Source organism: Chionomys nivalis, chromosome 4, assembly GCF_950005125.1.
Source record: "Chionomys nivalis chromosome 4, mChiNiv1.1, whole genome shotgun sequence".
Taxonomy (NCBI): Eukaryota; Metazoa; Chordata; class Mammalia; order Rodentia; family Cricetidae; genus Chionomys; species Chionomys nivalis.
In genome coordinates this window covers 26,436,653-26,497,600 of record NC_080089.1, presented here as the reverse complement: position 1 = coordinate 26,497,600, position 60,948 = coordinate 26,436,653, and the positions used below count along the sequence as shown (strand labels likewise).

General features: G+C 41.8%; 1 protein-coding gene across 1 annotated transcript; it reads left to right on the top strand.

The window, feature by feature from the left end:
* Positions 1 to 817: 817 nt before the first annotated feature.
* LOC130872700 (beta-galactosidase-1-like protein 2) lies at positions 818 to 36,617 on the top strand. The gene is made up of 19 exons (XM_057766876.1): positions 818 to 909; positions 1,443 to 1,640; positions 8,887 to 8,955; positions 10,051 to 10,146; positions 10,975 to 11,083; positions 14,654 to 14,746; positions 21,731 to 21,812; positions 22,811 to 22,875; positions 23,564 to 23,648; positions 24,446 to 24,583; positions 25,225 to 25,305; positions 25,926 to 26,032; positions 29,183 to 29,329; positions 33,620 to 33,688; positions 34,131 to 34,218; positions 34,960 to 35,047; positions 35,486 to 35,606; positions 36,287 to 36,403; positions 36,513 to 36,617. The coding sequence occupies exons 1-19, from the start codon at positions 818 to 820 to the stop codon at positions 36,615 to 36,617; spliced, it is 1,950 nt and encodes a 649-aa protein (XP_057622859.1).
* The last annotated feature ends 24,331 nt before the right edge of the window (positions 36,618 to 60,948 follow it).

Genomic DNA, 60,948 nt, shown 5'->3' with positions numbered 1-60,948 from the left:
GTGTATGTGTGTGTGTGTGTGTGTGAGAGAGAGAGAGAGAGAGAGAAAGGAGGTTGCATTTGAAATATCATTTTTCATCGATTCAACAAAAAATATATAAGTTTATGTTAATTAAACTATGTTTAAAGTATAAAACAAAGTGAAACATCAATCATTTTAATTAGAAAAGTTTGTAGAGCCAGGCACCACTGTGGGCTCAGATGTCACCCACACCCTGGAAACAGCGGCATGCAGACTCTGCTGAGTGAGTTCTGTTCAGCCTGAACTCATGAGGTTTTGATGCATTTGCCCAGAATGAGCACCATTAAGACATCAGCAGGCCCTAAAAACAATAAGATTTGTATTCTGGAAACCCAACAGTTCTGACAGTCTGGGTTGATCTCCAACAGTAACAAACAAATGAAAGGTGAAGTTGGAGACAAAGAATTGATCTGCCCTGTGAAGAAATTCCTCCTCTGCTATGCGGAACAGCACTGGGGTCAATTTCTCAGCAGCTGGGCTGTTGTGGAAGGTCTCGGGGTTATGCTCCATTGTAGTAAAAACAGTACTTGACTGGACCTTAACCAGCATCAAATGTTTATGGTGCCTGAGAACCCAGCTACGTAGCCAGTTATTCTTCTTTTGAGTTCTTCTTCTTCCAGCCAGCAGCCTTGGCTTGAAGACGCTGTCCAGATTCCAGCTGATGCAAAAGCCCAGGAACAAATTTTGCCTTTGCATTAGACCACCCTCTCCCTTCTTCAAGGAAGGCCTCTTTCAGCCCCTAGCTGCTTCTCTCCTCCACCCCCATTTCTCACCTCCCTATTCTGTCCTATTTAGCATGCGGACCTTCCTGAGGAGACCTGAGTGTATTCTGTGTCTGTTTTCTGCCTTATCCATGATGGCTCCGTCCAACCTTAGCCAGTTACCCAGGTATGTATATTCAAAACAATGACGAGGTCCCATGTAAGGTATACCTAGAGTCCCTAAGGGAAAAGCTTTTAAAAACTCTGTGTGTGTGGATGTGCACACAAGCATATGATGGATATGTGCATGTTTGTGTGCATGTGACATGGTGCATGTGTGGAGATCAGAGGACATCTTCAGATGTCAGTCTTTGATTTCCACCTCGTTTGAGACAGGGGCTCCCTTGTTCTCTACTGCTTCCATGGATTCTCCTCTCTCTGCCTCCCATTCCCATATAAGGGTGCTGGGATTACATACATGCACTATTACGTTTGACATGCATGGCCTTTACCTGGATGCTGGGAATCTGTAAGCACTTTCCACATTGAGTCACATCCGTAGCTCCTTTCTCTTCCTTTTCCTCCCTCCCTCTCCTCTCTACTCTTTCTTTGGAAACAGAGTGAGCTTTATATCCCAGACTGACTTTGAACTCCAGCTTTCCTGGGCCTTTTGGCTCAGCAACCTGTGCTCTAGATTTGAACACCTTCTTGTCCTTGCAGGCTTAATCAAACTCACCTGACCCCCTTGTTGCTGCGGATTCGAAAGGTAGGTCTGAAAGTTGAGGGATCACAATTCACACTGGAAGGTTCCCCATTCCGGATCCTATCTGGCACTATGGACTACTTCCGGATACCGAGGCAGAACTGGAGACTCAGCTTGAGGAAGATGAAAGTTGGTGGCTTCAACACCCTTACCACGTGAGTTGCTGCTTCTGTTTCTTTTTTATATTTATTTTTTAATTAATTTTACATTCCAACTAAAGTTCTCCCTCACATCCCTCTTCCTGCCCCCCCCATCTCCTCTACGTAGCCCACTCCCTATCCACTCCTCTCATAGGTAAAGGCCCCCATGGTGAACTGACACAGTTTGCCACATTTAGTTGGGGTAGGACCAATCCTCTTCCCTCTGTATTAAGTCTGAGCATGGCATCCCACCACAGGTAATGGGTTCTCACAAGCTAGCTCATGCACCAGGGATAGATCCTGTCCCTACTGCCAGGGGCCCCTTAGATAGCCCAAGCTTCACAACTGACTCCTGCCTATGGAGGTCCTATTGCAGTCCCATGGAGGCTCCACAGCTGTCTGGTCAGAGTTCATGAATTTCAACAAGCTTGGTTCAGCTGTCTCTGTAGGTTTCTCCATCATGATCTTGATGTCCCTTGTGCATGTATTCCCTCTTCTCTCTTTGACTGGGTTCCCAGAGTTCGTCCTGATGCTTCGTTGTGGATCTCTGCATCTGGTTCCATCAGTTACTGGCAGAAGGCTCTCGCTTCTCTGGGGCTGTGGTTTATAGTCTGTTTATCCTCTGGTTTGCTTAATATCTAATACCCACTTATGAATGAGTACATACTGGGTTACTTCACTCAGGATGGCTTTTTCTAGTTCTGTCTATCGATTTGCCTGCAAATTTCATGATGCCATTGTTTTTCACAGCTGTGTAATACTGTGTAAATGTATCACATTTTCTTTAACCATTCTTCAGTTGAGGGGCATCTAGGTTGTTTCCAGATTCTGACTATTATGAATAATGCTGCAATGAATATTGTTGAGCAAGTATCCTTGTGATATCATTGAATATCCTTTGGGTATATGCTCAAAAGGCGAAGACCTTTTCCCATTTTGTAGGCTGTTACTTTGTCTTGTTTACCATGTCCTTTGCCTTACAGAAGTTTTTCAATTTCAGGAGGTCCCATTTGTTGATTGTTGCTCTCAGTGTCTGTGCTACTGGTGTTGTATTTAGGAAGTGGTTACCTGTGCCAATGCATTCAAGTGTGCTTCCTACTGTCTCTTCTATCATGTTCAATGTAACTGGTTTTATACTGAGGTCCTTGATCAACTTGTATTTCAGTTTTATGGAAGGCAATAGATATGGATCTATTTGCATTCTTCTACAGGTTGACATCCAGCACCATTTGTGTGTGTGTGTGTGTGTGTCTGTGTTTTTCCGAGACAAGGTTTCTTTGTAGCTTTGGAGTCTGCCCTGACTAGCTCCTGTAGACCAGGCTGGCCTCAAACTCACAGAGATCTGCCTGCCTCTGCCTCCTGAGTGCTGGGATTAAAGGCGTGTGCCACCACCGCCTGGTGCCAGCACCATTTCTTAAAGATATTTTCCTTTTTTCATTGTACCTTTTTGGCTTCTTGATCAAAAATCAGGTGGTCATATTTGCATGGATGTCAGGGTCTTCAATTCACTTCCGTTGACCCACATGTCTGTTTTTATGTCAAAACCAAGCTGTTTTTTTCTTGATATAGCTCTTTAGTAGAGCTTGAGGTCAGGGATGATGTTACCTCCAGAAGTTCCTTTATTGTACAAGACTGTTTTAGCTGTTCTGGTTTTTCTGTTTTCTCATATGAAGTTGAGTAATGTTCTTTCAAGGTCTGTGAAGAATTGTGTTGGGATTTTGATGGGGATTGCATTGAATCTGTAGATTGCTTTTGGCAAGATTGCCATTTTTTATTATGTTCATCCTACCTATTCAAGAGCATGGGAGGTCTATCCATTTTTTGGTGTCTTCTTTAATTTCTTTCTTCAGAGATTTAAAGTTCTTGTTATATAGATCTTCCACTTGTTTGGTTGTAGTTACTTCAAGATATTTTATACTATTTGTGGCTAATGTGAAGAATGATATTTCTCTGATTTCTTTCTCAGCCCATTTTTTCATCTGTGTAAAGGAGGGCTACTGATTTTTTTGAGTTAATCTTGTATCCTGCTGCTTTACTGAATGTGTTTATGAAATGTAGAAGTTCCTTGGTAGAATTTTTGGGGTTGCTTATGTAAAATATCATATCATCAGCAAATAGTGAAAGTTTGACTTCTTTTTCGATTTGTGTCCCCTTGATCTCCTTTTGTTGTCTTATTGCTCCAGACATGTGAATAGGAGGGATACTGATTTTGTTTTGTTGTTGTTGTTTTTTTTTTTTGAGTTAATCTTTTGTCCTGCCACATTACTGAAGGTGTTTATCAGTTGTAGGAGTTCTCGGGTATAGTTTTTGGGGTCATTTATGTATATTATCACATCATCTGTGAGAAGGGGTAGTTTGACTTCCCTTCTGATTTGTATCCCCTTGATCTCCTTTTGTTACTGTTTTAGCTAGAACTTTGAATACAATATTGCATAGATATGGAGAGAATGGACAACCTTTTCTTCCTGATTTTAGTGGGATTACTTTGAGTTTCTCTTCATTTATTTTGATGTTGTCTGTCAGCTTGCTGTAAATTGCTTTATTATACTTAGGTATGTTCCTTCTATCTTTGATCTCTCCAAAACCTTTATCATAAAAAAGTGTGGGATTTTGTCAAAGGGCTTTCCAGCATCTAATGAGATGATCATGTGGGTTTTTTTTCTTTCAATTTGTTTATATGGTGGATTACATTGACAGATTTCCGCATGTTTAACCAATCTTGCATCTCTGGGATGAAGCCTATTTGGTCTTTGAGTGTGTGTGTGTTCTTGGATTCAGCTTGCCGGTATTCTAGCATCAGTGTTCACGAGGGAGATTGGTGTGTAGTTTTCTACCTCTGTTGCATCTTTGTGAGGTTTAGGTATCAGAGTAATTGTAACCTGGTAGAAGGAGTTTGTCAATGTCCCTATTGTGTGAAAATTTGAAGAGTATTGATATTAGCTCTTCTTGCTTCTGGTTCTTATTTAATTTTTTCAACTGAATCCTAGCTGAAACTCAACAGTCATTTTAAAATTATTATTAAGAAGGATATTTGTTAGCCAAGTTATTAGTCAGGGTTTTCTAAAGGGATATATATATATAGATAGATATATTCATACATATATATATATATGTATGAAAGGCCAAGGATCTGATAATTGCTCAGTCCATGAAACTGGGTGCCTTAGCAGCCCCAATCTGGTGCTCAAGTCCCACAGAAGTTCTCAAGAGTTGCTGCTCTTCAGTCTGCATTGGAATCCCATAGAAGCTGGTTCTAATACCAGCAAAGATAAACTTGCCAGTGATAGGGCAAGAAGGCAAAAATCAAAAGCTTCCTTCTTCCATGTCATCTTTTGTGGGCTGTCCTGATTTTAGGGTGGGTCTTTTGTCCTTAGATGACCTACATTTGAGGCGTCTCATCCCGCCTCAAATGATCCAATTAAGAGAATCCCTCACAAGCATGCCCAGTTGCTTGAGTTTGAGTTTTGGTTAATTTCAGATTTAAACAACTTCAGTGGTTAAAAAAAAAAAAAAAACAACAACAACAACAACAACAAAAAAACCCTTATAGGGAGTGGCACTATTAGGAGGTGCAGTCTTATTGGAGGAAGTGTGTCACTGTGGAGGCTGGCTTTGAGGTCTCCTATATGCTCAAGCCACACCCAGTGTCTAAGACCACTTCCTATTGCCTATCCAAGATATATAACTCTCAGCTACCTGTATAGTACCATCTGCCTGCATGCTTCCCACCATGATGATAATGGACTAAATCTCTAAACTGTAAGCCAGTCCCAATTAAATGTTTTCCTTTATAAGAGTTGTTGTGGTCATGGTATCTCTTCACAACAATAGAAACCATAAAGGAGATAACAACCAAAATTAGTCATCATATCAAGCTTTTGGAATAGGCCTAGAATCTCAATTTTTAGGAGATAGAGGCAAAGGATTATATAAGGCCAGCCCCAGATACATAGAAAATTGAAGCTAGCCTAGGTTACATAAGATTTGTCAACAAAACAAAACAAAGCAATATAAACAAAAATAGTCAACTGACCAACCATCACCCCCCAAACCACCACTAAAATAACAACTAACCAGAAGGGTGTGTAGTATTTTTGGAAATCTTGAGTACCTATTTGCTACCATGACACAGAATTGAATGATTTTTGACTCCATGTCAAGTAGAGAGCATGCTGGAGGTGGATTTCTTTCACACTGGCTAAGATTCAGGGAAATGGTCTCCTTGGAGCTTTATTGAGAACAGAGTCCCCTGCGTGCCTGTCAAATGGTCACTGTCTGCCTCCCCAGAAGGAGCAGAAGGGAACATTCCTCACCTCTCTACAGTGAGAATTTATGCTCCAGGAGGTAAACATCATGAAAATGTGGGAACCACACCCCACAAACCTTTCTCTATTGCAGCGTTTTTAAACCACCAAGATTATCTGCATTGAATCTCAGTTAGTGAGGTGAACTTTGAGTTTTCTTAAGCAATGTGGGCTCCAGCAAAGGCTTCTCTTTGTGAGGACCAGCTCCTGGTAGGCTGTGGTTCTCAGAATCCTCTGTGGTAGTCAAGTTTCTCCTGGGAAGCACAATCAGCAGGTGTCTTAGGTTTCTATTGCTGTGATGAAACACAATGACCAAAAAGCAAGTTGGGGACGAAAGGGTTTATTAGGCTGACACTTCAGCATTGCTGTTCATCACTCGAGGAAGTCAGGATAGGAAGTCAAAGAGGGCAGGGCTCTGGAAGCAAGAGCTGATGCAGAGGCCATGGAGGGGAGCTGCTTACTGGCTTGTTACTGTTTGAGAGATTCAGTCCATTAACACCATGTCAGGGAGCATGGCGGTGTGCAGGCTGACATGGTGCTCGAGCTGAGAGTGCTACAGCTTGCAGGCAGCAGGAAGTCAGCTGACTGTCACACTGAGGGAAGCCTGAGAAAAAGACCTCACAGCCCACCCCCACAGCGACAAACTTCCTCCAACAAGGCCACACCTTCCAATAGTGATATTCTCTTTGGGGACAATATTCTTTCAAACCACCACAGCAGGTAAAGGGTGATTATAAGGAATTGCTCACACAGTTGTGGGGGATGGGAACTCTTCATGGCTGCAGTTAGGAGGATGGAAATTCTGGACATTAGAGAGTGAACTTGCTTTGGGGTCTTGAGGCTTAAGAGCAAAATGTTTGATGGTGAAAGTTCCAGTTCAAAAGCAGGCAGAGGAGGCAGAGGCAGGTGGATCTCTGTGAGTTCGAGACCAGCCTGGTCTACAAGAGCTAGTTCCAGGACAGGCTCCAAAACCACAGAGAAACCCTGTCTCGAAAAACCAAACCAAACAAACAAACAACAACAACAACAAAAAAAACAAAAGCAGGCAGAGTCTAAACGAAAAACAAGGGGTGAGAGCAGCAATACACACCTGTGAGCCTAACACGTAGGAGGTCGATCAGGAGGATCACAAGCATGAGGTCAGTCTGGGATACATAATGAGATCCTGCCACAGAACAAAACTCAAGAACAAAACTGAAAGATTGGAGACTCACACACATGACTACATATACTGCTTTTGTTCATTGACAAAACTAAATGGAATTCCAAGAATAAACACACTACAATGTTTTTTATCATATATACATATTTATATGACATAATGTACAAAAATATAATCTTGTGTATATATCTTTTATATATTTATTATATTGTGTATTTATCTTGTGTGTATGTATACATATATAAAATATACATTCAGGATATTATTGCATATTTATTTATATGAAATGCATACATATATATATGAAATATTGTAGATAAAAAGAAATAGAACGCATATGACAAAAAGATGTTAAAGTAATCCACAGAACAGCATGAAAAGTTGTCTACCAGAACTGGGATCTGCAGTACACACACCTGCAGAGGTCGGAAGAGGACTCCAGGAACTGAGGTTGGATGGTTGAGGATACTGGGAGTCAAACCTGGGTCCTCTGCAAGAGCAACAAGTACTTAACTGCTTAGCCATCTCTCAAGCTCCTGATTTAGACAATTGGGGTAGATTCTATACATAGCTTTTTCTTAAAAAAAAAAAAATCAAACTTGGAAATTTTTTGACTGTTTTTTTCAACTATTTTTTGCTCCTCCCCATGCTACAGAGCTCCAAAAACCTATGTATTAGATTTCTTGACTAAATCTCACATTCCATTAATTCAGTCTTCCTTTTTATTCTATTATTGTTGTTTTTGATGGTTTCTTTTATTATATCTTCTTCTTGTTGTTCTTGTCGTTTTTGTTCTTGGTGTTCTTGTTCTTGTTTTTCTTCTCCTTTTCTTCCTCCTCTTCCCCTTCTTTTTGTTTTTTTGAGACAGGATTTCCCTGTATAGCCCTGGCTGTCCTGGAGCTTGCTCTGAGGACCAGTCTAACCTTGATCTCAGAGATCAGCCTCTTCTGCCTTACAAGTACTAGGATTAAAGGCATGAGCCATCATGCCTGGCTCTTTCATTAGATTTTAAAAACCCCTGACATTTTATTCTAGGTGTCTATTCCTCTGTTTGTTTCAGCTTGGATATTTCATTTCTTTGTCTTTATTGTACTCAGAACATCTTCCATTTCTCCTCTCTCTCTCTCTCTCTCTCTCTCTCTCTCTCTCTCTCTCTCTCTCTCTCTCTCTCTCTCACACACACACACACACACACACACACACACAGTCCACTGAACTAGGTGCACAGCCCTTTTTACTTTTTATTTTGAGACAGGGTCTTGCTAAATTGCTGAAGCTACCCTTGAACTCTCTACCAGAATTAGTCATTGAATTTTGCATCCCTGTGCTTCATCACCCATTAACTGGAAGTAAGGACATGACATGTGTCACCAGATCTGGTATTTTTCTTTTTTTTTTTTGACAGATTCTCACTATGTAGCCTCAAACTTGTGAGTCTCCCCTTTTAGCGCCCAAAGTGATGGTATTACAGGCATGTACCACCACACCCAACAGTTTTTGTTTGTTTTTAAGATTGTTTTTCAACACAGGACTTGCTATATAGGCAACTGGCCTTTCACTTGTGATCCTCCTGCTTCTGGATCCTCAGTGCTTGGAATGCAGGTGCCACACTGGAGGCTTCAGTGTGGAAACATTCAGCTTTCTTTAAGTGAAAGACGCTTGCTTCTAGGTTAAAACTGAAGCAGTCAGTATTGAAGAAGCACATGATAGGGGAGCTTCTTATGTTTCTCATTTTCCACATGACAGACATGTATGATGGGGGAGCTTCTTATGTTTCTCTTTTTCCACATGACAGGCATGTTCCTTGGAACCTCCACGAGCCAACAGTGGGCCAATTTCAGTTCACTGAAAACTTGGACCTCATGTATGTGTTCATACTTTAATTACTTGATTCTGAGATTCAGACAGGGATGCGCCTGGGGAACTGGGTGAAGGAATGGATTATAGCTCTGCTTTTGGGTGGCTGTTGTGTTGTTGTTTTGAGGCAGGGTCTCACCATATAACTCCAGCTGGCCTGGAATTCTCTATGTAGCCCCCCAGGCTGATCGCACATCCACAGAACACTGCTTGCTAGAATTAAAAGTGTGTGTCATTAAACCTTGGCCTATAATTCTGTTTTAAATATAATTTCTGTTTTAAGATCTATTAACTTTTTACCTGGTTTGAAGCCTGCTTCAGCCATTGGTCTATGGCTTACCTAGGCCATAGCATGTTGTTATAGTATGGTCTGGACCTTGTTGTAGCCAGCATTTTACAAACTGTATCATGAAGAACCTGTTCTCTTAGTTATAATGGCAGATTTCTGACCTGATAGAAGTAGAATAATTTTTTTAATTAAAAAATTACTGACTTCTGGAGTATTATTTTGGGGAAGCTCTAGAGAGGAAGGCAACAACATATTGAGACTGTTACAGGCCCGGCTAAGGTCAAGTCAGGAAAGACAGTGGTGATGACAAAGTTGAGTCAAGTTTAGAAGTTGCTCAGAAGTAAATGGGAAGGGACTGTGTGCAGCAGAGGCAAAGTCATAGGCGTGAAAAAGCAGTGCATGTCACTCAAGGTGATGTCAGATGCAGTAACATGTAAGCCTCACGTCCCTGTAAAAGTAAAAGTCTGTTTTTATTTAAATGGGATCTTCCTTAATGGCATATATTTCTCTTCTAATAAATAATAATGGGAGGAATTCAGGGTATTTTTGTCTTAAATCTTCAAAACTTTTGTCTAAGTCACAGTCCCTTTGAGTACAAAGCCCACAAGAGGAAGAAAAAAAGGAGGGAAGGAAGGAGGGAAAGGAGGAAGGAAGGGAGGAAGGAAGGAAGGAAGGAAGGAAGAAAGGAAAGAAGGAAGGGAGAAAGGAAGAAAGGAAGGAAGGAAGGGAGGAAAGAGGAGGAAGGAAGGAAGAGAGTTGCTGTGTAAAGCTATTACTTTGAGAGAAATGTCACTGTGACTGCTTTCTTCCCAGAGCTTTTGTCACCATGGCTTCAGACGAGGGGCTCTGGGTCATTCTGTGTCCAGGTCCTTACATTGGCAGTGACCTGGACCTTGGAGGCTTACCCAGGTGAGTTGTGGTCTGAAGTTCCCTGGGTGGGAAGCACATTCACAGGGCTTTATTTCTGGATGTATTTAGAAAACTTATACCATTTTGTTTCCTGATGTCAGGTACTTATAGGTACCGTTTTGAATCTGGCTGTTTTCTCTTAGTTAACACTTTCAAAGTTTATGTATGTGGTAGCAGGACCATTTATCTGTGCTGTTTTTCTTTTTCTAGCTGAGTATTTTCCGAGAAGGTCAGGTTCTCCTTCCCTCATACACACAAATCAAGAACTTCCAAACAGTATCATTCTAGAATACAGGCTGATAATTTTTTCCTGAAAAAGGCTAGATAGCAAACCCAGTTGAGATGCAAGGATTGTCACAAATTTGGGGCAATGCTGGGCTGCATAATGATGTAGTGTACTAAGACAGTCAGTGCTACATAGTACGATTGTGATACAAAGTACTAATAGCAAATATTTTAAGTTTTCCAAGCCACATGCAGTCTCTGTAATTAGCCTGAAAACTCAAGGAATATATGTGAACAACTGGGTACAATTGTGTTGACAAAACTATTTAATAAACAGAGAGCAGGTCAGACTTGACTTTTAGGCTATACTTTAGTGAACTCTGTCTTGAATCACAGTTACACATTCCCCTACCCCCTACATCTTTGGGGCTTGGGGATGTTTCTCACAGGCAGAGACTGCTCTTTCTTGGAGCTGGACCACATCCCCACATCTCACCGTCTCTATGGCCTTGCAATAGGGGCCCTGTGTTAGATCTCCTTTGCTGTAGCCTTTCCTGTCACCGGTTCCCATCCTGAGTCTGAATCTCACCATTTCAATCATAGCTGGTTACTCAAGGATCCCAGAATGAAGCTGCGGACAACTTACAAAGGATTCACCAGAGCGATGAATGAGTATTTCGATCATCTGGTTCCCAAGATATCAATGTTCCAGGTAAAATCCAGTCCTCATCTCTGCCGGTAACGGAAGTGATTGCCAGCTTGATTTCCTGGCTAGTTGCTGCTTGCTGCTTGCTGCTTTCTGTGCTGTGAGAAGCAGGGAGCATATGCTGGTTACTGTGTGTGTTTGCAGCCAGGATTTCCAGGTTCTATCTAAGGAAGCTTCTGCCATTAGACTCTAATTGGACATGAAGGCACATGCTGTAATCCCTGCCTTTGACAGTTGAAGTGACAGGATCTGGCCTGAGCTACCTATTGAGACCCTGTCTCGAAGCAGAAACAGGATTTGGATTTAATTACTCTCCTTTGGCCTTCCCACACCAGCTGTTCAACTCTGATCTATCTATCTCTCTATCTCTTTATCTATCTATCTATCTATCTATCTATCTATCTATCTATCTATCTATCTATCTATCTATCGATTGATCTACTGTGTGAGATGGAACTCAGGTCATCAGGTTTTGTGGTAAGTTCTTTTGCTTTAAGAGGCATCTTGCCTTCCCAGTTTGACTTTTTTAATATTTACTTTTACCTTATCTATAATCATACACACACACATACACACACATATACACATACACACATATATAAATGTACCATGTCATGCTTGGTGCATAAGGAAACAGAAAAGAGTGTTGGATCCCTAGAACTGTAATTACAAAGAGTCGTGAGCTACCATGGGTTTCTGGGAATTGAACCCCAGTCCTCCTGAAGAGCATCAGGTGTTCTTAGTTATTGAGACATCTCTCCTGCCTCTCTTTGCCACACGGAGTTTGACTTTGAATTTGAGTCTTAGATCTTTTCCTGATCTAACAATTAGTGTTGTAATGTTTTCTTGCATTATTAGGCAGTGGTAATGGGTTCACAGATCCTGGTCAGCCATGCTCTCCCAAGGAAAATAATGCGTCCTCCTGTGATTTGTGGTTTTCAGCGGTGGTCCTCAGTGTTTAGTGCCTTTTTACCAAACAATATTTTCTTATCTTTTTTTTTTTTTACAAAAGGTTTTATTTATTTTCACATGTCTGAGCCTGGATGAATGTCTGTGCACCACACGTGTGCATTGCCCAAGGAGGCCCCCGGGACTGAGTTGAAGAGAGTTGTTAGCCACAGGGTAGGTGTTGGGAGTTGAACCCAGGTCCCCATGAACAGTAGCCAGTACTCAACCTCTGGTCCATCTCTCCAGCCCCAAAACAATATTTTCAATTTAGGTTGGCTTTAGCTGAGACAGAACTGCACATTAGGCTGAAGAATGTCTATTCCATGTAGAAAATGAGTAGAGAGTGATAAATTTTAATTACTTTGGTCTTAGGATTTCTGTGGCTGTGAAGAGATAACATGAGCACAGCAACTCTTAGAAAGGAAAGTTTAATCAGGGCTGGCTTACAGTTGAGAGGTCTAGCTCATTATCATCATGGCAGGAAGCCTGGCCGCATGAAGGCAGTTGTGGTACTGGAGAGGTAGCTGAGGGCTCTGCATCTTGATCTGCAGGCATCAGGAAGTGACAGTGACACACTGGCCAGGCTTGAGCTTCTGAGACCTCAATGCCCACTCTCCTAGTGACACACCTCTTGCAAAAAGGCCACACCTACTCCATCAAGGCCATACCACCTATTAGTGCCACTCCCTAAGGACCTATGGGGGGCATTTTTATTCAAACCACCACATATCTATTAGATATTAGTTTTTCACTAGGAAATTAGTACTTACTGAAGTTATTTTATCCTCACAGTAATTATTTTAGATTAGTATATATTAAATGGAGGCAATGCCAAAACATGTATTTGTCTAGATGAATGCTTCACATGGTTGAACTTTTGGGAATAGACTATCATTGCTCCAGAAAGATTGTAAAACTCATAAGTGACCAACTACACAAGCCAGTGCACATTTGAGAGATATGCAAGAAGGCTTTTTTCAGAGACATGGTGTCCATAGGCACATGTAGCTACTTAAATTAATGTAAACAAAGTACAATTAGACTTAAGTTTCCAGGGCACACACTTCTCCTTCACTGTACCAATATCTACAAGCAGCTGGTTGCTATTATATGGACAGTATACAAACAGATCCTCGGGATAGGGTAGTAACTCAGTTGGCAGAGTGCCTGCCTCCCACAAAAGCTCTGAGTTCAATCCTCAGCTTCTCATAAACCAGTGTGGTTTTCCAAGTTTGCAGTCCCAGAAGTTAGGGGGTAGAGGAAATAGGGCCAGAAGATTGTCTTCCTGGTCATAAGGAGTTTCAGACCAGTTTTTGGTGCAAGAGACCCTGCCTCAAAAATTAAAACACAAGCTGGGTATGGTGGTGTACATGTTTAATCTCAACACTTAGGGGATAGAGTCAGGCAGATCTCTGTGAGCTTAAGGACAAACCATCTACACAGGGAATTCCAGGCCAGTCAGTGCTCCATCGTGAGAACCTGTTTCCAGAACAGAACTGAACAGAGGACATTTTCATCCCTGCAGCCGTTTGTGCTCAGCCTTCCTATTTTAGGATACTGCAGCCTTGAAACTTCAACCTGGAATCCCTAAGTGAGTTCTACCTCATCCAGGGATGAGTTTTATCCAGGTGATGTTGGGAGGTCTTGGAACAGCCCCTGTAGCCTCATGGGTCAGCACTCCCATACTACTGAGCAATCCTCTCTAGAATGTTTCCATCAAATTTATCACATTCCGGCTCTTCTGCCTCAGGTCATTCTGGGTCCTGACAGCTTCTGGATCTTTCTTCTTTTCTACTCTATTCTTCATCAGAGAGATAAAGAGCCTAAGACGAAAAAGAAGAAGTTGCTTTTGAAAGTCTTTCCATGTTTGTCAGCTAAGAGTATGCACTTTAGAAAATTAAAGAACACTGTTAGTTTTGGTGTCCTTTTTACTTCCCTCCCAAATAACTTAGGGATGAAGTGTTTTCTGCTTGCTCACTATCTTCCTGTTTCAACTCTGGCTGTCTAAAGTATCTCCTCAGTCATTGTGGTCAGGTTTGGGTGTGCAAACACTTCAGTCAAAGAAGTACAGAATCCTGGATGCTCCCACGTCACTAACATTGTCATGGAGTTCAATTCCTTAGAGTGTTTTTCTCCCCCATGTGAGACACCTTCTGGTTAGTTTACATGTTCCTGAAGGAAGTTGGAGGACATATTTTCTAAGTTTGGCTACGAAAGTGAAAAGAACAAGATGGAGTCACTAGAGGGGCTGGTGGTCCATGCAAGTTAATCTTCACGTAGGACCTTAAAGCATCTTAAATGAAGATGATGGTGCCAAAGGCAGTGCCCCCTAAATATGTAGCTCTTGGGTGATGGGGAGGGTGACTCTGGAAGTTTGAGCCCTCACAGTGAACACATTAAAGTATGGGAAATGGTAGTTATTCAGGGGATACTTTTAAAGGAACTATTTTGGAAGCATTGGACTTCTCACATAGAGGCACTGATGGTGAGTGACAGAAATGACCAACACAGAGGTCAGTCTGGAGTTGGGTGTGCTGTTATTACATGTGTGCCTAGGATTCAGAAATTCCAGTCTTATTTAATCCCATCAATATCTCACTCTTCTATTCTTCCCTCCTTGACCCTCAGTATACAAAAGGAGGCCCTATCATTGCTGTGCAAATTGAGAATGAATATGGCTCCTACAATATGGATAAGAAGTATATGGCATATGTCAAAACGGTAAGTGCTCTGCTTCTGTGGTTTGTTATATTGTGGCGCAAACACATCCCGGATGCATGTAGCCTGCCTGGAACTGTGAACTGTGCGGATGGATAGGGTCCAGTTTTATGTTTGATCTTTGGTTATATTCTAGTCACTGGCCTGGCAATAACACGGATGGCTCTGACAGAAGCCAGAGACTCACACTAGGCAGCTTTACCTGCTAGGACTCTCCGCTTCCTTCTGAGTGACGTTTAACATGTGCTTTCCATTCTTTCACTTTCAGATGTAACCATTTCTTAGGATACTAATAAACAGTACATAATATACACAGCCAGATTTGTTGTTGCGCTGGCAGTGGTGAAGGTCAGAGGGTCGGCAGTTCAAGATCACCCTCAGCTACATAATAAGATGGAGGTCAGCCTGTGTGACATGAGACCCTGTCTCAAAACACCACTGTCTGACTTTCCTTTTCTGTGGCTGTGGTAAAATATTCTGACAAAAGCCACTTCCAGGAGAATGAACTTATTTGAACTCAAGGTTCAAGGGCCAGTCCATTCAGTTGGGGAAGTGAAAGCAGCTGGACCCCAAAACTATTATGCCTGTGTTTTGCAACCCCAAATAAATTCGTGAAGCCAGTGTCCAATCTAAATACAAATGAACCTTATTTAGGAAGCTTAAATGTGGACCAAAAACCTCCAGCACAATGATGCTTCAGTGGGTGAGGAGTGAGTGAGGCCTCGAGTCTGGGGAAGTAGAGCTTTTAAAGGGGAAACGCTACAATTAGGGTACATACATGTTTTAGGGTCTTGGGATTGGTTGGAGGTTACAGAGTAAAGTGATTTTTGAGACCATTGGTCTGTGTTTGGGCACGACTGTGAAGGTATCTGCGAGGACAGGATGTCTTCAGAGACATTTGATCTTCGTTAAATGTCTATGGCTTTGCCCCTTAGCTCCTTAATTGGCTATTTTTAGGGTATCCATTTAAATTCTGCTATTGCAGCATATTCCTGGAGCTGAGGTCAGCTCCCCGTCACTATATGGCTTAAGGCGATGAAGCCTCTTCTTTAAAAAGAGTCTGCAAGATCAGATCCTCACCTCCCCCTTTGACTGGTTCCTGAGAATTTCAGTCATGGAACTCTATAGTTTTTCTGGTCTCTTGGAGGAAGGACTGATATTGGGTCCATATTACCATCAGTTGGATGGCCCCAATCTTTCTTTTATAAACTATACCAATTTGTTTAAAATACAAGGCCCAAAAGTGAGTAGCATCACTAGAATAAGGCCAGGACTTCTCTAACTTTGGCCATGGATCCTTTGATTATCCCTGAATGGTCAACATAGAAGCAACATTCTTTACCTAGTGCTGCATATAGTCTCCCTATGTAAGAGAGTTTTCCTTTGACTTAGTTTCTCAACCAGGGATCACAGGATAATATATTCTTTTACTGTAACTGCTTCTGGCTGATTTTGGGAAGTTGTTGTCAGGGGCTAAGAAGGCAAAGAGGGAATTCAGGCAATGGGGTTTATCGGAAGCATCTGGTCCACAGACTGTGTTGAAAATACAGTGAGCATTCACATTGGCTGCACTGGTCCACATCAGTTTTCTGCAAGTCCGGGGCTCACAAGTCATTCAGAACAGGTTGTAGTTAGCAACTGATGCTTGGATGTTTCTGCCAGCCAAGTGGAAACCTGTTGAGACAAGTTCAAACTAGGAACGTAAGTTAAAATTTATGTATTTAAAGGAAAACAATACATTTGAAACTTTCAGGTCCCTATCATATAAAAAGCAGATAAAAGGTATTTGTAAAACAGCAGGAGTAGACTTGTTCCTTTGTGTCCTAGCAAAAACTTCAGATTTGGGTTATAAACATGTACGTTTCCCTTCTGTCCAAAGAGCCAGGTATGGATTAGAAAGTGATGTCTTGGGCCTGATGAAAAACATCTTTAAGTTTATATTTATATGGCAGCCAGATAAATCTAAAATCTTGAGCTTGTGACCCAAACAGTAAGTAGTTGTTGCTCTACCAGCTTATCAGAACTATACCATAGAAGGAGAAAGAAATCTGAAATATTTTTCATATCTTAATCATCTATGCATACTGCTGTAACCTGTATTTATATCTTAAATCATGATGACCTTTTATATCCTCAGACTCTCTATATAAAATGAGATAACATGTTGGGTATAACCTTGTGGAAGGATCTGGTTGTCTGATGCCGCCGAGCTGACAGAGTTATAGTTAGCTTAGCCATCAATACTATCAGAGCTCCCAGGAGGATTAAACAATTATACCCGAGAACAGACCAAGCAGCTTTAGAATCTATTAAAATTTGCAGGAACCAGTCTATATACAGCCATACCCAAGTCTCCATAGCATTGGAGGCGGAAGTACCAGAACAGCAGTTTTCACCAGACCCATAAGGTGAGAGGTTCCCGTGGAAGAGGGACATGGAAAAGACTGGTGCAATCAATTCTCCAGTGTCCTGCTGTTTGCCCACAGTCTGGTCTGGGTTCTGGCAGCAGGTGGTGCATTGAAGCATCCTGTCTAGTGGTCAGCATCATCATAATCCAGATCGAAACATCATAATGTGCCATAATCTTCTCTGGAGACTATTGGTCACTGCCAGGATCTAGGAGTCTCTGTTTGATATAATAAACTTTTTAATTATCATTTTAAATGCCATATTCCTTAGATCTCTGAGGGCTGCCTAGGTTTGTCTGATTAGACAAACTTTGTTTCTAGTTACTTGTTTTAAGCTTGACTTTGAAATCATATACAAGGAACTAAATAGGGCTTATCCCTGTAATTAATTATTTCAGTGCTTTGAGGATGACTGATTATTAACTTGTATTCCCTAACAGTCTACAGTAATTTAGGAGCTTTCTTAAGACTAGGGTTTTACATTATATTCCTGTCAGGTTTCGCTTTTAAATTAATGGTTTTGAATGGAAACTAATAAAAAAAACTAAATTAGCTATTCCAAGGGTAAAAAGAGAACAAGTTTGTATCCAGCTGTTAATGCTGTCACCTGGGAAGGCACGAAAGGTAACAAGGAAAAGGTCTCATGGCAAAATGGAAACAGGAAGGACCCTAGGGGCTAGCATTGCCCTTGACAAATTCTAAGGCACCGTAGTCATATATTAATGGCAGGGTCATCAGTTCCGCTTAGTATATATGACTCAGTTTATCTAAATAGCTTAAGCTTAACAACAAAGTTAGCAAAGACAAGGAGGCTAGACATACATTTTTAAGCCTGATTTGACCTTAAGTAAGGAGAGAGACATTTTCTAAGTCATTGGTTTTTAACTTTTTTTTTTTTTCTTTTTGATGCTTTAACCTTTTAATATAGTTTCCCATGTTGTGGTCACCCCCATTACAAATTTTTTTTCTCATTATTATTTTCAAACATCTGAACTTCAGGTGGTCCTAGGCTACCCTTGTATAACCCCCAAAAGATTGAGACCCATGGACTTAGAAGCTGCTCCAAGCTCTCTGTCAGACAACTTAGATCATTGTCTTGCTGCATCACAAGAAATTAATATCCCAGTTTCTGGTTAATATTTGCTGCTTATGGCTCTGACCCTAATTTTAGCTTTTTATTGTAAGTCCAAATCCCAGCTCCCGTGGTGTAATGGTTAATGCTCTGGACTCTGAATCCAGCGATTGGAGTTCGTACCTCGGCAGGACCTGTTCCTTGAGGAAGAGACTTGGGTCAGTCATCCTCATCAACTCAGACCATGAAACCCAATATAAACAGGCCGCCCACACGTGCTTCAGCATTGCCGGGGGGGGGGGCATGTTTTACTTCACTTTAAGTTCATACATTAATAATATAAAATATTTTATAAGCACAAATGTTCCAGAATCTGCTCCATTTCATTGTATAGTGCTTCTGATGACTATCACCGGGAACTGGCATTTCTAAAACTATTAAGTTTTATCCTTGCAACTGGGCTTTCCTTGGGCCTCTAGCCTTGCCATACATTTGCAAACTTCGGCTGCTCGCTATGATCTGTTCCTCTCTTTCACCTGGGTGTCTCTTAAATTACAAAATTACCTGGCAGAACAAGGTACATTCTTGTGTATAAAAACATTGAGGTGTAACTTTAACATTTAAAATTTTATATATATATATATATATACACACACACACACACACACACACACACACACACACACAAACAACACCTTGTTTTCAGGAAAGGAAATTATCCTATAATATATATATATATATATGGAAATATATATATATATGTATATATATCTTAAATAAATACCCATTGTTGTCTCCTAGGTAGGCCCTCTCCATGTGGTCACCTTAATCAAGATGGTGGAGAAATCATATAACATCTATCTTTCTTAATTTTAGCAAAATGGCAATGAGTCATGTGGTTGACTAAAAATGATGGTAATCCAAAATCCAAAACGAAATCCTGCCTTATGGTTTCTTTAAAATTACCCACACATAGATTACAATTTACCAATTTCCAATGTTACTAGTTAATTTTTTAAACTAGTTTCATTTTAATTTTAACAGATTTTTAACTATATTTAACAAAACAAACCCATAAATTTCAAAGCAGTTGAATGTTTATGTAAACCAAGTCCAAATTTTGGCTGTTCTGCTTGGTTTTCTTCTCCTTGTCACAGTGTCAGACTGACAGAGTGGCACAGAGGAAACTTTTAACTAAGTATGCCTGGGTCTAGTGAAGGAAGACCACAATCCAGCTCTAGAGCCAGCTTTTAAAAAAAGAACAGCATTAAACAGTTTCAACATTACCTTTATCAAAAAAAAAAAATCTGAATTCTTACTAATCCAAATCCAGTGTCGAGAGCTCAGAGATAAGTTCTGGGTCATGCCTATAAATTTGGCCACAGCAGTGTTGACTGGCTGCTGTTGGTACAAAGACAGCAAAATATCCCAACCATTCCTGTCTCTGTGCCATGCTTGCAAAAAAACTTACAAGTACATCAGAAACATAATCAAAACAAGCATCAAGAAATGAGACAATGGGGTTGTTCTATCAGGAACTCACCAAGGCCAGCTGGCCTGGGACTGAAAAAGCATGGGATAAAACCGGACTTGCTGAACATAATGGACAATGAGGACTACTGAGAACTCAAGAACAATGGCACTGGGTTTTGATCCTACTGCACGTACTGGCTTTGTGGGAGCCTAGGCAGTTTGGATGCTCACCTTACTAGACCTGGATGGAGGTGGGTGGTCCTTGGACTTCCCACAGGGCAGGGAACCCGGATTACTCTTAGAGATGATGAGGGAGGGGAACTTGTTGGGGGAGGGGGAAGGAAATGGGAGGTGGTGGCAGGGAGAAGGCAGAAATCTTTAATAAATAAATAAAAAAAGTGATAAAAAAATAAAATGTCAAAAAAAAAAAGAAATAGATATAACCTATTAACAAGAAAACCAGAATATTTTTTAAGCATCATTAACTTAATATGGTCAAAATTTTAGTTTATTTTGTTTTCTTTTTAAATTTAGTATTTGCAGGTGTGAGATACCATAGCAAGCATAGTTTATATCCTCTGGACTTTTACAACTCCCTACATGCCCTTAGTCCATTGCTCCAACCTCTCAAACATCTCCACACTAGACAAACTTCTCTTTCCCTTTCCCTCTTCTCATCACTTCAGTTTCTTGCCTTCTCTCCTGCCCCTCAGTCAACGTAAAAACCTCCATCAGAAGATTTCCTGTGGTTTCCCTCAGTAGCTTAGCACCCAGGGGTGGTAACTCTCTGCTGTCAATCACAGAGAGCAGCAGCTCCATCCGTCCTTCAAATGCAGGACTCTCAGCTGCTCAGTTCTTGCCCCAAGTGTCCCCCATGGCCATGGCTCCTCTTGTACTGATCTTGCACACTGAATATTACCACCATTCCGTTTTCTGTTTTCTCGGATCAGCAGCTGACTCTTCCTTACTGGGACCTCAGGTCCTTACATTTTATCTCTGTCTAGGTTCTCCAACTAAATCTATAGGAAACACTTTGTCCAACTGTGTAGATGTGATTAAAAAAAAAAAAACGGTCAATGGGAATAAATGCAGCCCATTTTCTACAGAAGAAGAATCCGTTTCTGTCTGTGTGACAAGCCTACTGTGTTTGTCGATATGGTCACCCACCAACAAGCCACATTATTCACTGGAGTGGGCTGAAACAATGAAACTTCAACAGACCTATGGGAATCAGAGTACAGTGTCATAGGGTGACAAGTGATGCCCTGGTTCCTCTCACTTGAGTGACTTTTCTGCCTTTTTTAGTTTTTGAAATTGCCTTATAGAAACCAACCATTTTCTGATACCTACAAAAGACTCAGGGGTGAATTCTATTAATTCTTTGGCTTTCAAGATATCGTACTCCAAAAGACCCAAAAGGGCACACATTTGACTTGTCCTAGAACCTGCAGCCACCACCTCAGTATTTTGTCCCTCCATTACATAAGTCCCTTCATCTCTTCTCTGTCTTGATTGAGAATATCCCTGAAGTGTTTGTAGTCAAACTAGGAATATTTAAGGTTCACGCAGGTGAAAGGGCCACCATGGGTTGAGTAATCACAATTTATGTGCTCTTACCACTGACTGAAGAAACTACTGATGGAAGTGTATCCTGTGGATTTGGCTCATGACGTATGGTGATTTGGTGACAGCATGGACAGAAGCATTCAGTCTCTGCTCTGTGGCTTGGAGCAACCCCTGGAGGTCCTTTGGGGAAAGCACTGCATTGGGTAATACAACTGCTCCTCTGCCTCTTCTGTGAGGTTTGGAATTTGACTCCTGTTGAGGAGTGTGACAGAGGCAGGACTCACATTTTTGTTTTACCTTTTTAACATAAAAGTGGTTGCATGGGGAATGAAGCCTTCCTCTCCATGTCTCAACTGAACAGTGGTATTTCCATGACCATAGTTCTTTCGTTTTTTTCCACCCCTAGGAAGAAGAAAATTCATGGGCCCAGGGCAACCCATTTATTTCTCTTACTGACTTTCTCCCCAGGCTTTGGTGTCAAGAGGGATCAGTGAGCTGCTCATGACTGCAGACGATGGCCTGAATCTGAGAAAGGGCCACTTGAAAAACGGTATGGTATTGGTTGCACTTATTTCTACACTGGCCAAGTTGAAAAAGCACAGGTCTTTCTATGGTTCATCCTCCTTCCATTTCCTGGTGGTAAGAACTTGTGGTCAAAACTGAGTTAGGACGTAGGGCCCAACCTTGGTGCACAGCAGCTGCTGGGATCAGAGCGTTACTCCTCCCTTTCAAATGTTGAGTGGCCTAGCACAGGGAACAGCTGAGGCACAAGTAAGTTGTCTCCAGCTCTGACAAGTGTCCCTGAGTGAACCACACAGAATGGAGGGGTTTCAGAGCAGTGGTACTGCCATGGCCATTCTCAGAACAAAGGAGTCCAGAGAATAAAAGCAGGGTTGGGAGTCGGGTGGGAGGGAGTTATTGTCAGGGTAGAGCACTTGCTTAGCATGTGTACGTGGGATCAACATGCAAAGAGGAAAGAATGGATGCATAGGGACCAAGACTATGAAAAGCAATAAAGCAATTCTTGAATTCTTCTCTCTAAGTGATTTTTGTCAACTCCATCCTCTTCTAATGCTCTCAACTCTAGTCTTTTTGTTGTTGTTGTTGCTTTTGTTTTGTTTTGTTTTGTGGCCTTTTCTGTTGTACTTCAAAGGTTAGAATGGTGCTCTGATCTAGAAGTCAAGCATGACGGAGATCCTGGATTAGATTCCCACAACCAAAAACGTCAAATTTTAGAGTCTCAATTGCTTCATTTGCTTTTCATGTATTAATTTGTGTCATGTGGCATATTTTAACCACTTTTTAACATTCAAGACCATCACTATAATTTCTAAGCGAAGGGCATTGTTTAAATCCATTCATTTGTGATTCTGTGGCTATAAGTGTGACATCTTATCTTTATTACTAGCTCTGGATACAGCGGTATTGAAGTGGGAATTTGAGAGGCAGATGTCCAAGAAATGTGGTCCGGATTCTGCAGCGTGGTTCTGGGAGAGTCTGCACTGTGTGGTCACGGCAGGATCTCACGTGTGTTCTTTCCACCCACAGTGCTGGCCACTGTCCACATGAAGAATATAAAGAAAGAAACATATGAAGAACTCCAATCCATTCAAGTAAAGGCCTTTCAGACATGACAGCCACTTTGCTTCTTGCCCTACCCAGGACTTCTTGGATCACTTATTGAGAGAAACCTTAGTATTAACTAGTTTAGTTAAAAATCTAAGTCCACGGTGTCCTTAACTATCTATTTCAAGTGGTTTTAGGTTCAAATTGTATACATCCAGAACACTTGGTCCACAGGCCAGTGTCTGAGTGCTGTATTTGTTCACTCTGGTTTTGAGGACATTGCTTTCTGCCATAGTTGAAAACCCAGTACTTGTCATGATCCCTTCACGGATGCAGCCCCCTGTAATTGAACATTGAGAGCCTTCCTCTGTGTCTGCTGTCTCTTACCAGACCTCTACTAGGGTCACCCAGGAGAATAAAAAGATTCTATTTTTAGAAATTTCTGAATTCTAGTTTTAGGATGTCTTGAAAGCATAATATTAAAATAGCAGTTGATACCCTTCCCATCCCCAAAGCATGGAAAAAATGAAGTCAGTGAAGTCATACGAAGAGACGATGTGGCTGTGAAGATCACGTGGGAATGGGAGAGTAGGACTCTGCGCTCCTGGGGGCGGCAGGCTGCTTTCAGTTAAAGTGCTGAAGCCCTGGGCGTCACAGCTCCTTTGCAGGTTGTTCGGTGCTGCAGAATTGGGGAAGAGCTTCCTAAATGGATGTGGTTTTTTTTTTATCCTTCAGGGCAGAAGCCCCATACTGATGATGGTGTACACGGCAGACTCTCCCGACACATGGGGAACTCCCCGCCAGTTTGGAGATCCCCAGAGTGAGCCCTCCTTATGACTTTACAGGGGCACTGGTCTGGTTCTTTGTTTTCTTTCTTTTTTCTTGTCGGTTAATATACTTGAAGTTTAGGGACAAGGTTCTCAGATGTTGTATCACTTAACATCAACTTAGCTAAGTAGATACCATCTAGACATCTGCTCACATGGAGTGGCCATAGGCTGAGCACCTATGTGGTCATTGGAAGAGGAAGTTAAGTTTCTGTAGTTTTTATTTTATATACATCTCACTATGCTATAAAAGTAATGAGAATGAGTTCTTCTGGGAGGGGGAAATACGATGAAGATGTGCTGGGAATAGATGCAGGAAGTGGTATAGTCCCTACTGGGCTGATTTTGACTCATCACTCTCTTACTCTCCATGGAGAACGGATGATGGCCATTGAAGTGGCGTTGAAGGTAAATGTGACTGGTACCATCATTTCAGACTTGTCACTAAGAAGTTAGTTAGTGCTTTAGAAACAGTACCCTAGACATAGGTATGACCGTAAAAAGTTATGAGCAATACTTTATATACGACAAAGTTCATGCTTGTATGCTAGAAAGAAAGATTCTCTCAAATATGAATCCTATAAAAAAAGTAATAAGTGATTTTGGATCATGAAAACAAACACTGTCATCTACTCTAATCAGGCCTGGCTCATCTAATATGATTTTCTGCACACAGGCTCTAGCAGATCTTGAGGATTTTAGGTCTAGGTAGTTTGAACATCCACTACAAACTGAATTCTTCCATCCTAATCCCACCCCTGCTTCCCCCTTTCTTCCCACCTTTCTGCAGTGCTGATGAAGGATGTGCGGGAGATGTTCATCCTTGGGTTCTCCTTCAACTTCTACATGTTCCATGGCGGCAGCAACTTCGGTTTAATAGGTGGAGCTAGCTCTTCCAATGGTTATCTACCTATAGTAACCAGCTACGGCAAGTACTTGGTTCCCAGAATTATCTCTAATCTGGGCTGCTTCTTTGTTTAGCTGAAACATGGCAGGTTAGGCCCCTAAGGGAAATCTCTTCCTTTGTCTTGAGTTTCTGTGTGCTGGAGACTGAACATTTAGTATTTGTTTGTGACCACACTAGATCTTGGGGTCTTGGCTTTTTGTAACATTGTGAGCAGTCAGAAGAGTAGCTTAGTCCCGCCTATCTGTTGTGTAGAACCTTGCTTCACCTGTTGTTTTGGATTCCCTAAGAGTACCAGAATATCCGCAAATGTATCTTTCTTAGCCTCTATCTTAATTGGGTTTCTGTTGTTGTGAGGAGACACCATGACCAGTAACTCTTATAAAGATAAACATTTAACCGGGTGGCGGCTCACAGGCCCACAGATTGGAGCAGATTGCCTCTGGGGTAACACCTCCATACCCATCATAGCTTAGCAGATGCCTTTTAGTTTGGACTAACATATATACATAAATTCACTTATATACCCAGAGTTTTCCTCTGGGGAGTTGCTGAATTATGGATCTTTTTGCTCTGAGCTAAGGGATTTTTTTTCTCTTCTTAAGGAAAGAAGCTAATCCTAAGGTTTTCTTGGGGAAAATGACACATTTCTCTTTGTTCTTTAGATTACTGTGCACTGTTGTCAGAGGGTGGCGGGTACACGCCTGAATATCGTGTGTTTCAAGAGCTTTTTCACTCAGTTACAGGTACCCAGCAGCAGCTTCAGTCTGAATGGTAACTTAGATTTCTCCAGTGGGATCTGCTCTGTGTGGAGGGGTGGCAGATGTGTGAAGACCTTTTGGGGAGAGACCCAGTTTGATCCAGTTTATCATCAGCACTGGAAATCTACAAGAAACAGGGTCTGCTCTCTTGTTCTCAGCATGAGACCACTTTGCTTGATCTTAGCTGTGCCCACCATCCTCTAAAACTTCCAAAAGCTAGAGGTTCCAGGTCCCCTCCCTCTGAGCTATTCAACAAGTATGTCTGGGCTGAGGTGGGGAAGAAAGGGTAGAGCCTGAGAGCAAGTGTATTTGTAACTGGTGTTTAGGAGATTCTAATGAACAGTTAATTTGAGATTTTTTAAGTCTACCAGTTTGGTCAACATACTCCTTTTTTCTAATACAATAAGGGTCCTTCTTTGGATGTTTAAGGATACCAGAGGACCCTCACTCCTTAGTACATGCCTTACTTCCTCCTGGAATTAGGATATAAGAGAGCGAGACTGGGTCCTTCATTTGTGAAGGCTGTGGGACAGCAGGGTACCTGATGTGTCTAAATGGTGTTGGAGTCGGTCCTACGATGGCTAGCCATGTGCTTTTCCTTGCAGATGTTTCCATGGTCATTCAACCAACACCTATACGGATGACTGCATACAAGTCATTGACACTCTTATATTTTCTCACCCTGTGGGAAGTCCTGCCCTATCTGGACCAGGTGAATGTTTCTTGGATAATGACACACGGCATCACTTTAGGGAAAAAAAAGATAGGAGATAAAGGGTTAATTCAAAGTTAAGGAAGTATGACCAAGGAACCAAAGTGATTTTTAAAAGTGTTAGTTCCTTTCAAGTTTTGCCATTCAGAATAGGAAACACATCGTAAGAACTCAGATTAGATGTTTATAACTGAAGAAATGCTTTAAACTTGTGTAATGCTGGAATGCCCTTTCATGACCCAGCTGTGAACGTTCTCTCTCCCTCTCTTCTTCCTTCCTTCCATTCTTCCTGTCTTCCTTTTTTCTCCCCCCCTCTCTTTCTAATGATTCATTTGATGTGTGAGTGGTTTGCCTGCATGTTTGTAAGTGGACCACACATGTGTCTGTAGAGGCCAGAAAGAGCCTCGGATCCCCTGGACCTGTAGTTAGAGACTATTGTGACTACATGGGTGCTGGGAACTGAATCCAAGTCGTTTGCAAGAGCAGTGCCGTGCTCTCACCACTCAGCCCTCTCTTCAGCCTTATCCCCTGCTTTATTAAGGTGTTAGAATGAACTCAACCTAGGGCAATGACTTTTAATCTTTTGTTTTCATAGAGGGAGGTTTACTCTAAACTCTAAGTTTAATGTATAAAACATAAACTAGGTTAGTCAGGGTGTTAGTTCTGGGCGCTGAACTTTTATCCCTTCTCTATGATGCTGTCACTTCTAACTAGGGTTCCAGGGAGCACAGATTGAAAACTGCTCTAAGGAAACACTGCATGCTCATCCCTATAAAACTCACCAAATGTCAATATCTTGGAACGGTATTATCAGGATGCTAGTCTAGACAGCTTCCAGTCTAATGAGTAGGAAGAATGAATGAAGAACCGATGGGAGGGATATTGGTCATAGGTGGAGGAACTGAGCTTCATCATCAGGGCTATGGTCCTGTGCTGGGCAGTCCCAGGATTCCATGGACTTCCAGTCAGTGTGGCATTGTGGCTGAAAGACTGAACGGGAGTAAATGACATGGCAGCAGGGTGATGTGGGAGGCAGAAAAACTGAGGCACTCTGGGATCCACTTTCAAAGACAGGGAGGACTGCGTGTTTGGAGAACTGTGGTTAGGATTGCACAACAATGTTTCGTGTGGACAATGTCACAACAGAAGCCAGGCATCACAGAAGGGGCTGAGTACAGACTTGGGACAGCATGTATGGTTTATGTGGTGTTGGGAACCAGGCTGGGTACACTGTATCAGCTAAGCCCCATATTTTCTATTTTCTTTTTTACTTATTTATGTTTTTGAAATAGGGTCATGCTAGGTAGACCAGGCTGACCCTCTGCCTCCTTTGTGACAGGATGACATTTATGTGCATCAGCATGCCACTGGTTTTCTTTTGTGTGTTAGTTCCTCCATAGGTAGCACTGTGGTGCTTTTTGTGCATCCTCTCCCCAGGGCGGTGCAGGTGGTTTCACTGCTCGTCGGTGTGGTTAGGTGCTGCGAGAGCACTTGCTCATTTTCAACGTTCTTCATCTGATCCCTAACCAGCGGCTTTAGGCAACAATTGATCTTATTGCATTGAAATTAACCACGCTGCCAATATTTGCCATACATCAATAGAGAGTCTGTTGCTAAAATTTTCCTTTAAAATCTCTTGATTTAGGGAATTATAACCATCACTGCTTTTATTGTGATTATGTTACTGTAGTGATGATATCTTTTTTAAAAAAAAATGTCCCCTCTTTTTAGATGAATGTTGAATTTTGGTGGCAACTGACGTAAGCTTTAAAATAATCCTGTAGGGTTAGTGGGATGGCTCGGTGGTTAAGAGCACTCGTTACCCTTCCATAGGACCTAATGAACTACAATATCTGTTACTCCAGTTCCAGGGGAACCAACACCCTCTTCAAGGCTTCATGGGAACTTCATACGCATAGTGCACAGACACACAGGCAGGCAAACCCCATACATGTAAAATAATAACAAAATTATTTTTATAAAGGGTAGAGAGGAAAGACAGAGGTACAGGTGAAATGAGATCAGCCATGGTGATAAAGTAAGCCAACATTTCATTAAACGCCTTAGAAATGCTTTAATTCTATAATTCCTTGCTAATAACTTCAGTTATAGGCAACTTCTTTCATCAGCCTTTTATCTGTAAGTATGGTTTGTACAGAAAACAGGCAAGTTCAAGTATTTTATTTAATCAGAAAAATGAATTAATGTGACTTCCAAAGGTGCAGTGGGATGTTTTGCTGCTGGGGTTCTTTTTATGGTTATAAATGTGCACAGTTTGGCATGTCTGTATGCCACCATAGTCTCTTTGGTGCTCACAGTGGCCCATTGTAGTCGATCAGGACCCTTCTTGGCTTCTGTGTCTTCTTGACAGGACACCCAGAGCTGTTAGCATCTTTGTTGTTTGTTCTCCTGGAGGATCTAGGCTGTGAGCTTCCCAAGACATGGACTCATCTGTTTCTCCAAGGGGATCAGAGGGCTTTCATTGTTGTTGTTGTGTATTGTATTGTGTATAAGTGTGTACACGTGTTCCTGCATGTGTCTGTTTGCACATATGTGAAAATGCATGTGGAGGTCCAAAGTTGATGTCATGTGCTTTTCCTGATCATTCTGTACTTTTTCATTTTTATTATTCATATTTTGTTGTTTGTTTTTTCGAGACAGAGTTTTTTGTGTAGCTCTGGCTGTCCTGGAACTAGCTCTGTAGACCAACAAGGCTGGCTTAAATTTGCTTATTTGCTTATTTATTTTTTATATTGAGGCAGAATCTCTTCACCGAACTTGCAACTTATAAGTTCTGGCTAGTCCTTCTAGTGACTTGCCACAGAAATCCCCTGTTTCTGTTCCCCATCCACTGGGATTACAGGCATAAGGCACAATGCCTGTGCTTCTCTTGGTTTCAACTCTTCATCTAAATTATAAGAATAACTCCCTGGCTAGCATGCATGGTGAAATGTGAGATTGGCTGAGAAATCAACAAAGATAATCTATATGTTATATGTAAGATTGATTATCATGGTGTATTCCTTCTCAGTACTCCTTTTTGCAAAGCTGTTGGGGTCATTCCTCTGGAGAAGTGGGTTATGGGTGGCAACTTGTGAGATTCTTGTCTCTAGCCTGAACCTTTGTTTGTCGCTTCTGTCTTTGCCTTAGCCAGCCAAGTCTGTCAAGCCACTCTCCATGGAGCAGCTGCCTGTGAACCAAGGGGACGGCCAGTCCTTTGGGTACACGCTTTATGAGACCACGATTGGCAATGGAGGCCTCCTCACAACAAGGGGTCATATTCAAGACCGAGGGCAGGTAGGGAATCTGTGCTTCCTAGTGGCACTTTCCTGTAAATATCACCCTGTGGTACTGAGGTGAATGTCTAATTGGTGGTCAACTCATTTGTCCTTCAGAAAATTATCTCTGTTGCTTGTCATCTGTCCTTCAGTGAAGTCTTCTAGACATAGACATGCTTAGGTATATACTTTTATAGGAGACGATAGTGTTCTTAAGTCCCGGAGGTACTTTTGTAGTCCCTATTCTTGCCATGTATTAACCCCTAATATTTATGAGACGTTGGCGCTTGTCATTTAAGACTTAAAGCACCAAGCTGTGATGTGTTCCAAGTAAAAAATCCTCAGGAATCATGAAAGCCTTTCAAAGCAGATGCAGCTGGAAAGGAACAGTGCAGTTGCTGAAGTTCCATCCCACTCCAAGCTAAGAGCTGGTCTTTGTATTCTGACAGTTCCCTGCTCTTCATCTTTTCCACATCACCTTTTCCCGAGGCTTCAGGTTGGGTATTCCTAGTCCACAGTCAGAAATGCTCAGTGAAAGTGTGATGGGCAAACAATTCCAGGTGGGACTGAGAAGATGATTCAGAGGGAATAGTGTTCACTGCAAAATATGAAGACCCGGGCTCAGACTCCCAGCACCTATTTAGAAAGTCAGGCATGGTTCCACTTGTCTATGAGACCAGCTCAGGAAAGTGGAGACAGGAAGATCCTAGGAGCTCAATGGTCAGGCAGTCAACCTAGCTGAAACATGAGCTCCAAGTTCAGTAAGGAGACCCTCCCTGTCTTAAAATACCGTAGGAGTGATTGGTGATACCCAGTGTTAACTGCTTTCCTCCGCAGGCACATGCATGGGCGTGTGGACCCACCATACATGAATATGCACACACACACACACACACACACACATGCACACACACACAAACACACACACATTTCAGAGTTTTTTTAATTTTTAAAAATAGATTATTTCATCAATTCTTTGAAAATTTTATACAATGTATTTGAAAGCTTTACCCCCCACACCTCCCACTAACTCCTCCCAGGTCCACCTCTTCCTCCTTCCAACTTTGTGTCTTCTTCCTCTTTTTCCTCCCCATTCTCTTCACCCCCTTCTTGTCTGTGTCCTTCTCCTTTTCACCTTTCTCCTCCTCCTTTTTCTATTTAATAACTCACAAAGTCTAACTGGGCTGCTTGTGAGTATGGGACTATGGTCGATCTACTGGAATCACACCCTTAAAGAAAAGAGACTCTCCTTTTCCCAGAAGCTGTCAACTGTCAATAGCCCCTCATTTACCATTGGGGATTCTGAGCTTCTCCCATCCCCATGTTAGAATATGGACAGGTTGGGTCTTCTTTGGGTCTTACGTAGCCAACCACAGCTACTGTGAGTTCACGGGCAGCAGTCCTGGCGTGTGCAGAAGACAATGTGTTGATCTGGTCCCCTGACATCCGGCCCTTACAATCTTATCCTCCACTTTCTCAAGGAGATCCCTGAGATTTGGGTGGGGAGTGATAGAGATCCCACTTGTGGCTGTGCAGTCCTCAAGTACTTGTTCTCTGCACTTTGGTCAGGAAGTTTCTGCTTAACCACTGCCCATGAAGAAACTGCAGGAAGAAACTTCTCTGATGAGGACCGGAAGCTACTGTAGTCTATGAGTAGTGTGATGGGTTAGAATCTGTGTCCATTTAGGAGAATAATAGTTCTCCTCTGGGACCCGTGAGCTCCTCGACCATAGCTTATTGAGATGTACGAGACCACGTATATGTTTTCTCCTAGAGCAGGACTTAAATCCCATCAGAAGGTAATCGTTTATCCCCATAACATTCATGCCATTATTTTACCTTTTGTGTTTTTTGACACATGATCATTATTGTAGCTCATAGCGATCAAAGATGGGTCAGTCTGTTTGATAACACTTTCCCCCAGAAGCCCACATAAAAATTTCTGGTACTATGAATATCTCTCTCTTTCTTTAATCTATCTATCTATCTATCTATCTATCTATCTATCTATCTATCTATCTACATACACACACACATACACACACACATATGTATGTGTGTGTTATTAAGACAGGGTGTCTCTGTGTAATGGTGCGAGCTGTCCTGAAGTTAGCTCCATAGAGTGGTTTGAACTCAGAGATCTGCTTTCCTCTGTCTACTGAGTGCTAGGATTGAAGGCATAGTCCACCACTGATGGACCATGAATATGTTTAACTTCTGAAGTCTGTGAAAATATAAAGCCTGAAAACCTCCCAAATCTGAAATGTTTATGCCTCAAGCATTTTGGATAAATAGTACTCAACCTATACTTCTGGTTTTTGTTTGTTTGTTTCTCACATTGAGCTTAAACTATGTAGTCCAGGCTGGCCCGAAATTGTTAGAGATCCATCTGACTCTGATTGCCACGCATGGAGATTAGATTTGACCGTATTCTGCTTTCAGAGTCTATACTTCTATATGCCATCAGACTTCTCCTTACACTTTCATCTTTCTATCTTTATGACTCCAGCCTTCTCCCTCTCCCCTTCACCTTCTTTCTTTTTTCATTCCTTCTCTCTCTCTCTTTCTTCCTTCCTGCCTTTCATTCCTTCTTTTCCTTTTTTTTTTTTTGATGCAGAGACACCTTTCTTATAAGTCACTAGACATTTATCCATACTTACTATATGTTCCATTGGCTTTTTCCAGGGTGCATTCACTGCTTTCCTAAGTCAGCCCTGTGCTCATTTGTGGCGGGCAGCTTCCCACATATAATCTCTGTCCAGAAGTTCCTTTGTCACCGTGTCTTTGTTCCATATTTTCTCCTGGCCCCTGTGAGGTGCATCAGTTCTTGGCCATTGCTTTCTTACGTAGGCCTCTGCTACGTGAAGAAGTTGGTGTCTTCCCTGAAAATACAAAGTGGGTCTTCCCGTTTCAGACCCTTCCATCACTTTCTACCTTCCTCTCCTACTTGCCATCCCTCAGAGTGCCACGAGTCTTCTGATTAGGACAAATCTTCTGTCTTACACATCTCTGCTTGCTGCCCCCCTCCAGCTAACTCCATGAGCCAGCCTTCTCCATGTCTGCAAAGCAGACCAGCTATGGCCTGATCTTCTCCTCATGCCCTCCACTCAAGTCTGCTCATAGCACTGTGACTGCTCTTGTGATCATTTCTTTGTGCTCTTCAAACAAGGCACCATGAGTTTAAGGAAGACTTTTCAATAGTAGCCTTTTGATAAATGATTATCAAATAAGTAACTTCTGTAATTAGACTCGGGTAATCTTAAATTCAGAAAACTTGTGTTTTCTGACTTTATTGTTACAGTTTACTAGCCAAATTGCATTTGAAAAAACTGATTTAGATTAATTAATCTAAGAAGTATATTATTCTTATGTTGTCTTGCCTGACTAAGGTTCTCTGGTGGTTTATCTGGTGTTTAATCACTATAGTAGTTATACTAGTTTGTTTTTCTGCTATTGCCATAATCACCATGACCCACAACAACAATGGGAAGGAAAGGCTTATTTGTCTTGGAGGTTACAGTCCATCATCATGGGAAGCCTTTCCAGGACCTAAGGCAAGACCCAGGAGACTAGAGCTGGCTTGCTGCCTGTACCTCACCCAGCCTGCTTTCTTACACAACCCAGAACCACTGGCTCTAGGTGGCACCACCCACACTGGCCGAGCTCTCCCACACAAATCATTCATTAATAAGATTGCCCACAGGCTTGCTGACAGGCCAGTCTATCTGAGACTTTTCTCAATTGTTGTTCCTGCTTCTGAGGTGAGAGTAGTTGGTCAAGTAGACAAAAAATTACCAGCAGAGTAGGTAATAGAGAAAATGGCTCCATGCAGGGCACCCCTAAAATCAGTTAGGATGTGACAGCTGGCACTCCACACACAAATTGAGAGTATCTTGCAAAGTTGAGGCCCTGGAAGGGTGGAACCCATGGGGGTAAGGAAGACAAACACAGATCAGTCTCTGTCTCTCGGTTCTATCGCCTCCCTTGCTAACATTTCCTTGATAATGTTTATCCATTCCTACATCCCTTCTCCTCTAGTTTCCTACAGGTCTTTTAAACATCTCCCCCTCCTTGCCTACACTTGATCCAGGTTCCAGTTTTCATTGAGAGCTCTGGCCCAGGCTGCACTTTCTGCATCTTCTCTCACCACTACTTAAACTATCACCTGTTCTTAGTGACCCTGTGAGTCTATGCAGCTCTGGGAGACATGGAATTCATTCTGCCTCTTGCTTTGTTTATGGCATTTTCAGGACTGCATTCCTTCCTTTCTTTATGAGGCACTAACATTCATCTCTTCCTTCTTTTCCAGGTGTTTTTGGATAACAAATTCATAGGAGTCCTGGATCGTTTCAAGAGCGAGCTGCTTCTTGTGAAAAATGTATATAACACAGTTCACGGATGAGACATTCCAGTTCCAGCTAGGCCTGGGCCCAAGAGTTAGTGAGGGCTTATTATAGATCATTCTCACTCCTCTGCCTGTGGTCTGCTCCATGCAGAGGAACCCAGCAATCCCAGGGAGGGTTGTATATATCTTAGAGGTCTTGGTGAATGTTCTTTGAGAGAACACCACACTCCCCTCACTTGAATATTCATTGTCTAGGGCAGGATGGCTTGGTCACCATCCAAGAGAGTCCTTGTATAAATGTTCAGGCGACTTTTACAGGGGAGGAAGAGGAAAAGCAATGGTACAGGGGCTTGCCTGTCCCATAGCTGGAGGCCTACAAGGTTCCGTGGCCTGTGATCTGTCAGTCACCAACTCATGGCCTGTCCCAGCTCCAGGGAGGGGCCAAGTGAGGTTTACTCTGGTCTCTCTTGAATAGCCCTCCAAGAAAACCCAGATCCTGAGGATCCTGGTGGAGAACCTAGGCCGACTCTCTTCTGGGTTGGATATCAACAAAGAGAGAAAAGGTGGGTCCTAGAAGAAGACGGCTAAGGTAGTGGAGCATCAGAAGCTATTGCTCCTCCGCAGGACAATGGAAGTTGGGAACAGGTTTGTGTTTGTAAAAGAGCATATGGTTTTGGTTGCAAGATACTTCTGTACAGAAACTGTGATATTTTTGTGTTCTTTAGTTGCCAAGCTAGAGACGTAACACTGCCACCCACTTGGTGAGAGTTTTGAAAGTGGTGCCAGCAGAAGAAAGCTATGGTGATGTGGCAGGTTAGGGCCCCTCTCTATGGATACCAGGGCTTGTGTTTATCCTTCTGCTTGGGTCCAGTCCTCCTGAGCAGAGTCACACCACACACGATTTTTCCCATAAGTGCTTTGAGTAACCTGGAGTATCAAGCTAGCCAGAAGTCCTGTGCTGATCAGATCTGCAGTTCTTGTGGTGATTTTGTGCTGTTAATGTGGACGTGGACTGTGAAGCCCTTTCTAGGAGTGTACACTTAAGAGGATAATATCTGTGTAGGGCTTGGGCTTAGGTAACATAATGGTAGAATATTTGCCTAGCATGCCTGAAGCCTATTGAGTCCGGGTGGTTTAATCCTCAGCACCACCAAGAGAAAGGGGAAATCTATAGGGTTTATAGAAACCTTCAAGCCAGATGAGGCCAAGAGAGCAACTTCCTTCAGGGAGAACCCTGACTGCAGCCTGTGCATATCTCTGCCCTGCTCAACTCCTTCACACCCACCTCCATTCCTGTTCCACAGGTCTAACTGGAGACATCTATCTGGACAAGACTCCTCTGAGACAATTTAGAATCTACAGCCTGGAAATGAAAACCATGTTCATATATAGGTAGGAGTCTAACTTCTGCTGATGAAAAGTGGCCAGGGTGGAGTTATAGGTCAGGGATAGAGCATTTTACCAAGCAATGTGTGGCCCTGAGTCCAGTCACTGAACTGTAGATGAACAAAATAAAATAAAACATACCTCAAATTGGTGAATGTGGAGAGCTGGAGGGATGCTCAGAGGTCTGCAGATGAAGCCTTTGATTTCCAGAAAGAAAAATCAAACCTGTTGCAGAGTACTAATGAAATGATGCCAAGCTTCATAGATGCCTTGCAGAAGAGAAGCGATTGTCCCTTTGTCTGCTGGATAATTCCTACTCTATCATGAATGCCCAGGACATAGCAGTTACCACAGTTGGAGTGGGATGCCAGGCTTCATAGAAGAGGTCACAGGTGGCACGTTAGAGCAAACGTATAACATCTCCCTGGCTCTTGATCCCCGTAGAAGACTTCCAAAGTTCCCTGACTCCTGGAAAGTAGTCACAAGTCATGTTCAGGGCCCTGCCTTTTTCCTCAGCCACTTGAGAGCTGGAGATCCTCCCCAGGACACCTTCATAAACGTAAAGGTTGGTGCCACTTCTCTCCTGCTATTGTGCCCAGCCCCGGCACAAAAGAACCTCAGAAACGCTCCCCAGTACATGAACCTTGTTGTGTGACAGGGAACCAAGGTCCCCCTAGTCACAGCAAGTCATAGCCATTCAAAAGGTGAAGTCTTTGAGGACCCTTAGGCTAGGACAAGGACAGTGAAGAGACGCAGCAGAGGCCTGAGCAGAGACTGCCAGTGAGACTGGCTGGTGCAAGCTCTGTAGCAGGGATTGAGTGAGTGACCCAGTAGCTCTCACGAGTAATCCCAGATGTAGAGACCCCCACCACTAACACGAGCTCACCATCCAAGACATGCCGTCCAGGGCATGTTGGCAACCATTCCTGCTATTCTACAGTTTGATCTATGTTTTTAAAGCCTGATGTGTTTTGGTGATAATTAGATTGTAAGACATCCCTTCTGATGGCTTGGGCCAGTACTGGGGAGATGGGATGGAAATTAGAATCTTCCTAGAGGCTGGTGCTGAGCCACCTCCAAGGCAGGGCAGTGGCACAAGCTTGTATGTTGCACACCCTCCCACTTATGACTCCGCTTGTCTATCTTGGCCCATGTTAAGGTTTAGTGTGCCATTGGGATAGAGGTCTATTTGTTTTCTATCTTTGCATCTTGTGGTTAGAATCTGAAACTCCCTATCTTGTTCAGGGCTGGAGAAAGGGTGTCATATTCATCAACGGGCAAACCCTAGGACGATACTGGAATATCGGTCCCCAGGAAACCCTCTATGTCCCTGCTGCCTGGCTCCATCCTGGAATTAATGAGGTGATTTTTCTCAATGTCCCCTGCTTCCTAGTCCCCTTTCTTTGAACGCTGTTCTGCTTCAGAAGGAAGGCTGGAATCCTCTGGCTGATTTGCTTACTTCTTTGTGCAGATCGTGATGTTTGAGGAGTTGAATGGTGGTCTAAAGATCCGCTTCTCAAGAGAGGCTAAACTCGGTATGACACTCTATGTCATTTCAGCACCTGCTCCTCTTTAGCACAGTCCCACTTACCCCTCCCATTTTAAGATGACTTAACCTGCTAGTTCCTCCATCAGCCTCATCCTGACTCTCTCAGTCTCTCTTTCTGACGGTACCTCCATGTTGCCAGGATTCCAGTTTCATTTTGATGCCATCTTAGCCCTTTTCACTTCTGTCCCTATGGCTCCTTCCCTGGCTGCCATGTTAGATATCTCCCTGGTACCCTTTCTAGTGCTCTTTAACCAGTTTTCAAGGAAAGGAATGCATGGAGCAATTACATTTCAACCATGTTGCAGCGTTTCTATAAGGCAGTTGTCTCTTGGGTACCCAGGTTCCCTTGAACACTTTTTGTAGCAAGAGAGAGATATCCATGTGTCCTCTGACACCCACCCTCCCCCAGGGCTAGCAATCAAGCTTGAGACTTTGTGTATGCCATGCAAATGTTTTCCTAAGGACTCCAGGTCCAGCTCGAGACAGCGTTATGTAGAATCACTTGTCTTACTTTAGTGGATTCTTTACTCCTCCTGAGCAAGCTTTCTTGTCCTCACAGGTCAAAGTTCTACCCTCTTATGATGGGCGTGTGGCACACAGTAGACTAATGAGATTTTCTTTTTCAGGATTTTGAATCTCAACTATTGTGAAATAATCCAGAGGACAGAGAGCTGAACCCCATCCACCGTGGTGGTGGGCGTATCCCATGAGTCCTGACATATAGGACTCTCTGCATCCACCCTGGCTTCTCTTTCTACCCTATTCTGGGCTCAGTTCTACCATTCGTCTCCTCCTTTGACAGCAAACCTAACTTTTCACTTGTTAGCTCATTTGTGCTGATGTTTACACAAAATGGTCTTTCCCTGTCCACTTTCTTTGTCTTATTTCTTTATAAATTTTCTTGAACCAGCAAATAAAATTTTGGGAAAAACAAAGCAAGAAGATGTTCAGAATATTTGATATTGCTAGGGTAACACTGAGAATATTTTCAAGAAATCAAATGAAATAGAAACTACAGGCAATGGCAGAGAGGTATAATATATGGTTTTTGTAAAATCCAGCATTGATATTTTTAAAAATTTATTTTCCTAGTGGTCATGCCATACTATTTTTTTTTTCTGTATCCACATAAAACTCTTCCTTCTATGGAGGCTGTGTCAGTCAAAGGCACTTATCCATCCAACCTTTGGCATCTGACTTACAGTCCCTGTTGATTATCTGATGTTCATTTGGTCCTCCTAGGATATTTTCCACTCTTCTGAGCTTAATCAAAGGACACAGAGAATTGTCCAAGTTCCTGGGTTAACCAACTTGGGGGATGAGCTCAGGCTGTAGAGAGAAGACCCATTTTAAAATAACTGCTACAAATTTTAGTGTAGTGTGAACAGACCCTGAGTTAGGTTACAGACTGGGGGGAACTTGAGGGAGGGTCCCCTGAGAAATGAAATGCTATGGTGCCAAGGAATATCGAGGAGGTCTATAGAGAAATGCCAATTAGACTTCAGTGGCTCAGTGGACTGTAGCACTGGGGGAGGCCACTTGATCATTCCCAGCTGCCCAGAAGCCAAATAATCACACAAACATTTGTATTAATTTCAATACTGTTTGGTTAATAGCTTAAGCGTATTTCTGGCTAACTCTTATATCTTAAAGTAACTGTTTTCTATTGATTTGTATATCACCACTTGGCTGTGGCTTACTAGCAAGGTTCCAGCGGCCTCCGCCAGAGGCATATATCTACTGCAGGCAGCTACATGGCTTTTCCCTGACTCTGCCTACTTACTTTATATATATATATATATATATATATATATATATATATATATATATCTTCCATCCTGGCTATATTCTGTTAAGTCATTGGGTGAAAGCAGTTTCTTTATTAACCAATAAAAGCAACACATATACAGAAGGACTTCCCACACTATTTCTCATTTTCTGTTTAAATAAAAAAGACGGTTTTAACTTTAACATAGTACGGTTACATATAACAAAACAGGCATGAAGCAAGAATTATAGTTATAATATTTATATCTACTTTATCTTTTCATAACTAAGGAAATCTGTAATTTTAACAATATATTCTTCAACTCCATAAAAAACTCCAGAAGGATATAGTATTACCTAAGTTAACAGGAAGTGCATTGTAATCAACTTCCAAAACTCTAGAATTGGCAGAGACAGTCACTCAAAGTTCTTCTGTAACACTGGGGCACCCATCTTTAGCGTACAGGCCCATAATATCTGGCAGATTTTTCCACGAAGCAGGAAATTTCCATCAAATTTTAAAGACAGTTCTGCCTATATTGGCAGTTTGTCAGTCACTTTCTTCTGTGTCCTGCAGAATGTCTCACAGACTCTTTCATGAAGCAAGAACACTGAAGGATTGTCTCACCTTCTTTAGGCAACTTCAGCAGTCATTTTTTGTGGGTCCTGCAAGTCCAGGCAAGTAGTTCAGGCAAAAGCAGTTTCTTGCCCAAATGGCTAACCATTAGGAACCTCTCCAATGCCCATCACCTTCTTAAAGTAATTGGTGCTGCAAGGAGCAGAAGTGTTTCCTTGTCATAAAAAGTCCTAAGTTTTTAAAACATTTAAATGCCATATTCTGTTAATCTTTGAAAAATTTGAAGAATATCTATCTAACTGAAATATATATCTAGAAAACTTAACATGACTACAAGCTTGACTAATATAGATGGCTATCTATTAACATGTATTTCTTAATTATACATTACATCTTTTCATGAGCTGCACAAACACAATACCTTAATCAAGAGCAGAAATACATATACACAGTATAAAAAAACTGACCTTAAATTTGTATCAACAGACCAAGATACATACCAATGCAAAGAATTTATAACTATGGCATATCCCCCTTTCAATGTAAACAGACATTTATAAACAATCATTTAGGGAATTTGGGCATTGTTGTCTAGAGTCTTTCCTGCTGATTGCAGGCCCTATTAATCAGGTCTGTCATGGGGTATCCTTTGTGGTAGATCCATCTCAACAGGCAGTCCTGAAGCTGTCATGGATGTTGGACCATCTGGGCCATCTTTTCAGGGAGTCTTATTTGATCAAACCACTTTAGTCTGGAATCCACAGGTTCTCATCCTCTGTAGAAACAAAAGTAGAACCTCTTTTCCAGAGCAACATATCCTTAGTCTCAAATTTTGATGTCAAGATACCTTTAAAATATGTATGTTGGTTTAGCTTAGCAGCCTATACAATGAAATGTCTCTCTGTACTTAGCCCATTCACAGTCAAAAATTTCAAAGAAAATACAATAATATACATAATCCAGACTCTGTGTAGATTTCATCTTTACATGGCTTATTTTCTTTTCTTCTTTAATCTATGACTATGTGTACTGTGTCTTTTATTTTTTAAAAACAATTTATTTCCATTTATAATTGTCTATACTCTTTTAATTCTCTCTCTCAAGCCTACACACATATTTTAAACACACTGTGACCCATTCACAGGTTTATTTATGTCTGAATTTGTTGTTATTGCATATCTGTAATTATTTTCTAAACAAGAGTGCTTTTTTTAATCCTAAGTGGGCATGGCTAGGACCAACTCCTTGGATATATGCCTGTTGGCTTTGCCCCATCCAACATGGTGGAGGCATGTTTGCTGCCTCTGAGAGCCATGCTGATGGTTCCATTTTCAGGCACACAGTGGGTCTATGTTGCCATTAAGCAAGTTGTAGCACTCTTTAAATGCTCTGTAGCTGGACCTCCCAAAAGAGTCAGAGTTGTTTGTTCTGGCAAACCAGGAAGCTGATGTTTTTTAAAAGAAGACTGCATCTCTCTTGTAAACACAGTCTATCTGAAAAAAAAAATACTGTTACCAAGAAGCTGCACTTGGCTCCCGTTTTTGTGGTCTAGAAGCCTTTTAAAAAAAAGTTTTCCTTGACTTTATGTGGAAATTCTTGCCCCATGGTGGTGCAACAATCTGTTGGTGGAGGCTGCTTATTTGTTCCCAGCTGCCCAGAACTGAAATAATCACACAGAAATTTGTATTAATTGCAATACTGTTTGGACAGTAGATTAAGCATATTTCTGGCTCTTATATCTTAAAGTAACCCATTTCTATCAATCTGTGTATCACCACATGGCTGTGGCTTACCAGCAAGGTTCTAGTGGGCTCCAGCAAAGGCATCTGTTTCCAGCAGGTGGCTACATGACTTTTTCCTGACTCTGCCTACTCTCTCTATATTATATATCTCTTCCAGTCTGGCTATATTCTGTTAAGTCATTGGTCAAAAGCAGCTTCTTTATTCCAATAAAAGCAACACATATACAGGAGGCCTTCCTATACCACTGTAGCTGAGTTAGGCTGACTGCCAGGGAACACCAAGTTGTGCTAGCCCAGGAGTTAACATCATGTGGTAGCTCGTGCCTATAATACCAGGCCATCCAAGGTTTATAGTAAGACACCGCGCCTCAATGTCTTTTTGTGTTGCTCTGCTCTGATAAATACAACTTAAAGAAGAAAGGGTTTGTTCTGGCATTTGTTATGGTGGAGATGTCTAAGTGTCAGGAACTGGAAGTTGCTGCCACAGTGTATCCACAGTCAAGAATCAGAGTGTAGTGAGTGCGTGCTAGTGCTCAGACTCATTTCTCCGAGTATGCAGTTCAGAACCCCGTGCCCAGAGAATGCCGGGCTCCACAATTAAGATGGGTTTTCCCACATCAAGTAGCAGCATCATCAACAAAATCCTCCTAAGGCATGCTTAGAGAATCATCTCCTAAGTGATTGTAGAATCTCTTAAATTGATAATTAACACTATTATATATTGTTTCAAAAATACCCTGTGCATTACCTGGCTTGCCGGAGAGACTGCAGGCCTAGGAATCCACATCCGGCTCCTTGTCCAGAACTTTTCTTAGGTTTCTCAGGCCCCGTGTTTGAACATTCAAGCCTCTGCATTGGATGCCATATGTAATGAGTCTTTTTCTATCTCATCAGCCAGCTCTGAAATGATGACATGGAGATTTCTTATTAATTATGAAAGCTCAGCCTATAGCTTAGGCTTATTCCTAACCAGTTCTTAAATGTTAAATTAATTAATTTCTATTAATCTACGTTCTATCACATGGCATTACTTCTCTTCCATCTTACACCTCCTGTGTTCTCTCCATGTCCCTGGCTTTTCCTGCATACCTAGATTCATCCTCTTCTTTCTTTATCTCCCAGAAACACCATGTATATTCCCTGCTGATTTCTCATCCCCTCCTTTCCTCCATTATTATCTACTATTTTCTATTACTGAGTGCTCAATTCTCACCTCTATACCTGCAGTGTAATATTCACTTCACGGGGTCCTGCATGTTTCCTCCTTGCCGCTGGCCACACATCATGCATTATTCATTGTGCATCCTAAGCCCCACATTAAGCACAATCTGTCAAAACCCAGTCTTGAGAAATTCATACTTTCCAAGATAGGAGAGTGAGGATTAGAATTATGAAGCAAAAGGAGCAGAGATATAAGTGAAATAAATGACAGAAACACAGAACAAAATCAGGAGGGACACTCAGTGAATACCAAATCCACCTCATTTATTTTCTACACACATATATCACTCCAAAAGGGGAGGGGGAATGAGCAGACTTCATTAACATGATATAAGGAACAGACTTGAACTGTCCAACCTTTGGTCCAGGTCGAGCAGATCCACCTCTTTACTCAAAACACTAATTAACCATACCTCAGGTCAGAATTTCTCATGTAACCACATCTGTTGTCAATATCACTGAGAGAGCAAAACTGAACTCAAACTCTCTGACCTCCAGTCAAGGTTGAGCATGCTCACATCTGTGGGTCCCCACATCTCACTTTACATATATCAGAGTCTTAAAATATTACATTTATCAGTTACACATTAAGACTATTCCTGTAGTTGGAGAGATGGCTAAGCAATTAAAATCACTGGGCACTATTACAGAGGACCTAGATTGAATTCACAGCATCCACATAGTGGGTAACAACCATCTTTAACTCCAGGTCTAGGAGATCCAATGTCCTCTTCTGGCTTCTATAGGCACTGCATACATGTGGTAAACAGACATATAATGCAGCCATGATACCGAAACATATAAAAATAAACACATAAGTAGTAATAATAATAGGATCTTTTCTAAAAGGTAGTTTTTTAACTATTATATTTTTAAATTAAAAATTTATTTTTCATTTTAAATACCAACCCTAGTTTCCCCTCCTTTCACTTCTCCTGCCTCTCCCCCCACTTCCTTCCTTCCTACACCCTTTCTGCTCCTCAGAGAAGGTAAAGTTGTCCTTGGGAAGTCAACAAGGCTGGCATATCAAGGTGAAGCATGACCAAGTTCCTCCCTCCTGTATCAAGGCTTAGTAAGGTATTCCACCATAGGGAATAGGTTCCATTAAGCCAGTTCATGCCCCTGGGATATGTCCTGGTACCAGGGCCTCCCCCCAAAACATATTAAGTAGCATAACTGAAACCCTCATTGAGAGGGTCTAGTTCGGTCCCATGCAGGTTCCCCAGCTTTCAGTCCAGAGTCCCTGAGCTCCCAGTAGCTCAGGTCATCTGTCTCTGTGGTTTTTCCCGTCATGCATTTGACACCCCCCATATTGATACGATCCCTCTTCCCTCTCTTTAACTGAACTCCAGGATCTCAGCCCAGTGCTTGACTGTGGGTCACTGCATCTGCTTCCATCAGTAACTGGATATAGATTCTATGATGGCAATTAGGGTAGTCACTAATCTGACTAAAGGGAAGACCTGTTCAGACCTCCTCTCCACTATGGCTAGGAGTCTTAGCTGGGGTCATTCTTATGGATTTGTGAGAATTTCTCTAGCACCAGGTTTCTCCCTAACCCCATAATGGCTCCCTCTATTAAGATATCTCTTTCATTGCTCTCACACTTCATCCCTCCCCCAACTTGGCCTTCTTGGTTCCTCATGTTTCCATTCTCACCCTTCTACCCCCTCCCAGTATACCCAGGGTATACTAATTATTTCCCCTTTCTGGGGCCCTCCATATGTGTTCCTCTTAGGCTCCTCTTTTGACATAGATTTTCTGGAGTTGTGGATTGTAGCCTGGTTTTCCTTTGCTTTACAACTAATATCCACAAATGAGTGAATACACACCACATTTCTTTCTGGGTCTGGGGGGTTACTTCACTCAGAATGGTTCTTTCTAGTTTCATCCATCGGCCTACAAATTTCAAGATGTCAGGATATTTTTGTTTTTCCACTGAGTAATACTCCATTGTATACATGTACCACATTTTCTTTATTTATTCTTTGGTTGATGGGCATATAGTTTGTTTTCAGGTTCTGGCTATTACAAATAATGCTGTTATAAACATAGTTGAGAAAATGTCCTTATGGTATGATTGAGCATCCTCTGGGTATATGCCCAAGAGCGATATTGCTGGGTCTTGAGGTAGGTTCATTCCCAAATTTTTGAGAAACCGCCATATTGATTTCTAAATTGACTGTACAAGTTTGTACTCCTTCCGGCAATGAAACAGTGTTTCCCTTACTCCACATCCTCTCCAGCATAAGCTGTCCTCAGTATTTTTGAACTTAGTCATTTTGATAGGTGTAAGATGGTATCTCATTTTGATTTTCATTTCCCTGATAGCTAAGGATGTTGAGAGATTCCTCATGAGTTTCTTCTGTTGAGAATTCCCTGTTTAGATCTTTACCCTATTTTTTATTTGAATTGTTTGGTATTTTGGTATAGTTTCTTGAATTCTTTATATTTTTTGTATGTCAGCTATTTGCCAGATGTAGGGTTGGTGAAGATATTTCCCATTTTGTAGGCTATTGTTTTGTCTTATTGACCATATCCATTGCATTACAGAATCTTCTAAGTTTCAGGAGGTCCCATTTATTGATTGTACTCTCAGAGTCTGTGCTACTGTGCTATATTTAGGAAGTGGTCTCCTGTGCCCATGAACTTAGAGCTACTTCTTATTTTCTCTTCTGTCAGGTTAGTGTAACTGGATTTATGTTGAGGTCTTTAATCCATTTGGACTTGAGTTTTGTGCATGGGGATAGATTTGGATCTATTTGCATTTTTCTACATGTTGACAGCCAGTCATGCCAGCACCATTTGTTAAAGATGCTTTCTCTTTTCAATTGCACAATTTTGGATTCTTTGTCAAAAATCAGGTGTTTATAGGTGTATGGATTAGCATCAGGGTCTTCAATTTGATTCCATTTTTCCATGTGTCTGTTTTATGGCAATACCAAGTTGTTTTTATAAGGCAGAAGATTTTTACAATCTAAAAAAAGGAACCAAGAATGTAAGATCTTTAAAAGAAAGAAAATTCTTGGAAAAGAAATATGTAAAAATCAAACTAATAAAAAGTACATTTAATGTACGCAATTTAGAACTATTTTGATGGAGGTGGGTCATCTTTCTATCTGTTGTTTCATTGGTTAAGTAATAAAGAAACTGCCTTGGCCCCTTTAATAGGACAAAAATTAGGTAGGCGGAGTAAACAGAACAGGATGCTGGGAGAAAGAAGCCGAGTCAGGGAGTCGCCATGATTCTCCCACTCCAGACAGACGCAGGTTAAGATCTTTCCTGGTAAGCCAGCTCGTGGTACTACACAGAATATTAGAAATGGGTTAGATCAATATGTAAGAGCTAGCCAATAAGAGGCTAGAGCTAATGGGCCAGGCAGTGATTAAAAGAATACAGTTTCCGTGTAATTATTTCGGGTATAAAGCTAGCCGGGTGGCGGGACGCAGCCCGCCGCTCTTATTACAACACTATTTTGATTAACAAAGAATTTGTTGTTTTTTTTATTTTATTTTTTTATTTTTGGATTTTTCGAGACAGGGTTTCTCCGTAGCTTTTGGTTCCTGTCCTGGAACTAGCTCTTGTAGACCAGGCTGGCCTCGAACTCACAGAGATCCGCCTTGCCTCTGCCTCCCGAGTGCTGGGATTAAAGGCATGCGCCACCACCGCCGGGCTAACAAAGAATTTGTATGTCCTTCCTTTTATATTTGTTACCATTGACTATAAAAAATAAATTGTTTTTCAGAATCTTTTTTGGAAGAAAATATTTATCAGTATCACTTTAGCTAATATAAAATTTTGAAGCTTAATAAAATTTTATCTTATATTTCAATGAATGACATTTAAAATAAACAGTTAGCCTTTAAAGAGGCCTGGAGTTATGGCTCAGTGTTTGAGAGCTCCCGCTACTCTTCCAGAGATCCCAGGTTCAATGCCCAGTACCTTTTCTCTGGTCCTTTTTGTCTTCTTTCAGATCCCAGTTGTTAATATCAAGAAGGCAGAGGGCAACCACAGAGTGTGTGGAGTCTGGGGTCCCATCTGTAGCTTTTGAAACTTTCTATAGGTGTCAGGAACAAATGGACAGACAGAAGGATGCCCCCAAAGAGCCTGTCCTTCCTGAAATGAGAATCTCAGATTGGTGATTGTGTTCCTAGGCAATTTGCCTCAAGGGTGATGGTGAACATGCAGCTGTACAACCAGGAAGTGCTAACGCCTGGGGTGACTAAGCATTCTGCCTGAATGTTGATAGCTGGTGGTTGTGGTGGTGGTGGGACTTTGGATGTGAAGGAAATAATAACATTGTTTATCATAAAAATTGGGGGGTGGGCTAAGGGAACTAGGTGGGTGAGAATGGGGGCATGGGGTCTCTCAAAGTTGCTTTAATATGACTTGGTAGCATCCTCCTGCAACCTTGATGGAACTCTGAAACACAGCTTCCTCTAATACTGAGGGACTTAAGAAGTGAGTGAACAGCCACACAGCAGGTTTCACTAGGTCCTCCCCAGTGGGACAAAACCCCAGGCCCTTCCTTCAACTCCATGGCCAGCCAGCAGGGAGTTTCCTGTGGCTAGGCTCCTGCAAAACCCAAACCCATCCACTGGAACCCAAGCTACTAGCCACACCCCACCTGAAAGCTGAAAGCTTGCTATAATATTGAGGGGACCAAAAGCTTGCTACAACACTGAGGGGATTAAGAGAGAACACCAAGAGAGCAAACCAGGAGAAAAGACATAGGGAACAGGCTTATTGAGACCTCTAAGGCTTTCTGAGACAGATATTGACAGTAGAGAGGAGATCAAGAAAAACTCCCAGACACTCAGACAGCCACTGCAAAGATTGGACCAAAATGCAAAGACACTGCAGGTCTCATTTGAAGGAAGAGATGGGTAGGTGCCAATGCAAGAATTCCTCCAACATTCTAAAAAGCAACATGGTAACACAGAATCCAGCAGTCACACAACAGGAAGAATTGATCACCCTAATTTTATGAAAATGATGGAGACCTTTAAAGAGGAAATGAAAAACTCCCTTAAAGAAATCAAAAAGAAGACAAACAAAAAATTGGAATAAATTAATAAATCCTGCAAAGAAACCCAAGAAAACCAAGAAAAAAAAAACAATCAAACAGGTGAAAAAAACAGTTCAAGACATGAAGATTGAAATAGAGGTAATAAAGAACACACAAATAGAAGGAATTCTGGATATGGAAAATCTGGGTAAATGAACAGGAACTACATAGACAAGTATAACCAGCAGAATACAAGAGATAGAAGAAAGATTCTCAGGCACTGAAGATACTATAGAGGAAATAGACTCATTGGCCAAAGAAAACATTAAATTCAACAAATTCTTAACACAAAACATCCGGGAAATCTGGGATACCATGAAAAGACCAAACCTAAGAATAATAGGGCTAGAAGAGGGAGAAGAATTACAGCTCAGAGGCACAGAAAATATATTCAACAAAATCATAGAAGAAAATTTTCACAACCTAAAAAAGGATATCCCTATGAAGGTACAAGAAACTTACAGAACACCAAATAGACTGAATCAAAAAAAAAAGTCCCTTGCCATATAATAATCAAAACACAAAACATACAGAATAAAGAAAGAATATTAAGAGCTGCAAAAGAAAAAAGGCAAGTAACATATAAAGGTAAACCTATCAGAATTACACCTGACTTTTCAATGGAAACCATGAAAGCCAGAAGGTCCTGGATAGATGTGCTACAGACACTAAGAGACCATGGATACAAGCCCAGACTACCATACCCAGCAAAGCTTTCATTCACCATCAATGGAGAAAACAAGATATTCCATGACAAAAATAGATTTAAACAATATGTATCCACAAACCCAGCCTTACAGAAAGTACTAGAAGAAAAACCCCAACCCAAGGAAGCTAACTACACCCACAAAAACACAAGCTTCTGATAACCCTCCACCAGCATAACCCAAAGAAAGAAAACACACAAACACTACTACCAAAAAATATCCAGAATTAACAACCACTTGTCATTAATATATCTTAATATCGGGAGATCTGATCTCGGCACCAGGAGAGACAGCAGGGCGGTGAGTTTGTGACCAGTGGCGGCGGAAGCAGCCCTGGACAGGGAACTCTGAAGTTCCTCATCCCCTCCCTATACTCCCCGGGCTCCCTGCAGGGGCTCTACCCCCCCATACTGCCTCTCTCTTCTTGTCCCACCCAGCTTGCATCCAGAACCCTTCTTCCTTCTGTCCCCTTTCCTCTTTGGACACATAACACCATCCAGCTCAGTCTGTCTGGCGCTGGGGGCAAACCCTCAGGGCAAGTAGGCAGGCGAGACCTCCTTTGTCTCACTGGCCCGCCTGCACCAACCAAGGTAGGCGCTTTGTTTACGAACTACCCAACCTGCACGGAGATCTGATCTCGGCACCAGGAGAGACAGCAGGGCGGTGAGTTTGTGACCAGTGGCGGCGGAAGCAGCCCTGGACAGGGAACTCTGAAGTTCCTCATCCCCTCCCTATACTCCCCGGGCTCCCTGCAGTGGCTCTACCCCCCCATACTGCCTCTCTCTTCTTGTCCCACCCAGCTTGCATCCAGAACCCTTCTTCCTTCTGTCCCCTTTCCTCTTTGGGCACATAACACCATCCAGCTCAGTCTGTCTGGCGCTGGGGGCAAACCCTCAGGGCAACTAGGCAGGCGAGACCTCCTTTGTCTCACTGGCCCGCCTGCACCAACCAAGGTAGGCGCTTTGTTTACGAACTACCCAACCTGCACGGAGATCTGATCTCGGCACCAGGAGAGACAGCAGGGCGGTGAGTTTGTGACCAGTGGCGGCGGAAGCAGCCCTGGACAGGGAACTCTGAAGTTCCTCATCCCCTCCCTATACTCCCCGGGCTCCCTGCAGGGGCTCTACCCCCCCATACTGCCTCTCTCTTCTTGTCCCACCCAGCTTGCATCCAGAACCCTTCTTCCTTCTGTCCCCTTTCCTCTTTGGACACATAACACCATCCAGCTCAGTCTGTCTGGCGCTGGGGGCAAACCCTCAGGGCAAGTAGGCAGGCGAGACCTCCTTTGTCTCACTGGCCCGCCTGCACCAACCAAGGTAGGCGCTTTGTTTACGAACTACCCAACCTGCACGGAGATCTGATCTCGGCACCAGGAGAGACAGCAGGGCGGTGAGTTTGTGACCAGTGGCGGCGGAAGCAGCCCTGGACAGGGAACTCTGAAGTTCCTCATCCCCTCCCTATACTCCCCGGGCTCCCTGCAGGGGCTCTACCCCCCCATACTGCCTCTCTCTTCTTGTCCCACCCAGCTTGCATCCAGAACCCTTCTTCCTTCTGTCCCCTTTCCTCTTTGGGCACATAACACCATCCAGCTCAGTCTGTCTGGCGCTGGGGGCAAACCCTCAGGGCAACTAGGCAGGCGAGACCTCCTTTGTCTCACTGGCCCGCCTGCACCAACCAAGGTAGGCGCTTTGTTTACGAACTACCCAACCTCCACGGAGATCTGATCTCGGCACCAGGAGAGACAGCAGGGCGGTGAGTTTGTGACCAGTGGCGGCGGAAGCAGCCCTGGACAGGGAACTCTGAAGTTCCTCATCCCCTCCCTATACTCCCCGGGCTCCCTGCAGGGGCTCTACCCCCCCATACTGCCTCTCTCTTCTTGTCCCACCCAGCTTGCATCCAGAACCCTTCTTCCTTCTGTCCCCTTTCCTCTTTGGACACATAACACCATCCAGCTCAGTCTGTCTGGCACTGGGGGCAAACCCTCAGGGTAAGTAGGCAGGCGAGACCTCCTTTGTCTCACTGGCCCGCCTGCACCAACCAAGGTAGGCGCTTTGTTTACGAACTACCCAACCTGCACGGAGATCTGATCTCGGCACCAGGAGAGACAGCAGGGCGGTGAGTTTGTGACCAGTGGCGGCGGAAGCAGCCCTGGACAGGGAACTCTGAAGTCCCTCATCCCCCTCCCTATACTCCCCGGGCTCCCTGCAGGGGCTCTACCCCCCCATACTGCCTCTCTCTTCTTGTCCCACCCAGCTTGCATCCAGAACCCTTCTTCCTTCTGTCCCCTTTCCTCTTTGGGCACATAACACCATCCAGCTCAGTCTGTCTGGCGCTGGGGGCAAATCCTCAGGGCAAGTAGGCAGGCGAGACCTCCTTTGTCTCACTGGCCTGCCTGCAACAAGCAAGGAGAGACATCACTATAACACCAGGAGACTAGCACTGCAGAGAGCCATCACTGGGAAGGTACATCAGTAGGCAAGGAGACCTGATCCGGTAAAAGAAGATCCAGAGGGGAGCATTCAGAGAAAGAGATGGGCAGGCGCCAATGCAAGAATTCACCTAACAATCTGAAAAACTATATGAAACCACCAGAACCCAGCGACCTCCCAACAGGTGGACATGAACACCTTAATCATGAAGAAGTAGATAAAATTGACTTTATGAAAGTGATTGACGCCCTTAAACAACATGTAAAAAATGCCCTTATAGAAATGGATGAGAAGTATAACAGAAAGTTTGAAGAATTGAGTAAATCAGTGAATGATACCCTAGGAAACCAAGGAAAAACAATCAAACAGATAATGGAAACAGTTCAAGACTTAAAAACTGAAATGGAGGCAAAGAAGAAAACACAAACAGAAGGTCAGCTGGACAGGGAAAATCTAGGTAAACGAATAGAGACTACAGAAGCAAGCATAACCAACAGAATACAAGAGATAGAAGAAAGAATCTCAGATTCTGAAGATACCATAGAGAAAATAAACACGCTGATCAAAGAAAACAGCAAGGCCAACAAATTCTCATCACAAAACATTCAGGAAATATGGGACACAATAAAAAGACCAAACCTAAGAATAATAGGAATAGAAGAAGGAGAAGAAGCGCAGCTCAACGGTCCAGAAAATATATTTAATAAAATTATAGAAGAAAACTTTCCCAACCTAAAGAAAGATATACCTATGAAGATTCAAGAAGCATACAGAACACCGAATAGGCTGGATCAAAAAAAAACATCCTCTCGCCATATAATAATCAAAACACAAAGCATACAGAATAAAGAAAGAATACTAAGAGCAGCAAAGGAAAAAGGCCAAGTTACTTATAAAGGTAAACCTATCAGACTTACACCTGACTTCTCTATGGAAACCATGAAAGCCAGAAGGTCCTGGATAGATGTACTGCAGAAACTAAGAGACCATGGATGCAAGCCCAGACTACTATACCCAGCCAAGCTTTCGTTCACTATAAATGGAGAAAACAAAATTTTCCAGGATAAAAACAAATTTAAACAATACGTAGCCACAAATCCAGCCTTACAGAAAGTAATAGAAGGAAAATCACTAACCAAGGAGTCCAACAATGACCACAATATCTCAGACAACTAGAGACCCTTCACCAGCGCAACACAAAGAGGGGGAACACACAAAATTTCCAACTTAAAAAATGACCGGAGTTAACAACCACTGGTCATTAATATCACTTAATGTCAATGGACTCAACTCTCCTATAAAAAGGCACAGACTAAGAGATTGGATACGAAAACAGGATCCAACATTCTGCTGTTTACAAGAAACACACCTCAACCACAAAGACAGGCACCTACTCAGAATAAAGGGTTGGGATAAGGCTTATCAAGTAAATGGACCTAAGAAACAAGCAGGGGTGGCCATACTAATTTCTAACAAAGTTGACTTCAAACTTAAATCAATCAGGAGAGATGGAGAGGGACATTTTCTACTCATAACAGGAACAATTCATCAGGATGAAGTCTCAATCCTGAATATCTATGCCCCTAATATAAAAGCACCCACGTACGTAAAAGAAACATTGTTAAAACTCAAGGCAGCCATCAAACCGCACACATTAATAGTAGGAGACTTTAATACTCCTCTCTCACCAATGGACAGGTCAAGTAGACAGAAACCTAACAGAGAAATAAGAGAATTAATGGAGGTAATGAATCAAATGGACTTAACAGACATCTATAGAATATTCCACCCAAATAGGAAAGAATATACCTTCTTCTCTGCAGCTCATGGAACCTTCTCAAAAATCGACCACATACTCGGTAACAAAGCAAACATCCACAGTTACAAAAAAATATTAATAACCACCTGTATCTTATCAGATCACCATGGATTAAAGCTAGAATTCTGCAACAATGCTACCCCCAGAAAGCCTACAAACTCATGGAAACTGAATAGTCAACTACTGAACCGTTCCTGGATTAAGGAAGAAATAAAGAAAGAAATTAAACTCTTCCTTGAAGACAATGAAAATAAAGAAACAACATACTCAAACCTATGGGACACTATGAAAGCAGTTCTGAGAGGAAAGTTCATAGCACTAACTGCCCACTTAAAGAAAACAGAGAAAGCACACATTGGAGACTTAACAGCCCACCTGAAAGCTCTAGAAAAAAAAGAAGCAGACTCACCTAGAAGGGGTAGAAGACTGGAAATAATCAAACTGAGGGCTGAAATCAACAAAATAGAGACACAGAAAACAATTGAAAGAATCAATGAATCAAAAAGCTGGTTCCTGGAGAAAATCAACAAGATTGATAAACCCCTATCCAAACTAATCAAACGGCAGAGAGAGAATTTGCAAATTAATAAGATCAGAAATGAAAAGGGAGACATAACCACAGACACAGAGGAAATTCAGAGAATCATTAGATCTTACTACAAAGGCCTGTATGCCACAAAACTGGAAAATGTAAAAGAAATGGACGCTTTTTTAGATAAATACCATTTACCAAAGTTAAACCAGGACCAGGTGAACAACCTAAATAGACCGGTTAGTCGTGAAGAATTAGAAGCTGTTATCAAAAACCTCCCTTCCAAAAAAAGTCCAGGACCAGATGGTTTCAATGCAGAATTCTACCAGAACTTCCAAGAAGACCTAATACCTATTCTCCTTAATGTATTTCACAATATAGAAACAGAAGAGTCATTGCCAAATTCCTTTTATGAAGCTACAGTAACTCTGATACCAAAACCACACAAAGACACAACCAAGAAAGAGAATTACAGGCCAATCTCACTCATGAACATCGACGCAAAAATCCTCAACAAAATTCTGGCAAACCGAATCCAAGAACACATTAGAAAAATTATCCATTATGATCAAGTAGGCTTCATACCAGAGATGCAGGGCTGGTTTAACATACGCAAATCTATCAATGTAATCCATCATATAAATAAACTGAAAGAAAAAAACCATATGATCGTTTCATTAGATGCTGAAAAAGCATTTGACAAAATTCAACATCCCTTTATGATAAAAGTCTTGGAGAGATTAGGGATACAAGGGTCATACCTAAATATAATTAAAGCTATATACAGCAAGCCGACAGCTAATATCAAATTAAATGGAGAGAAACTTAAAGCCATCCCACTAAAATCAGGAACACGCCAAGGCTGTCCACTCTCTCCATACCTCTTCAATATAGTTCTCGAAGTTTTAGCAATAGCAATAAGACAACATAAGGGGATAAAGGGGATTCAAATTGGAAAGGAAGAAGTTAAACTTGCATTATTTGCAGATGATATGATAGTGTACATGAGCGACCCCAAAAACTCCTCCAAAGAACTCCTACAGCTGATAAACGCCTTTAGTAATGTGGCAGGATACAAGATCAACTCCAAAAAATCAGTCGCCCTCTTATACACAAAGGATCTGGAAGCAGAGAGAGAAATAAGAGAATCATCACCTTTCACGATAGCCACAAACAGCATAAAATATCTTGGGGTAACTCTAACCAAGGAAGTGAAAGATCTATTTGACAAAAACTTTAAGGCATTGAAGAAAGAAATTGAAGAGGATACCAGAAAATGGAAGGATCTCCCTTGCTCTTGGATTGGGAGAATCAACATAGTAAAAATGGCAATTCTACCAAGGGCAATTTATAGATTCAATGCAATCCCCATTAAAATCCCATCAAAATTCTTCACAGATCTTGAAAGGACAATAATCAACTTTATATGGAGAAACAAAAAACCCAGGATAGCCAAAACAATCTTATACAATAAAGGAACTTCTGGAGGCATTACCATCCCTGACTTCAAACTCTATTACAGAGCTACAGTAATGAAAACAGCGTGGTACTGGCATAAAAACAGAGAAGTCGACCAATGGAATCGTATAGAAGACCCGGATTTTAACCCACAAACCTATGAACAACTGATTTTTGATAAAGGAGCTAAAAGTATACAATGGAAGAAAGAAAGCATCTTCAACAAATGGTGCTGGCACAATTGGATGTCAACCTGTAGAAGAATGAAAATAGACCCATATCTATCACCATGCACAAAACTCAAGTCCAAATGGATCAAAGACCTCAATATCAATCTGAACACACTGAACCTGATAGAAGAGAAAATGGGAAGTACCCTACAACATATGGGCACTGGAGATCGCTTCCTATGTATAACCCCAGCAGCACAGACATTAAGGACAACATTGAATAAATGGGACCTCCTGAAACTGAGAAGCTTCTGTAAAGCAAAGGACACTGTCATTAAGACAAAAAGGCAGCCTACTGACTGGGAGAAGATCTTCACCAACCCCGCAACAGACAAAGGTCTGATCTCCAAAATATATAAAGAACTCAAGAAACTAGACTTTAAAAGGATAATTAACCCAATTAAAAAATGGGGCACTGAACTGAACAGAGAATTCTCAACAGAAGAAGTTAAAATGGCCAAAAGATACTTAAGGTCATGCTCAACCTCCTTAGCGATCAGAGAAATGCAAATCAAAACAACTTTGAGATATCATCTTACACCTGTCAGAATGGCTAAAATCAAAAACACCAAGGATAGCCTTTGCTGGAGAGGTTGTGGAGAAAGGGGTACCCTCATCCATTGCTGGTGGGACTGCAAACTTGTGCAACCACTTTGGAAATCAGTGTGGCGGTTTCTCAGAAAAATTGGGATCAACCTACCCCTGGACCCAGCAATACCACTCTTGGGAATATACCCAAGAGATGCCCTATCATATGACAAAAGCATTTGTCCAACTATGTTCATAGCAGCATTATTTGTAATAGCCAGAACCTGGAAGCAACCTAGATGCCCTTCAATGGAAGAATGGATGAAGAAAGTGTGGAATATATACACATTAGAGTACTACTCTGCGGTAAAAAACAATGACTTCTCGAATTTTGCATGCAAATGGATGGAAATAGAAAATACGATCCTTAGTGAGGTAACCCAGACCCAAAAAGAAGAACATGGGATGTACTCACTCATAATTGGTTTCTAGCCATGGATAGGGGCCACTGAGTCTATAATTTGTGATCCTAAAGAAGCTAAACAAGAGGGTAAACCCAAGGGAAAACATATAGATATCCTCCCAGCTATGGGAAATAGTCATGACTGATGGGCAAAAAATTGGAATCTTGGGGGTGGGGTGGGATGGGGATGAGGGGTGATGGGGAGAGAAAAGTGTGAAGGAGAGGATGAGGGGAACTGGGGGAATCGGGGTGAATGGGGATAAAGAAAGGTTTGATAGGGGAGCAGGGAAACTCATACCTTAGGTAAGGGAGCCACCTAAGGGGTGACAAGAGACTTGAACTTGGAATGGCTACCAGATGCCCAGGGCAATGTCCCCAGTTAGTTCATTGGGGCACCTGAGGATAGGGAACCTGAAATGAACCTATCCTATAATCTTACTGATGAATATCTTGCATATCGCCATAGAACCTTCATCTAGCGATGGATGGAGATAGAGCCAGAGACCCACACTGGAGCACCGGACTGAGCTCCCAAGGTTATAATGAGGAGCAGAAGGAGAGAGAACATGAACAAGGAAGTCAGGACCATGAGGGGTGCACCCAACCACTGAGACAGTGGGGCCGATCTATTGGGAGCTCACCAAGGTCAGCTGGACTGCTACTGAAAAAAACATGGGATAAAACCGGACTCTCGGAATGTGGCGGACAATGAGAGCTGACGAGAGGCCAAGGAGAATGGCACAGGAACTTTCATCTGGCGATGGATCGAGAGAGAGACAGAGACCCAATTTGGATCAACCGTCTGAGCTCTTAAGGTCCAAATGAAGAGCAGAAGGAGGGAGAACATGAGCAAGGAAATCAGGACCACGAGGCGTGCACCCACCCACAGTGACAGTGGAACTGATCTATTGGGAGCTCTCCAAGGCCAGCTGGACTGGGACTGAATAAGCATGGGTTGAAACTGGACTCTCTGAACATGGCGGACAATGAAGGCTGATGAGAAGCCAAGGACAATGGCACTAGGTTTCGATCCTAATACATGAACTGGCTCTGTGGGAGCTTAGCCTGTTTTGATGCTCACCTTCCTGGGCCTGGATGGAAGTGGGAGGACCTTGGTCTTCCTGTAGGGCAGGGAATTTGGACTGCTCTTCAGTAGCGAGAGGGAGGGGGAATGGACTGGGGGGAGGAGAAGAGGAGTGGGGTTAGGGGAGGGGAGAGGGGGGAGGGGGCAATGTGTGGGAGGAGGGGAGGGAAATGGGAAACGGGGAGCAGTTGGAAATTTTAATTAAAAAAGAATAAAAAAAAATATATAATAATAAAAAAAAAAAAAGAAAAAAAAAAGAAAAAAAAAATGCCCAATTCATTATCACTTTAATTAAAGTTGCACATTCTTCACTTAAAAAAAAAAATATATATCTTAATATCAATGGACTCAATTCACATATAAAAAGACACAGGCTAAGAGAAGGGATATGAAAACAGGATCCAGCATTCTGCTGTATACAAGAAACACACCTCAACCTCAAAGACAGACACTTCCTCAGATTAAAGAGTTGGGAAAAGGTTTTCCAATCAAAAGGACCTAAGAAACAAGTGGGTGTAGCTATCCTAATATCTAACAAAATTGATTTCAAACTAAAAGAGATGGAGAAGGACACTTTACACTCATAGCAGGAACAATTCTTTTTTTTTTCTTTTTCTTTTTTTGGTTTTTCGAGACAGGGTTTCTCTGTAGCTTTGGAGCCTGTCCTGGAACTCCCTTTGTAGACCAGGCTGGCCTCGAACTCACAGAGATCCGCCTGCCTCTGCCACCACCACCTGGCTAACAGGAACAATTCTTCATGATGTAGTCTCAATCCTGAACATCTATGCCCATAAAACAAGAGCACCCACATATGTAAAAGAAACATTACTAAAACTTAAATCCCACATCAAACCACACACAGTAATCATAGGAGATTTCAACACTTCACTCTCGTCAATGGTCAGGTCAACCAGACAGAAACTTAACCGAGAAATAAGAGAACTAACAAATGTCATGAATCACATGGATTTAACAGACATCTATAGAACATTCCACCCAAACACAAAAGAATATACCTTCTTCTCAGCACCTCATGGAACCTTCTCTAAAACTGATCACATACTTGGTAACAAAGCAAACCTCCACAGATACAAAAATATTGGAGTAACCCCATGTGTCTTATCAGATCACCATGGATTAAAGTTAGAATTCAACAACAATACTACTCTCAGAAAGCCTACAAACTCATGGAAACTGAACAGCCAATTACTGAACCACCCCTGGGTCAAGGAAGAAATAAAGAAAGAAATTAAAGTCTTCCTTGAATTCAACAAAAATGAAGGTGCAACATATTCAAACCTATGGGACACTATGAAAGCAGTGCTAAGAGGAAAGTTCATAGCACTAAGTGCCCACATAAAGAAAATGGAGAAAGCTCACATTAGTGACTTATCAACACACCTGAAAGCTCTAGCAAAAAAAGAAGCAGACTCACCCAGGAGGAGTAGAAGATGGGAAATAATAAAATTGAGGGCTGAAATCAACAAAATAGAAACAAAACAATACAAAGAATTGATGAAACAGAGAGCTTTTTTTTTTTGAGAAAATCAACAAGATTGATAAGCCCTTATCCAAACTAATCAAAAGGCAGAGAGAGAACATCCAAATTAACAAAATCAGAAATGAAAAGGGGGGACGTAGCTACAAACACTGAGAAAATACAGAGAATCATTAGGTCATACTATAAAAACCTATACTCCACAAAAATGGAAAATGTAAAGGAAATGGACATTTTTTTAGATAGATAGCATATACTAAAGTTAAGTCAAGACCAGGTGAGCAATTTAAATAGACCTATAAGCCATGAGGAGATAGAAGCTGTCATCAAAAACCTCCCAACCAAAAAAAGCCCAGAGTCAGATAGTTTTAGTGCAGAATTATACCAGAACTTTCAAGAAGAGCTAATACCTAAACTCCACATAACAGAAACAGAAGGGTCATTGTCAAACTCTTTTTATGAGGCTATAGTTACCCTGATAGCAAAACCGCACAAAGACTCAACTTAAGAATAGAATTACAGACCAATCTCACCTATGAACATGGATGCAAAAATTCTCAATAAAATACTGGCAAATCAAATCCAAGAGCACATCAAAAAAAAAATCATCCATCATGATCAAATAGGTTTTATCCCAGAGATGCAGAGCTGGTTCAACATATAAAAATCCATCAATATAATCTATCATATAAATAAACTGAAAGAAAATAAAACATATAATCATTTCATTAGATACTGAAAAAGCATTTAACAAAATTTAACACCCTTTATTATAAAAGTCTTGGAGAGATTAGGAATACAAGAATCATATCTAAACATAATAAAAGCAATATACAGCAAGATGACAGCTAACATCAAATTAAATGGAGAGAAACTCAAAGCGATTCCACTAAAATCAGGATCAAGACAAGGCTGTCCACTCTCTCCATATCTCTTCAACATAGTTCTTGAAGTTTTAGCAATAGCAGTAAGACAATATAAGGAGATTAAGGGACGAGCTGGGCTGTGGTGGTTCATGCCTTTAATCCCAGCACTCAGGAGGCTGAGGCAGGTGGATCTCTGTGAGTTTGAGGCCAGCCTGGTGTACAAGAGTTAGTTCCAGGACAGGCTCCAAACCTACAGAGAAACCCTATTTTGAAAAACCATAAAAAAGACAACATAAGGAGATCAAGGGGATTCAAATTGGAAAGAAGTCGAACTTTCGTTATTTGCAGATGATATGATAGTGTACATAAGTGATCACAAAAGCTCTTCCAGAGAACTCCTACAGCTTATAAATACCTTCATTGATGTGGCAGGATACAAGATCAACTCAAAAAGTCAGTAGCCCTCCTATACACAAAGGATAAAGAAGCTGATAGGGAAATCAGAGAAATAACACCTTTCACAATAGCCACAAATAACATAAAATATCTTGGGGTAACACTAACCAAAGAAGTGAAAGGCCTATTTGACAAGAACTTTAAATCTTTGAAGAAAGAAATTGAAGAAGACACCAGAAAATGGAAAGATCTACCACGCTCTTGGATTGGAAGGTTCAACATAGTAAAAATGGCAATCCTACCAAAAGCAATCTATAGATTCAATGCAATCCCCATCAAAATCCCAACACAATTCTTCACAGACTTTGAAGGAACAATGATCAACTTCCTATGGAAAAACAAAAAACAATCCTATACAATAAAGGATCTTCTGGAGGCATTATCATCCCTGACATCAAGCTTTACTATGGAGCTACAGTAATCAAAACAACTTGGTATTGGCATAAAAACAGAAACATTGACCAATGGAATCGAATTGAACACCTAGATATTAATCCACACACCTACGAACACTTGATTTTTGATTATACAATCAAAAAGAAAGCATCTTCAACAAATGGTGCTGGTATAACTGAATGCCAACATGTAGAAGAATGAAAATAAACCCATATCTATCACCATGTACAAAACTCAAGTCCAAATGGATTAAAGACTAATTATAAATCCAACTACACTGACCCTGATAGAGGAGAAAGTGGGAAGTAGTCTCAATGCATGGGCACAGGAGACCACTTCCTAAATATAACCCCAGTAGCAAAGACATTGAGAGCAACAATAAATAGATGGAACCTCCTGAAACTGAGAAGCTTCTTTAAAGCAAAGGACACAGTCAATAAGACAAAAAGGCAGCCTACTGAATTGGAAAAGATCTTCACCAACCCCACATCAGACAAATGACTGATCTCCAAAATATATAAAGATTTCAAGAAATTAGACATTAAAGTTCTAAATAACCCAATTAAAAAATGGTGTACTGAACTAAACAGAGAATTCTCGACAGAAGAATTTCAAATGTCAAAAGATACTTAAGGATATGTTCAACTTCCTTAGCTATCAGGGAAATGCAAATCAAAACATCTCTGAGATACCATCTTATACTTGTCGGAATGGCTAAGATCAAAAACACTAATGATAGTTCATGCTGGAGAGGATGTGGTGTAAGGGGAACATTCCTCCATTGCTGGTGGGAGTGCAACCACTTTGGAAATCAGTGTGGCGGTTTCTCAGAAAACTGGGAATCAACCTACCTCAGGATCCAGCAATACCACTCTTAGAAATATACCCAAAAGATATTCAACCATACTATAAAAGCATTTGTTCAACTATGTCCATAGCAGCATTATTTGTTATAGCCAGAACCTGGAAACAACCAAGATGCCCCTCAACTGAAGAATAGAGAAAGAAAGTGTGGCATATCTACACACTAGAGTAATACTCAGTGGTAAAAAGCAATGACATCTTGAATTTTGCACGCAAATGGGTGAAACTAGAAAACACTCCTGAGTGAGGTAATCCAGACCCCAAAAGATGAATGTGGTATGTACTCACTCATAAGTGGATATTAGCCATAAACAAAGCCATAGTTCATGATCCTAGAGAAGCTAAGTAATAAGGTGAACCCAAAGAAAAACAAATATAGACCCACCTAGAAATTGGACACAGACAAGATCACCTGACAAAATTGGGAGCATGAGGGCAGGGGGAGAAAGGAGGGTAGAAGGGAAAGAGGAGGGGAGAAAGGGAGAGTTGAGAACTTGAGGGAATGGGATAGTCGAGATGGAAGAAGGACAGAGATGAGAGCAAGGAATGATATATCTTGATTGAGGGAGCCATTATAGGGTTAGCAGAAACCTTGCCCTAGAGAAATTCCCAGGAATCCACAAGATTGACCCCACCTAAGACCCTAAGCAATA

What these genes read in the sequence shown, in the direction of transcription:
- LOC130872700 (XM_057766876.1), top strand. Translation starts at nt 818, where the DNA reads ATGCGGACCTTCCTGAGGAGACCTGAGTGTATTCTGTGTCTGTTTTCT. An exon ending in AAGAACTCCAATCCATTCAA is followed by an intron (nt 22,876 to 23,563) that starts GTAAAGGCCTTT and finishes TTTATCCTTCAG; the next exon opens with GGCAGAAGCCCCATACTGAT. An exon ending in ATATTCAAGACCGAGGGCAG is followed by an intron (nt 29,330 to 33,619) that starts GTAGGGAATCTG and finishes CTTCTTTTCCAG; the next exon opens with GTGTTTTTGGATAACAAATT.